Below are 60,948 nucleotides of genomic sequence, written 5' to 3'. Positions count from 1 at the left end.
GCGTGTAGGAGGGGAGGCGGTGGCTGCCTGGCTGGGCCTTAGCAGCCAGGTACAGGAAGGCACGTTCTCGTTCCGAGAACTTCGTTCCCAAACACGAAACGAACTTCGTTCCGAAACACGAAACCTGAATATCACGAGACGTCGTTCCCAAATGCAGTGAAACGCGAATCGTATGCACGAGTAACTAGAGGAACATTAGTCCCAAGCGACTATGGAACTTCGTATGATGTGTGTGTACCGCGCTGTGCTCGTCCGTGAGCCTGAAGGTTTGAGTTGGACGGTCCAAAAGAAACAAAAAATACAATAGTAAACTATACCACACTAGAAATCAAACTCATCTGGTTCAAACACGTTTCTTTGAAAAGTGAAACACGTTCCACAACTTAAAAGGAACGAGAGAAAGCTATATACCCCATACATTTCACACTTCATGAGAATGTCGTACCACGTTCCCGTACCACGTACCTATGTTTCGAGAACTTGGCTGCTAAGGGCTAGGCACGTTCATAGTAATTGGCAGCTGGTGATGCTCTTGTACTAGTAGAATATAAGGTTTGGCAATTCAAATACGAAATTTCATCACAATCAACCAAAAACATGATCAAGTAGCACATCGATACTTCTCAGTCGGTTTTGGCTGAAGAACATAGTTACAAAAAGGATTCTCGTTGTTGTCTACTAAATTGAAATCAATCACAAGAGATTTGAGCGGAAACCTCCTGAGATGCTTTAACACGACACACTTCAATCACTCCAAATACTTTGGACAAAAAACGAATACAACATATAGTTCACTCATTGATTAGCTACAAAAGAATGGCGCGAGTTTTTCTCCAATAAATTGACAGTGATTTTGCATATTAAATACACCTATACACAACGCATTATCTTTCTCTCTCTCTCTCTCTCTCTGAACACGCAGGTGAGACACAATGCATTATCTACCATAAGCTGGCTGGAAACATGTGTCCAATTTGGATTCCAGAACATCAATGCAAATGTGGATCATTCCTTTAAATGTGGAGTCAACTCCCAAGCCCAGCTATCATTGCTGTAAATGTGGCTACTGCAAATCCAAGCACTCCGCCAGCAAATACCTGGTGATAAAACTTGGAATTAATAATCTGTATGGCATGTAAAGAGTAAGAATGCCAAACATCCACACACATGACAGATTTTCCAGTGAAATGATTTGGATAGTGTATGTGCACTTGATGTTAGCATAACGCAAATATGATTCAAGGAGCAATCGGTTGGTTAACAAAATTTACTTCAACAGAGGTAAGAGGTTTAATATGAGTGTGTGTGCAACTGTGCATCATATGAACAAGGCATTCCTTGTTCTTGTTCTCAACAGCACAATCTAGGAGCAAAAGACCAAACCTGTTGAGGTGTGTGCCCTAGCAGCTCTCGCAGTGGTCTTGTTTCAGCCAGTGGATGTTCTGATGGAAGCTCATACACAATTTGATTCAAGACCTGGCATTTTATAATAGTTAGATCTGAACTGCAGCAGGTGAGCAACATAATGCTTCTCAATCGAAAGACCATTTTAGTATTTTACTTCTCAGGTCTAGATTTTTTTATTTTCGTTCACACAATCAATGAGGTTTCATATAATGATTGAGCGACACTACTCGTCCAAGCTAGATGTTAACCATTCTGCCTAAATAAGAGAACCAGTTTTAGTGGTTGGTCACTGTTTGCCACTTAGAAAGTTGCTCACATGATTTCAAAAGGGAACTCCTTTTTCACAGGTTCACAACTTTTTTGCCTTCATAAAATTATTTTTCTTGTCAGTGGCTATATAACATAGAAAGGTGGTAATACCTCTGCTTGCTTCCCTGCATGTAGCCTAACACCAAAAGCATCATACATCACCTGCAAAGTATTGAAAGAATTAGCCAAGACAGTAAAATGAGAAGATGCATATAGTAAAATCAGAGTGCAGGATGTTGCATTTTCTGAAAAAGGTGATGAAAAAAGCCACAAGAACTAATCAGTATTTGGAGATGCCAAAATGAAAAGATGGGACAAGTGGGGACAGATTGTGAGAGCTAAGGCACATGACACATGCCTAGGAGTAGGTGTTATGGTACAGTATGCCATCATTTTGCATTTTTGCATGGCTGGTTTTGGACACACATATATGTACAATTATGGAAAATTTTCCACAGGTTAGCTGTTATCCTTTATTCTGCAGGTTTCATTGAATTTCCAAACAAAGTCATGAGTTACTAGAGGTAAGCTTTGAAGGTATGAACTAAGCACACGAAACAAAGTACAGCATCTCAGACTATTGATCTGACAGTACATCTTAGCTGTCAGATTTCCACCATAACCCCAACCGAATTTATCATTCTGTAGATACCAACTGAAAGTCTGAAACTTCAGCAACAAATCTCCACTATTGTCCTACAGTCTCTTCCCCATCTTTAGTGTACTTACAAATTCCCATCAATTTCCTACAGTCTTTTCCTCGTATGTTCTGTACTTGTACTTCTGCCCACAATCTACTACACCACAAAATGTACCTTCCACAACTGAGCCCCAGTAGCAATTCAAGCAGAAGTTTTGAAGTGCAAAGGACACTCATTTATTACTCCCCCTGATCACCAGTTCACCGCAACGCGTCCCAAAAACCATAAGGTTCCCTGTCAGATCCAGCGCTCACCGAAGATGGTCAACGCGTTTGTGTGTCGAACGAGAGAGAGAGAGAGAGGGAACCAACCACGGAGGCGAAGACGGCAGCGGTGGCGAAGAGCGAACTCGCGAAGCCCTCCTGCAGGCCGACGGCGACGGCAAGCGCGGTGACGGTGGCCGAGTGCGAGGACGGCATCCCGCCGGAACCCACTAGCTGCTTCGCGTCCCACCGGTTCTCCTTGTACCTGCACGGCACACGCGCGGCAGATGCAGATCCCGTCAGGGAGAGGGAGAGAGAGCTCAGATCCGGGGAGGCGTCGACCGAGGCCGCGTGGGAAGGAGGGGGAGAGCAGGGCGTACCAGGTGGTGAGGACCTTGATGGACTGCGCTATGGCGAAGGCGAGCACGGCGGCGACGAGCGGGCAGTTGTAGAACACGGCCAGGTAGGAGAACGAGGGCGCGCCCGGCGGCGGCGGGACGGCGGTGGCGCCGGAGACGATGGGTTCCGCCATGGCTCGCTCGCTCGCTCGCGCGGGAGTGGAAGCTTCCTCCCGGGAAGGGGAAGGCTCGGCAGGGGCGGTTGCGCTCGCCGGGGAAGGCGGGGGAGGACTGGATCACACCGACCGCGTCGGCTCCCAACTCCAACTGCCCCGTCCTCTTTGCTGGTCGGGTGGGCTTCGGTTTCGTGGCTGCGGGCGCACGGAAGGCGGGGTGGGGTCACGACCGTGTGAACTGCTATGGATACCCCCAAGAACCCCTGAATTCCCTCCCTGATCCGACCTCGGAGCCCGTCAAGTCAACAACACAAGATGCAAATACTATGTTTCTTTGCTAAACTCATCATCACTCGGTTCCAAATTATGACTTCACTAGGATCATGCCCGTGCGTTGCTACGGGAACATAATAATACTATGACTAAGCTCATCAAAGCTAAGCTGAGATGACCTGTGCCAAGATCGCCATTACCATTATACTCACGTTGAACTACCCCTGCCGAAGCCCTCACCCACGCAAAGAGGAATGAAAGACAACAAAGTGATACTGCGAGGGATGACCATGCACCTCACCTTTTAAGGGATGTCTTGGGTAACCGTGTTTTTAGGGACAATTCCACCCACCGTGTCTCTAGCATGTGTTGCAATAGAAAAAAATATAATACCACAACAATTCAAGTTGAACGTATGTTATACTTTTACCCCCAAAAAATGATACTTCAAGTGATTTTTGTAATATTTTGTTTGTAGCTAGCTAGTCATCAATATTACATGAGTTTTCACAAAGCATGAACAATTAGAGCAGTAGAAACACATCTCCAAGAATTGCCTCTTCCTATGGATGTTTGCAAAGGAAGGATCTTCAAGCTCCAGAGAGCACATGCTCAGCGTCTCGGTGGGCTCCGTCAGAAGATCAACACAGCCTTGCATTGGTCAATCTGCTACTATTGACATTTCCTGTGGATAAGTTGCAGGCAACAATGTAGCAGCCAGCAACTCTGCATAGGCGCCGATCATTGGGTAGTTGCTGGACAACATCATGCTCTACAAAGTTGAATGACCTCATTCTCTACAAAACTTGCAATATTGCTGAGATTGGTGAAATTACCAGACAATTAATATCTTCATCATGTGCAGCTGGAAGAGCTTTGCTCTCAGAGGGACTTCATTCTCAGCGTCATCAAGTGTATCATCCTTGATGGTTTGATCTCTAAAAATAGTATTCTTATTTTAGAACACCAATTTAAGTCTCACTTTAAGCAAACAAACATCAGAGAAACTGAAGAGCAAACCTGCCGCTACTAACAAAAAAAGTTATTTTTCTTTGAGAAGGCAACAAACCGATAGCTCCCAGATGGCCATTGCAAGTGTATACATCATCTTCTTTTAACATCCCATAACCTCACCTATGTACAAATGATCACACGCAAAACACGGGAAAACATTCGACGGCAATGGGGATTATCAAAATAAAGCACAATTAAAACCTTTATGGTAAGTCAACAAGTGTCTTACCTGAAGAAAAGACACATGTGTCAATGCAAATAACTATTCTAATGCGATCAACCAATACATAAGAACATGACATCGACAATTTCAAGCATCTAGTTATTAGCTCAACATTACAACAACTGTAAGCAAAAGGAATCAAAGCAAATGAAAATTAACCGAACAAAATTCTAAGCAATAGAAAACTTGTTGGTCTGCAGAGCTGAGTGGAGCACCGTAGCACATTGAACTGTTTTTTCTCCAACATCCGTTCTGCAACAACAGAGGCATGTCTTTGTGTATCAATAGCTGCTTCTTGCAGTAAGAGAATCAAAGCTAGAGGAATACTTCTTGCATCAATCATTGTAAATAAAAGCAGCTCAACATCAAAGTGTATGGTTGCATCTGTGGAATAGTTAAGTTGTTTTGTCAGCTTCTTCTTAACAAATATTCTTTGAGTGCAGAATAAAAGCTAAATTCATTACTCCTAAATCAATCAACAAAGAATCATAACTGGTACTGAATCCTCAATTTCCTTTGTCAGTATGTTACAAAACATAAAATGCACCACGAATCGTGAAGATGCATGAACATACCAATGCAGAGAAAAAAAATTTGATACTCCTGCATGACTGAAATTTTGGTGTGCAAAAAACAAGGCGAAGAAAAAATTCTCACCTTGGCACAACTTTGATACTCACCATAGAATTTAATTATTTTTAATCTGAGACACGAGGTAACCATGCGGTTTCCAACTACCCTAAAATTCGTATTGATTTATTGGAAACATCTAAAGCGATATAGCACACTATATATCCATCTTCTGCCTTTATATCTCTGAAAACCGATTTGATTTACACTGCACAGCACAAATTCAGAATTCAAAATCTCCCAAAACATTCAATTAAGTTTAGCATTTAAGCAGTGTATGGAAGTGTAGTGAAATTACATAAGATTAATCATGGAGATAAAACCAAAAATCTAATAGTGGTTGCACGTGCTTGTTAACTTGACTACCATGTGTACTAAGGGCCATGGAAAATTAAGATTCGCTAATAAATCAAGCAATATTTTTAGGTAAATCGACAGCTGTTCATCATTGTCCTTTCTTCTCCAAAAACTAAGGATCAGGCCCATTCTTGCTAAACGACGTACGAAACATAACTTGGATTTTAATGGGACCATTAGCTTCAGTAGGGGAGAGCGATGCAATTCAGAAAAGGTTGAAGATCATCAGCACTCCATTCACAGATTCAAACAAACAGAACCACAGTCATTAAAGGGAACAAAGTTAGTAGGCACAATGCACTTGAAATTGGATCCGATGAAAGCACAAAGAACTGCAGGCACGGATGCAACAAAGGACATTTGGTGTGCACATGTACTACCGATAATCTTTGAAAGGGGGCGAAGTTTACACTTGTTGGGTGTTCGTCGCTGGTGGCAGCATCGTCCGACGGCGGTCCGTCTAGGTTGACAAAAGCGGCATGGAGATGTTGCGCGTTCGGTGCTGAGGTGGTGGTCCATCCAGCGCACATCTGATGGTGGGCCATCACCGGCGGCGGCCCTTCTGGGTTGACGCGGCAGCACTGCCGGGTTGGTTCGTCCTGGCGCCGGTAGCGGCATGGCCGGGTTGCTTCGTCCTAGAGTCGATCTGAGCACCGTGAAAGGTCCTTGTTTGATTTTGGTAATTGAGTGACAACTTAGGTGGACTAATAGTGTTTATGTGAGATACACAGGAGATTAGTCCACAGTTGATGATGTGATAATGGAGGAGCTCATTGCATATGAGACATGACATGGAGTCATGTGACCAAGGTGGAGAAAATCAAGATGAGGCTTGGCTCGATGGACCGGTTGCAAGAGTGAAGGACAAGTTGGAGGCTTTGAAGCGAGGGACCGCGTGTGACGGTGAAGCTTGAGCAAGACTTGGCGCCGATGGACCGAGGCAACGGTGAAGAGCAAGTGAGGTCAAGATCGATGAACCAATACGGTCACGTGATGATATGAAGTGGATCATATCATTTGGTGATTGGTTGGTGCATGTGTTGCATCAACATTGGAGGAGATGGAATGGAAAGCACAAGGCAAAGGTATAACCATGGGCTTTTCTATTTCACCGGTCATAGGTGTGTAGAGAAGTTTATGACCGGATTTATGATAGATGGCTGTACCATTAAGAGGGGCAAACTTGTTTGCATATCGGTCATCTAGTGCCACTTGAGCGATCTAACTTTGCATACGTGTTAGGATCGAGTGGCGTGGCAAGTTGAGAGGCTAACTCCTTTGGAAAATTGTTTGTGAAAATGCTAACACACATGCACATGGTGGTGTACACTTGTTGGTGTTGGCACACTTTATAAAGGAGGTGGTGTTCCTAGGGTTGAGAGAGGTGTGGGTTTCTAAGCTTGGCGGGATTCAGCGCTTTTGAGAAAATTAAGTGCATATTTTCTATTGCGCCGGTGGGAATTTTGGAGAAGTCGCGGGAGTGTTTCTCCCTAAGAAAACACTCACCGGACGCTCTGCGTGGAGGCACCGGACGCTGGCCTTTAGCGTTCGGTGTGTTGTCGGGTGCAGCAGAGTGCACCGGACGCACCGGAGAGAGTCCGGTGCTCAGCGTCCGGTGTGCGGGCGGCTTGGCGACCCTCTCTGCGCTTGAGTCCGGTGAGCACCGGACGCTCAGGGTGCGTCCGGTGGCTTGCGTCCAGTGACCGTGCGAGTTTGCGGAGCTCTCTGCGCACGAGTCCGGTGAGCACCGGACGCGTCCGGTGTGACGCAGTAGAGCGTCCGGTGGTGCTGTGCAGGCGCGCGTGCGCAGTAGCCGTTGGTGACAACGGTCGAGTTCAAACGGCTAGTGACACGTGGCTGACGCCTGAGCACCGGACGCTGGGGGTTGAGCGTCCGGTGGCTTCCTGTGAGCGTCCGGTGCCCACGTGTTGTGCCCAGTGAAGGGGCAACGGCTAGTTTAGCCCTTGGGGCTATAAATAGAAGTGGTGGCCAGCCTGTGGCTGGTGCTGAGCACCCTTGGGACGTAGTGTCCATGCTTGGGGAGTGCTAGTGAAGGCTCTAACTCACATATGCTTGATAGTGTTCATCCGATTGTGTGAGTGAGCGATTCTAGTGCGTTGCATTGAGAGATTGCATCGAGTGGCACTAGGTGTTCGTGTTGCAAGCCGGTGGTGCTTGTTACTCTTGGAGGTTGCCACCTCCTAGACGACTTGGTGGCTTGTGACTCCGTCGAAGCACGCAAGGAGATTGTGCGGTGCTCCGGAGAAGAGATTGTGAGGGGTACGGTGCTCACCCCGCGGGGATCGCGAAGAGCAACTCTAGTTGAGCGAGACGTGAAGAGCGACAAGTGGTCCGGCCGGGTCAAGTGCTAGAGCTTGTGGTAAGCACTCCACGTGGGAGAGTGTGACTTGCGGGTCACCACTAGCAAGAGGACCGGCGGCAACCTTGAAGCTTGTCTCAATGGGGACGTAGCTTGGTGGCAACCAAGTGAACCTCGGGAGAAAATCATCGTATCAACTTTGTTCTTCCCGTTGGTTTGCAAGTCCCTAACACAAGCTTGTATTTACATTCATTTACTTGTGCTTGTGTAGTTGCTCTTGTAATTAGTTAGCTTGTGTAGCTTGATAGTTACCTTCTTGCTTGTGTAGCTAGAAGTAGTTCCCTTGCGTGACTAATTTGGTTTGTGTAACCTTGTTAGTCACATTGCTTAGTTTGTGTAGCTAAGTATTTTGCGCTCTCTAATTTGGCATTGGTTGCCTTGTTATTGAGCATTGCTAGTGAGCTTAGGAGCTTTGTGCTTTTGCTTACTAGCTGTGTAGAAGCTCCCCGGTTTGCAAAGTACTAGTGGCATAGGTTTGTGTGACCTTGCTTCTAGAATTGGTTAGGTGAGCTCTTGCTAAGGTAGCACCTTGCTTGCTTGTTTAGGATCTTTTCAAGGTGCTAGAGAATTTAGATAGAGGGGTGTAGTCTTGGCTAGACCGATAGTTTTAATTCCGCATTTGTTTCGGTTAGCCGGCGTAATAAATTTTAGAAAAGACTATTCACCCCCCCCTCTAGTCCGCCATCTCGACCCTTCACACCGCGCGACCGGGTTTGCGGGCGAGAGGGAAGGAGGAAGAGGTGGCAGTGGCGCAATCGGAAGGGTGGGACTCGCGAGGGGAGGCGTCGTGGGGTAGCCGAGCAGGCTGCGGTTCCTTGTGGAGAGGGGAGGAGCTGTGGGAGGAACTGTTTTTCGCAGGTTGACCACAGGAGTCGGAGGCAGGCCGATAGGTAGCGGAGACGATAACATTTGATGCTTTTTAGTTGTAGAGATTCAACCACTGTTGTTAGTTTGTTTTTGGTTTTAGAGAAAGCTCTCGTGGATGCTCATTTGGCAGGATTTAGCCTTGGATATACCCATATATATAAAAAACAGGAATTCAATTAATAAGTTCAAGAAGACATGTCTTAAACCCTTCCTTAAAGTTGGTGGTAATAAGTTTATAAAAAAATCATAGGGAGTAGTTTTCTTAAAAAATAATAGCATAAGGAGTAGTTTACAGTACAAAAGAACACTTATCTCTGTAAAGTTGAAACTTACGGTTATGCTTAGCTCTGGTACTGAGTTTTTCTGAGGCTAGAACCAAAATAAAATCAGCAGCAAGCCCTTGGTATATATAATAAACACTAGTATCAATCGCAACATGTCTTGACCGGTGAGACTAAGTGCGGAATAGAAGACCAAGGAATAATGTTTAGGCCAATAAAACGATCTATTAGACAATTGACATAATTACAACTAGATCGGCTCATGTATAGCTATGTAGTATCCGATATGTTACCTAACAGGTGGATTCTCAATTATGAATTTGGAAATTAAAGTAAGAATGGAACATACAATCTTTACTTTAGTCTTTGTGTAGATCGACACAATGTTGTCGTTGAGTCGCTCGCTTGTATTGAGTCACGTCTTACGATGATGGCTACCAACGAATCGACATGACCAGCGACTCAACAAGTCACAACATTGTTGAAGTCTCAGTAAGCTGGAGTCATAACTTACGTGACATCAATTATTGATGGTGGACTATTGTCTTCTTGAGTTTTTGGGCTTGATATATACAGTGCCGCTACTACATGTTACATGCTTGGAATAACTCCTTCCTTTCGATGGCCTATAATTGATGCCCCTTTGGCACACGCCTAGGATTCGACCTAGTTATGCTTGAGATATTTTGGCTCCATTATCTGCTAAAGTTTTAAAGCTGACCAACAACCCTTAAACTATTGATATATTGAAGATAGAACATGAGAGCTTTTGTTGTTGTTTTGAATTAAACACATATGTCTGTACCATTTTATTTTATCCGAACAAACTCAAGATCTTGTAACAAAGTGTATTAGTTTTCTTGTGGTGCATCTATTCATCCAAGTTAAGTCCTTGACTTTACGTTGATACTCATAGTTTTCTAGATTTATTATTTCATAGGCTTTAATTTAATGACATTGCTTTTCCAGTGGTAGACGATATGTGCTTTCTTTATGTATCTTAGGATTTAACGATGTTATTCTTTGCTTTTCAATGGTAGGTGACATATTTTTAATGTACTTTTTAGCATTTAATGATTTTATTCATCTTCATTTTTTAGTGTATAGACGATGTGCCTCTTTTGCATGGAGATCTACTAGTCTTGTTGTGTTAGAGTGTGAATGTGCACATATTTGTACTGTATAATTAAAAAAGTCTCTTAGATATGTTCACCTAGGCAAGGTGTGCACTATGTAATTTAAAATTATAAAAGCACTTGGAAATCTTGCATGAATGTTGTGTAGTAGACAAGGTTAGACAAAATCTTTAACCATAAATTCACAAAAAAGATCTTTAACCATAGTGCTTTCCGCTATAGCAAGGCCCCCCCCCATAGTAGATGTCATTGCGCTGACGTTTTTACTATGGCATTTTTCAACCTACAATGATACTAATCTATCAACATGACTCATTTGCTCTTTTTTGTCTCATCTTGTATACCCACATTTATAATGATGCTCATCACCGCACTTGGTTAGAGCAGCAACAATGCCTTGTTTAGTTGGTATAATTTTTTGGTTTTAAGTACTATAGCAATTTTATTTGTATTTGGTAATTGTTGTCTAACCATGGACTAATTAGAATCAAAAGATTCGTCTTGCAAATTACATACAAATTATGCAATTAGTTATTTATTTTACCTATATTTAATGCTCTATGCATATGCTGTAAAATTCAATGTGACATGAAATCTTGAAAAAATTTTGGATGTTAGGGTGAACTAAACAAGGCCTAACATAGTAAATGTCCCTTCCTCTCTTTCTCTTTCATCATCAATAAAATCACACGGTCTTTTGGCATTTGCGTTAGATATATAGACATCCGATTTGCCATAAAACGTTACTCCTACACCATACTCCGTGTATATATACGTATGCAGATCTTACATGACGACATTTTGGGACGCAGAGCGCAGCAGGCAGCAGCTGGTGTGTTCGAATCCGCACGTGCTTCTTCTAACACACAAAGGGCCCCTCCCAGCCCCAAGCGGAGGCGCGCGGACACGCAACCGCCTCCATCGCCGTCCGTTCCAAAAACCCAACGGCCCCGATGCTCCCTCCCGTCTCCCGAGTCCCGCCCGGTCACGCCCGCCGCGTCTCGTCTCCGTCCCTGCTCCTGGGCCCCGCGGCACGAGCGGCCCCACCGACCAGTCACGGGCGCGGCTCCCCCCGTCCCCCCGCGACGCTTACAGCTGGGCCCCGCGACTCCGGCCCTGACAAAGTCCCAAAGGCTCGCGAGCGAGCGGGCGGCACACCAGCGAGGAGAGAGAGAGAGAAGAGAGAGAGAGAGAGAGGGAGGCGGAGGAGAGAGAAACCCCTAGTCTCCAGGCTCCAGCCGCCTCGCCTTCCCTTCCCTCTCGCCGCCTCCGCCTCGCCGAGAGGGGCGAGGAAGGAAAGCCCTAAGGGGTTCGCGCCCGCGGACGGCGGCGCCGGCGCCTTCGCCTGCGGAGGGCTACGAGATCTCGCGGCGGCGCCGCCGGCTGGTGTTTCGGGGTCCAGCGGCGGGCGGGCGGCGGGCGGTGCTTGTGGTGCTCGGTGAGTCCGCTCGATCCCCCTCGCCGCGGGAGCGTCCACCCGAGCTGCCCCGCCCCTCGAATCGAGGGTTCTGGTAGGGGGGGTCGGTCACCTCCTCCTGCTCCCCCCCCCGGCGCCCGCGGAATAAGCTAGCCCACCCCCCTCTCTTGCCTCGGGGTGGGGGGGTTAGGGTTAGGTCTTTTTTTCCCCGGAATTGCGGGCGGAATTCCGCGGCCAAGGCGGCACATTGCTACCGCGTCTCCGCCCCCCCCCCCCCCCCCGGCTGCCAGCAATGATGGGGAAGACGCACAGGTTCTCCAAGGGCCACCCGCTCGGCTTCGTGCCCGACTACCGGCACGGGGTGGTGGAGACAGTCGGGGAGTCCAAGGGGCTCGGGGCTAGCCCCGCGAGGATCGACTCGGGGAGCTCCTGCGCCGCTCTTCCGCCCAAGAGGAAGTGCGTGGCCAGCGTGAATTCCGAGGAGGGGGAAGGCGCCTCAGGGTTCAGCGTGCCCCGGGAGGTGTTCTCGCTGCCCAGGATGACGGCTGTGGACAAGAAGGACCTGGAGATGAGGCTCCGCCATGAGCTCGCGCAGGTGAGGGACCTCCAGAGTAGGCTGTTTTCGAGAGGGCCTGCGGTGAGCATGAATGGTGCGGCAGTCATGCCAGCGCCTCCCGCAGGCGATGTGCACCCCAAGAAAAAGGTTGAGAAGCTCAAGCGGAGCGAGTCGATGCAGACGGACCGGGGAGCGCCGCCACCGGTGGCTGTGGCTGTTGCCCCACCTGTTGCCAGCTCTTTTAACTACACATCATCGTTTAAACAATGTGCCAACCTTCTCAAGTCCCTTATGGGCCATGGATGGGCTGGCCCGTTTCTTGTGCCGGTTGACATTGTGAAGTTGAACATCCCTGACTATTTTACAATAGTCAAGCAGCCCATGGATTTGGGCACGATCCAGAAAAAGATGAAGGCAGGAATGTACTCCACACCTCGGGAATTCGCTGCGGATGTGAGGCTCACTTTCAGCAACGCTATGAATTATAACCCGGTCAATAATGATGTTCATCTAATGGCCAAAACTTTGAGCAAGAACTTTGAGACTCGATGGAGGCTTATTGAGAAGAAGCTCCCTAAACCAGATGAGAAGCCTCCACGAGACGAGAGGCCTCCTCAACCAGACGAGAGGCCTCCTCAGCCAGTTGAGAAGCCTCCTGTGAGGGAGCCCACAAAAAAGAATTCAACTAAGAGAGTTGCCATTGAGAAAGAAGACCCCAGCAAGAAAAAACCATCAAAGAAAAATGTACCTAAGCAAGACATCTTTCGGGAAGAAGATTCAGCGGACAATCCAGTTTTGCAACCTAAGAAGAGGAAAACCTCTCCTTTGGTACAAGATGCTCCTTTGGTAGAAGATATTGTTCCAACTAGAAAGAGAATGATGACGAATGAGCAAAAATATGATTTAAGTGCAAGATTACAATCATATGGTGCATTCATTCCAGATCATGTAGTTGAGTTCATAAGGAGTCACGCTGACAATTGCGATGCCGACGAAGAGGAATTAGAGCTCGATATGGATGCTCTTGGAGATGATACACTTTTTGAATTACAGAAGCTACTTGATGACTATGACAGGGTTAATCCGTCAAGAAACCTTACAGAAGAGGAGCCTCATGAGGTTGAGGTGGGTGCTGCTGTATTAGAGACTGCTATTTCATTGTTTCATTAATTCATTTCATAAATAACTGTTTTATGCTCTGCTCAACAGTCTCAGAGTCAATATGAACTCATGAATCCATCAGTGTGTAACAATGAACTTATCAATCCATCAGTGTGTAACGATGAAGGTCTATTTCTCATCCATTGCTCATTTATGATAATGATTTTTCATGTAAGCTAAAATATTATATGCATGTTTTCAGGCAATGAGCTCATTGACGAGGATGTTGATATTGGGGAGAACGACCCTCCAGTTTCGACTCTTCCTCCTGTGGTACTTGAAGATGAAACAGCAGACAGAAGCAGCAAGCATAGTACATCTAGCAGTTCTAGTAGTGGCTCAGAATCATCCTCTAGTGGTATGTAATTTCAGTTTCACTCCAAATTTCCTACTGGCACCACTATGACACTGGACCCATCAAAGTACTTTGGGCACAATATGCTGCTAGCTTTCAGCTGCATGATGCAATTATCAATCTTATTGACTATGTCATTCACAAGGCTGGTTAATTAAGCAGTCATAGTTGAGAAATTCATAGATTTACTTTTGACATATTGAATTGAGACTGGCAGTATTACTCCTCTTTCAGTTTATCTCAGCTGACTATTCTTTTCTAGTTCCATAAAATAGTTATCCAATAAATGCTACATGTTATTGGAAGTAATCCCGTGTTAGATTCTGGACTTCATTGATGTGCTTATGAAAGGGGCCAAGATGCTTGTGTAGTTGTGTGTTTGTGCTGCTAGAAGTTGAGCTGAGGGTAGGACATATTGTACTGTTCCATAAGAAATTTACACCCAGTTCAATGGAAACAATAGGCTGACAGGACCATGTTTTGGTTTATTCTTTGGCCTGCACCTTTTTATATTGTGCACTTTTCGTAGCAGGCAACACCAGATCATGATGGCACAACAGTATATGGGACAGTGCAACATTTAGTTATGCCGCCTCATGATATTACTTATTGAGATTCCTGGCTACATTGGGGTTAAAACAATTTCATAAATCGATGAATTATAATAAGTGAATAGAAACTAGAATGCTTCTTTGTGATGGCCTACCTTCCTTCTCACCTGCATATCTTTATCCTTGCACAGTAGCTCTATTTTAATAGATAATTGTTTTAACCAGTTACAGAAACTTTAACTATTAATGCTGCCCACTGTTATGAAGTCCATAAAGAAACGTTTTTTCCCAAGTATTTCACTGAATAATAGGATCTAGCTTCTGCTATTGATATGTGTTCATGAATCATTTGTTTATTAGCAAGGTCAGTTGATAAATCAACGCATTTGATTATCCTTCTGTATTTATGGACTGTTCTGTGCATTCTACTACAACAGTTGTGGGAATTCTTTGGTTATGGTTCAGAAATATGAAACATTTGTCTTTAGTTCGGAGTGAATTATACCACTGTTGGAAAAAACCAGTATTCTTTTAGAAGGTGCTCTTTGGATCCATTCAAATAATTATCAGGACCCTTAATGTTCATATTTGAAAAGTGGCATTTTATCTGTGGCATTATCTTGATGGGGTGTATTATAATTTGATGATTTAGTTTGAAGTACAAATCTAAAAATAGGATTCTATGGAGCCAACCAATTGCTGCTTTCCTTTTTTTTGGTCTGTCTCAGAGCCAAGCCATAAAAAAAATCAAAATGCAAATAATATATATTCGTGGTTATATACTTCCTTTTAGTCTTGCTCAATTTTAAGGGTTATAGAACAAGAATGGAGACAACATGCTGCATACTGTTTCTCTTTGTTGTGCCCTTAACTTGCCTGAGTTGTCATGCCAAATGCACTGATGATATTTCTGTTTTTACCTCCGAAGACTCAGATTCAAGTAGCTCTTCTGGAAGTGATACAGATGCCAAAGCTCCTCAACAAAACAGCGGGCCAAAGGTTCTTATATATCTCTTTTTAATCTGAATCCTTTTCAGAGTAGCATAAGTTTCAATCAAATTTATCTCTCTGTTGATGCGAAGGATTTTTTAAGACACTATCTCAATGGTTGTTGTCTCTCTCTCTCTCTCTCTCTCTCTCTCTCTCTCTCTCTCTCTCTGTCTTGTCTACATGCAGGAAAAAATTCTACCTGTGGATGGCTTGGATAAAGAAAAGGGTAAGTTTTGCTTCATAGGTGTATCAATATGTGGAATCTCAACCAAACCCATCCTTTCTTCCGCCTACTAAGACACTAACATCCTTATGGAACCCAACACAAAGCTCAATGGGAATAATGATGCCATTATACATACATGTCCAAAGCCCATACTTTTTATTTTGAAAACGTATTTAGCACTCTTTTTTTCTAGATGAGATAATTAGCACATGTGCAATTACTGTCTTGTGTTGTGTGAACTGATGGATTTGAGTTTTATATCCTAGACAGTGATTCAGGTTACACTTGGCCTGAGATTTACTGAACCAATTGGTTGAACTCCCCATCCAAAATTTATTTGTTTTAATCTAATGATGAATAGCAGTCTATTAGAAGTGGCAGGTCCAGAGTTCGTTTTCATGGGTCAGTTATTGGGTGTGATATTGAGGTCGACAATTGGGCATGTCTTTTGAGTAGGATTCCCTTATTGCCTTTGAACCTTTGAACTGGACCTTTTCTTTCGATACAATTTCTATACATAACCTGTTTTATTGAAAAGAAAGGACAATTGACACTACACCTCTAAATGTTTGCAGATAACATTTCCTGGGCTTTTGCAACCCAAGAATATATAACCACTTATATCTTACACACTCTCGATTTAATTTGCAGATTCACTGAACACATTAAATTTACCAGAGCAAAGTACAAACCCTATATCTGTTTCTGCTGATGGTGAGGGTAAGCATGAATTTTCATGATGGCCGGTGAATACCCAATCTTCTGTGGTAGAGAAAATGGGTTCCCTTACAGGTCTATGTATGAAAATTTTAGGGGGAAATGTATCTGAGAAGCAGGTCTCCCCTGACAACCCTGACAAGCAAATCCGAGCTGCCCTTCTGAGAAGCCGCTTTGCCGATACGATTCTTAAGGCTCGTGAAAAGGCCCTTGATCAGGTGTGTATGTGAAAATGATTCCTTGAGAGCATTATTGTCTGGGCGTTTTGTGTTATTCACTGTAAGCTCACCTGATTGGTAATAATATCAGACTACAAAAAAGGATCCTGAGAAGCTTCGACGCGAAAGGGAGGAACTTGAGAGGGTACAAAGAGAAGGTGAGATGCGATAGAATCTTTTTTACCTGACAACAATTGTGTGACAGAACTTCTGTTACAGAGAGAGCTCGATTGCAAGCTGAGGCTAAAGCCGCAGAGGATGTTCGCAAGAGGGCTGAAGCAGCAGCTGCTGCTGAGGCTGCTGCAGAAGCTAAACGACAAAGAGAACTTGAGAGAGAAGCAGCTCGCAAAGCTTTGCAAGAGGTAATATCTACAGTATGCTCTCCACATGCAACATCATTTGCTCTGCTGTTACCATACTTGGAAGTGTAAGCAATGTTGGCTTGCAGATGGAGAAAACTGTTGACATCAATGAAGGGAGCCATTTTTTGAAAGATCTTGAAATGCTTGGAAGTGTCACAGGTGAACAGATACCCAACTTGGTTGGTGAAACAAGTCCTGGGTTTGAAATGGGAAGCAACACCCTAGAAAAGCTCGGGTTGTACATGAAAAATGATGAAGATGATGAGGATGCTGATTTCACAGATGAACCAGTGGTTGATGTTGAAGAGGGAGAAATAGATTAACTGTGTTTCTGGACCATTTTTGATACGTTACAGGAGACCTGTTGGCATGACTGATCTGATAGCTTTTCTTTGGTATACAAAGTGACCTGACGAAAGATCGTGTCGCATCGAACCTGAAGGTCTGGTATTCGTTTTTGTAACTGCCCAAGTTTTGGAGCCAAGTTGGCACATGATGTAGCGAGCCCAAACGTGTTGGAGGTTCGTCGTGCTGCATGCGAGGAGTGCATGGAGTGTGCCTATCGTTTGGATTGAGAATCTCTGGACTTTCCATATCCATAAAATGGAATGGCGAGTTTATTGCATATATGATGAGGCCATAAAAGGGGATGAGAAGGAGAGAGGGTTGAGGGGATGGTGATGGTTCTTGGCTCTTGAGCAGGTGCGAGCCGTTTTTGAGGGGTAGTTTTAGAGCCATTTCCGTGTTGTGAATGTAATATCGGAAACTGTACAAAAGTTAGCCTGATAGATGGAAAACATTGCCTTTAATTTATGCAGTGCCTGTTCTTCACCGATCAGTTCACTTTTTCCGGAGTACTAGTTTTCATGAGATGCTGTTCTTTCATATTGTGCTTTGGGATCCTGTTGCTTGTTACTTTGAGACAGAAGTTTTGATATGTAGCTTGTCATGTATTTACACGATCTTTCAGTCGTTATGTTTACCAACCTGTTTATAGTAGTATTATCGTAGGTCACAAGCATGGGTCTTGACGCCATTTTATCTGCTGGCATTAGTTTAGAATTATGTAAGGCTGTAGGGATAAGGCGCGTAGATAAGGAGGGTAGTTGACTTAATTCCACATGTAGCCTTGAATCTGTTTGTTCGCCTAGAATTTGATATTACATTTGCTTGTGGATAAAATCGTTCTCCTAGTACATGTGAATTTGTGTGAAAGATGAACTAATTTTTAAGTTCTACTCCCTCTTCCAAATTAAGGGTGAGCTGTATTTGAAAAAGTTATATGCTGTGTTTATTTGTTTTTTTTAAAAAACTTGACCAAAGTTATAGAAATTTGATTTTGGATGGAGGGAGTAATATGTTAAGAAGAATCATTTGAAGAACATCAGAAATTCAGAATACTGAATACATAGTGTTATCGAGAAAGAATGGAACTTTTACTCGTGGTGTAAGTGATAAGGCCCAGACATCTTTCTCAAGGTCCAAGTCCAAACTGAACACAATTACACAAACAAACAATTCCCCTAGAAATGTTTAATCCCAAACCATCTCGTGGTTCGAGACAGAATTAACAGAACCACAGCAGGTCACGGATCATCATGACTCATGACTGTACATGTATCTTACCCTGAAAAAAAAGGAGGAATTTCATGGCATCGATCAGATTCAGAAACTAGTTTTAGCTGATGATGGCGCCTGGCTTAAACTAGGGTAGTCTTGGTAGAATTTGTAGGTCTTGATTTTCAGAATTATCTGCCTGAGTCCTCCAATCGGTGACAGCACCATCAGCAGCACCCCAATAACAATGCATATCTGAAGAACATGTAGAAAACAGGGGAAAGAAATTAGAGGTCAAGCAGACATTCTGCTGGAGAGAGAGAGAGAGAGGAGTCTGGATAGTCAGTTGCATTGCATCCATGTTATTCTTACCCAGTTGGTGAACCATGAGAGGCTGAACCTTCTGGGCTTGTAGATGATGAGCCACATGATGCAGGGAAGCTGGCAGAAATTAACAAGAGAGAATTGGTCAGCTCTGCTCTAATGAAAAAAAAACTCCACTCTGTACCTGACTGATTGTACATCCTGATGAAATGAAACTACTGTAACAGAAAAACATGCTGGGTAAAAGGATCATTCAGATCTTACGAAATAGCTTGTCGGTGCGTATGCGAATCCGCCGAAGAAACTGAGCAGTTCACTGAAGAAGGGGAAGGTGATGGCCACGAACATTGTGAGCGCTGCAAAGGTTGTTGCATTGCATTGCATCTCATGTCAGTCTCGTGTGTCAGTGTGCAGTGTGATTTTTCAGTTCATAGTTTCAGGCAGAGGCATTGCATTTACCAACATAGACAGTCCGGGAAATGAGACGGAGCCTGAGTCCCGGCCTGAACCAGTACTTCCTCACCAGCACGGTCTCGATCATGTCGAACACCGGCATGGCGTACACCTGGTAGCTGCCGACGACGTGGACGACGACCATCATGTTGGCGGCGGCGATGAGCCAGCGCGGCCGGTTGAGGGTGATGAGGATGTTCTCGTCGACGTCGTTGCCGAAGGCCCAGTAGCCGACGAGCGCGACGGGCAAGTAGCACGCGGCGATGATGACGTAGGCGACGACGACGCCCTTCCACATGGGCTTCTTGGACGGCTTCCCCGGCGCCGACGGGATGGTCGCCTGGATCTCCAGCACCACGTTGTGCCCGGCGTACGTGAACGCCACGTCCCCCAGCGCACCCAGGAAGCCGAACACCTTCCCCGGCGTGGTCGTCGCGCGCAGGCGGTAGTCGGCGACGGCGTCCGTGTCGGCCGACACTCCGTGCGCCGCCGACGCGATCCACGCGATCGCCGAGTAGCTGACCGACATGACGGCGGCGGCGAGCGAGACGCTGGAGATGGAGTGGAAGTCGGGGAGCTGGGAGAGCACGAAGTGGACGGAGGCGAAGATCATGATGAAGTAGCGGAGCTTGATGTCCTTGCACCGGCCATGGCAGACCACGTCGTGGAACTTGTGCAGGGACTGGCCGCCGGTGATCATGTACACGATGTTGAGCCCCACCTCCACCACCAGCTGCTGCGGCACCACGATCCAGAGGCCCAGCTTCTCGCCGAACGCGTGCTGCCCCAGCTCGTGGTACCGGTCGAACCGCTTCCCGGGGACGCACTCGTGCATCTCCACCATCTGCCAGAGCGTGTACACCGTGATGATCCACGACAAGATCAGCACCGTGACGCCGACGCCCCTGCGAATCATGATATCGGCCGGAAGGGAGGAAGACGACGACGAGCCATCAAAACTGCCTGTAATCATGACATGACACAGCCTATATGCATGGATGGAGGATAGATGACGACACGGACCAGCCGAGCTCGGACATGGCGTAGGGGAGGGTAAGAACGCCGGCGCCGACCATGGCGGTGACATTGTGGAAGGCGGCGTACCACCACTTGGCGTTCCTCCTCGCGTTGACGGGAAGCCAGTCGTCGTCCGTCGTCGGCTTCTCCTGCGCGCTCCAGCGGCCCACCCCTTCCGGCGGCGCGTCTGACGCCCTACGCCTCCCTTTGGGTGGAACAGCAACAGTGGCAAGCTGCAGAGTTTGTAGTTTGCTGAATCAGACGAGAGCCAAAGAGAACAAGCAAATCTGGAGCTTATCTTCCTCTGTTCCCGTCTATACAAACAACATCTATGTCCAAGAAGCTCCCAAGACTTGATTTTTCAGACATCTTCAGATTGGGTTCTAAGCTTTTGTTGTTTTTGCAAAAATGGGTTTGATTTAACTTTGTACTATTTTGAAGAAACTGATTTAACTTTGTACTCCCAAAATGATGTTACCCCTCTTCGTTGCCAAAAAATTATGCCCGGTATGCGACTGTAACTCATATGTAAAGTATCTGAAGTTTCAGTACAAACTAAATGTAACAAAGGCATAAACAAAACTTCAGGTTTTACGAGGCTATAAAACGCTTGAATTTTTCTTACCTCTCGTATTCAGTACGTCCAAATCAGAAATATTTGCACAAATCTGACAGTAAAACCCAATCGTTCCGTTGTAAAACGACACTAATAAGTATTCTCTTAGCTTTTATATAAACCTTTTCTTTTAAGGATTTGAAATTTTAATAATTTCATGTTTGAAACGGTTTCGAAAGCTTTATATCTTGTCAAAATGAAAAAAAATGGACGAAAGTAGTAATAAAATAACAATAAATAATGAGATATGCTGATTATAGCGAAGAGAAGAAGAAGAAGCAGCAGCAGCAGCAGCTGATAAAGCCGGGCGGCAAACATGATGAAGATTGAAGAAACTGGAGTGAAGATGGTCATGGTGTGTAGGTGGTGGGCGTGCCTTGGCCGGAGAATAGGTGTCCAATGGTCGCATCTCCATGGCCGGCGGCGAGAGTGCCTCACCGGTGGATGCCATGGCAGGGAGAGAGCCAGAGGAGGCCAGCAGAGTCATGAGCAATAACGGAGAGGGAGGTAGCTAGCGGAGGCGGCGTCCGGGACAAGCTCGTCTCTTCTTTATATGGAGCACCGGTGAAAGGAAAGGAAAGGGAAGCTCCGACGACCCGGGATCGGGAGTCAAGCCCGGCGTCCGATCCCCATCGGACGTTCCGGGTGAGACCCGCCATGGAAATCAGGTGCCAGATTTCTCATTTGTTTTGCTTCCGGACAGTCTCTTGCCTTTAGAAATTTCATAGCTCACTTCCTCTGTTCATCTTATTTCGAGAAATCAATTAATCTCAAATATAATCAAAGTATATATAAAAATATTATTTTGATAATAAGAATAAATGCTATTAAATTAATCATGTCATATATATATATATTAAAAAATATTGGTACTATATATATTTTATAAATCTAATTAAATTTAAAATAAGTTGGCTTCTTTTTTTTAAATACACAAAAGATCTGCATATTGTTTTGTAGTTAATATAGAAGATCTGAATCATACAAACGCACGCGCTTCTAATAACAAACAGATTTAAGTTTCGATGTTACACAAATACGACTGTTCTTCTTTTTTCAACACGTAATTGGTCTGCACACGTTAATATTTTAGAAGAGACCGCTTGGGTCCGCTTGAGTTGAATCGAAGACAATAACATGACTGGCCAATTTTTTTGTTTTGGAAATAGGGTTAGGATTTAATTACGTGGTTCAGTTCGCGCCAGTCGGGTCAGATCGATGTCACGTTAACACCAATAGTCAGTCAACAATCATACATGTTGTCTTCTTTCTTCATGATGAAATACACGCAAATATATACGTATATATATTGGTCATGCTAGAGAGAGAAAGAGATAAAAAAAAAGAAGAGAAAGGTCTTGCGTTTGCTACGTGGCCTTTTCAGGCTTCCTCGTCTAGCATCCAGCTCCTGCCATTCTTGCTGACCAAAGCGACAAGTCAAGCTTTGTTTTCCTCGTTTTACCTCAAGCCCTCTTATCAGTTAATTAGCTTAGCTGAATGGTAAAAGGAGTTCAACTGAATATATAATGAAACAGTGAAACCATCGGATTATCTCGAGCGCGCGATGGCATGCGATTTTTCCTGGAGATTTCCGGATGCTGACAAGTCTTGCCATGGATCGTCGACTTGACTCACTGTTCTGATTGATGATCGAATAGTTCAAATGACCGATCTATCTGCAGATCCCAACTGGGTCGGTTTGTTACTGATGTTAGGTCGCCGGTGATGGGACCTACTCGTACCTAGGTTCAAATTCACGGACTGCACACTTTTATGGGAAGTTTGTCAATTTCAACATATGCTAGTCTATTGTATGATTGCCAATTTCTTGTTTGTGCCACTGCTATACCTCCTCTGTTGGACTAGATGCTTCTTCGCTTCACCATGCTCAAATTCTCCTCACTTGTCTCTTGTATGCGATGCCACGACTATCATCAGTTTTAGTGTAGGATAGTCTTGTAGGTAACTAAGGTTGATGTTCTTGTCAGTGCAACTACTACTTGCCTTGACATTTCATCCCTTGCTTCTATCATTCATACAAGATCTAGGACTAATGTCATTTTGGCATGTAATCATGTAATCGCCTACATGAGCAACACATCCCATTTTTAAATGGATCTTGCTGATTCTAGTCATTAGCCTATTGGCTACCTTGTGACTATGTATCATAGAGTGGAACACCTAAAGATCATTTATCTACTGTAAAGTAAGTGGTCATTGGTTATTAGCTAAGACTGTGTGGCTTGGAAAGAGGGTGGAGGCACCATTGGAGATCTCTGATTTGGTGGTACTCCATCGGCAACTATTGTTTGACTTTGGGGGAGAATTCCTAGGACTACTATCGGTTGGCCTTGTTGAAGGCATTGTGAAATACGAGCCTCTCCAGGATGAAAACTATGGTCTGACCTTTATTGGCGTCTCACTTAGAGACATTGCTTTCCAGGAGTCTTCGTCGTGATCCAAGTTTGTCATGTTAGTGGATAGAATAAAGACTATTATCTTATGCTTTGTGCACCCTAGGTGTGTAGAGGCCGGTAATGATAGATCATAGTGCTATTGCATCTTCTTGATGTAACTGACTCATATAAATCAAAGTTCCTTTATAAAAAATCTCTCGTATGTGTTTATACGACAAAATGGTGTGCGAGCTATTAGGATAGAGTATACACTTGAGCATTTGAAAGGATGAGTTTGCACACGTGTATGTGAATAGCTTTGTAGATAAAAGGAAGAGCAATCTACAGCAAATTTATTGCTCATATAATCTTTGTTGTTCTTTATTGAGCACATGGGCCTTGAGCCCTTGATCAGTGGATTGAGTTTATTTCCACTATGTTTGTTCTATAAAAGTTATAGTTTGATTAGGACCATAGCTTGTTAGCTTAGGTTTCTTGTGGCTAGACTTGTCCACAACGATCATATTTCTCTGATAACTGCTCTTTGTTAGGTAATTGTTAGCAACCCCAATCCTGGACAATTGAATCTCACAACGACAGTATCTAGAAGGCTCTAGAAGGAGGTAGGAATCTGGGTACAAGAGAGTTGGGAAGAAGAAGAGTAAAGTACTTGCAATAAACTAGAGAAGATAATATGCTTTCTGATAATTTGTTTGATGCCCTCTTCGCTCGATTGCTTGTGCCTTTGTACTCTGATGACTCGGCCGTCTGGGCAAGCTTGTCACTTGGGCCACCTTGGGCAGGCTTGGACCATATCCCATAAGGCCCAACAACAGTTTGTCCCTATGTACCAATGATTGTGAGGTGCACGTGATGAATTCTCAATCTCATCCGAGAGAGGTATCCATAGTGGTAGAGTGTGCATGCATGTGTTTGTAGGGATACCATGAGTGTGCATAGATTTATGTGAGTTCTTGTAGATGCCACAAAGTGTGTCATGGGAGGGGATGATGAGTCAATCGGTTCAATGGGTGGAGTTGATGAGCTCAACTTCCATTTGTCTTCTCTTGCATCCTTCAACACAAATAAATTCTATATTGATTCTAGAGTTCTTTTGGAGCCTTTAGAGCCACTTACAAGTGGGCTCATTCCTCAAAACCTTCCAAATATACCCCATAAAGATAATACATATCTTGCCTTTTCCTTTTCTAAAAAAATCTCTACCTATCTTTAGAATAAAACTATCAAAACCTCACTTGGTTCATGCCTAAGCATTCTAAGCCGATGATGGTTGATTTGGGTATGTGAAGACCAAGTTGGGTTCTAGTTGACCCACATAATTTGTAGCCAATCACCTATGACTCAATTGAGCATGGCTAGGCTTATCCTTCACGAGCTCAATCCACTTCAAGGGCACCACATCTTCTTCTATCTAAAATAGCCAGTTTTTTCCCAAATACATACACCATAAGCCAAAACCAAATCTAGAGTGAAATATGTTGGGGTTATGAAATATAATCAACAATATTAGTATGAAATTCAAATATGTAGGTATTGTGCATAATGGGTTCCACCACTTTGCCAATCTCAAGGTTTAAGTGGTTGGTACCTCGGAGGCATATATTGGGGGTAGGATGTGTTTGTATGTCCATGAGGGCGTGTGCTTGTAGTGTAGACATCTGTATTGTAATATATATATATATATATATTTTTTTATGAAAAACACATTTACATGCATGGAGGTACGATAATTAATGAGGAAAACTATGAATTGAAAGGAAAACATACATAACAATTGGTAACTAAATCCTATCACAACCAAATAAAGATTACAAGGTATATGAACAATATAACAATGTAATTTGTTTTGATTAAGCATGGTCCTTAAATTTACCCATGAACTTCTTACAATTGTTTCTTGAAATTATTGTCCCATTGAGAAGCATGGATTGATGGACTAATATACATAAAGGTTGTTTGAATTGTAATGTGATATTAATTAGGAACCATCAATGAACTATGGATGAAAGAAATACAAACCACCATCACTCATTCTCCCTAATAATGCACAAATAAGCTAACTCTTTCCTAGAATATATACAAACAAGATATACACATGTATATGGTATCACAAAACAAACTCCTAGGTTAACAACCACGACATGTCACAGATTGTCATGAGCAGCAACAAAGCTTTCATGACACATCCCATCTTGTTCCATGACAAAAACTTGGTAAGACGTAACCCAAATTGAAAATTTCTTTTGCCAAGATGAAGATAAATGTTGTGTCCCACTCAAAACTTGGGACATGTCGAACATTTGTTAACTACAACACCAACCTTGGTTTTTGTGTTGAATTAATCATGTTTACTGGTAGAAGTGGTATGTCTTGGCTTTCAAGATGATCTCCCGAAGTCCACCGATTGGTGACAGTACCATCAGCAAAACACCTAGGACAATGCAGATCTGAAGAACATGGACAACAAAGAGAGTGGTTATAATAAGAAGATACGTCCATTCTACAGAAGTGAGAAAAATACTCTTGGATTGTCAACTTGGTTCTTACCCAGTTGGTAAACCACGAGATACTGAAAGTTTTGGGTTTGTATATTGTGAGCCACATGATGCAAGGAAGCTGTCAGAAACAAGCATGAATCAATCAACTCTCATGTTACAGTTGTACACTTGATTACACCTCTTAATTAACTGTTCATCATATATATGATTTGTTACCAGTCGAATAGGAATAGGAAGAATGTAAATCTTGACGATTAAGACATTAACTATTGTAGCAGCAAGAGAAGGGGGTAAATGGATCAATGGGAGCTTACAAAATACGTTGTCGGTGCGAAGGCAAATCCGCCAAAGAAGCTGAGCAATGCAGTGAAGAACGGGAAGGTGATGGCTACGAACATTGTGAACCCTGCACGTACGTACATACAGTTGCATCACATCAGTCTAGTTTTCAGACCTTCTGAGTTCAGACTGAAGACTTTTATTCAGAGTTCAGATGGTAGAGCCATTTACCGACATAGACACTCCGGGCAATGAGACGGAGCATCAAGCTTGGACGGAACCCAAACTTCCTGACCAGCACCGTCTCTATCATGTCAAACACTGGCATCGCATATACCTGCGCCAACAACCACAATCACTGTCGTCCATATAGATATATAGTTCCATACCACCAAGACTTGTGGAAAACATACATGATGTAATTTTTTTATATGTTTGCATGTTTTGAATTAGAGGGCTAGGATATCTTTAACTATATATATATATATATATATATATATATATATATATATATGGTAAATCATCTAGAGAAGAAATATTTGCATAGATATAAATATATACCTGGTAGCTGCCAATGAGATGAACGACAACCATCATGTTGGCGAGGGCAATGAGCCACTTGGGCTTGTTGAGTGTGACAAGGATGTTCTCGTTGACGCTGTTGCCGAAGGCCCAGTAGCCGACGAGTGAGGCAGGGAAGTAGCACACGGCGACGACGATGTAGGCGACGACGACGCCCTTCCACATGGGCTTCTTGGACGGCTTCTCCGGCGTCGACGGGATGGTGGCCTGGATCTCCAGCACCACGTTGTGCCCGGCGTAGGCGAACGCCACGTCCCCGAGCGCGCCGAAGAAGCCGAACACCTTCCCCGGCGTCGTCGTCGCGCGCAGGCCGTAGTGCACCTCCGGCGACTTCCCCTTCTGCACCGACGCGATCCATGCGATCGTCGAGTAGCTGCCGCCATGGCCAGCATATATATATCATCAGTGACCTTGATCCATGGCAGAGAAGAACGAAATAATAACAAAGCAGTGGAAGAGATGAAGTGTGCCTGCCTACCAAAGCGACATGACGGCGGCGGCGAGGGAGACGCCGGAGATGGAGTGGAAGTTGGGGAGCTGGGAGAGGACGAAGTGGCAGGAGGCGAAGATCATGATGAAGTAGGTGAGCTTGATGTCCTTGCACTGCTTGTCGCCGCAGACCACGTCGTGGAACTTTTGCAGGGACTGGCCGCCGGTGACCATGTAGACGATGTTGAGGCCGACCTCCACCACCAGCTGCTGCGGCACGACGATCCACAGGCCAAGCTTCTCGCCGAACGCGTGCTGCCCGAGCTCGTGGTACCTGTCGAACCTCTTGCCGGGCACCATCTCGTGCATCTCCACCATCTGCCACAGCGTGTACAGCGTGATGATCCATGACAGGAGCAGCACCGTGATGCCAACCTCCCTGCGAATGAATTCAGAGTTCAGAACACGATCTCCGATCCATGTCCATGGAAAAGTATATAGATAACAGCGATGCTGCGATGACATGTTCATGGCAGTATGGCACTCGTTCGTAGGTATAGTACCAGCCAAGCTCGGACATGGCGTAGGGAAGGCCAAGCACGCCGGCGCCGACCATGGCGGTGACATTGTGGAAGGCGGAGTACCACCACTTGGCGTTCCTCCTCGCGTTGATGGGGAGCCAATCGTCGATGTCCTTCTCCTGCGCCGGCCACCGGCCTTCCTGCGAGTCCAGGCGCCCTCTGGGTGTCAGAGCGACGCTGGCAAGCTGCACAGAGTTCCATCAGTCATCAGTCATCACCAAGGAAATTCTATATCTTGGCGCGAATTGAGTATGTAGTGCTGGACCAACGCACCTTATCCGGAGAACAGTCGGCGAGCTGTGGCTGCATCTCCATGGCTGGCCGGTCGCCGGTCGGCGCCGCCCCTCAGCTCGACGGCGATATGACCGCCACGGAGCCTTCAGCTAGCTAGCAATGGAGACTGGAGAGAGATCGGAGCAGCAGGAGGTAGCAGAGAGTTGAAGTCTTCGTTGCTTAATTCGCTTATAGAAGTGCAACCGTACAAGTGAAAACGAGATGTCAGGCGACTCCAGCTCAGAGCTGAATAGCTGATGCACTTGCCGAGGACGACCCGGGGAGCCCAGCCAGCTAGTGTACATCGATCGGATGGTCCGGGGGAGAGCGGACATGCCTATCACGTGGTCAATCTAGGAGTAGTTAGCTCAGTTTTCAAGAGGTACCCTGGCAAATTTCGTAGAGCTTACATACATGATGTAACGTCACAAATAGGAGCAGAATTATTTGTAGATAATTCAAATAGGAGATCGAGAGGAAATTAAATTTGTGCGGCTGAGGCGCCACGATCTGGTCAGACGTCCCGTTTTCATGTTGCATTGTACTACCCCCGGCCCCGGAGATTCAAGTCAAAACACGTCTTGTTAATTGTTCATGACTTTGCTAACGTCAATCATGCTTAAAGCCACCTGTCTTGCTAGTTACTCTACTACCTCAGTTTACTTCCTCAAGCTTGGCCTTGTTTAGTTCCAAAACATTTTGCAAAACACTGTAGAAGAACGTACTACATGCTCTCTCTATCCATTTTTAATTGTCGCCTGTTTGTATACGTGTCACAAGTTTGACTCGATTTGTAGAAAATACATGCAATATTTGTATCTATAAATAAATTTGTTAAAAAGATAGATTCAAAAATCTTTCTAATAATACTAATTATATATTATAAATATTAATATTTTTAATATATAATTGCCGATAGTTGTTTTTTGAAAAATGCAAGCGACAATTAAAAAATAACGGAGGGAGTATATATATATATATATATAGCTGGGTGAACGAAATTGTGAATGCCACACTGTACTTTGTTTGTTTATTATACCGTACTGGTTTGCATGCGAATTTGCCAGGAGACTTCCGGCTGCAGGCAAGTCTTCATCCATGGCGACTTTGACTTGCTCTGCAGAATTTTTTGACATAAAGAAATAATAAGCATCGGGATTCAACCCTTATGACCAAGAATTAAACCACTTATATATTACATCGAGAAATCAAAGGTGATCAACTTGTACGTTGTGTACCTTCAGGAACATCCTATAGTAGGAGTACATTTTCAGGACCAGTGGACCGCTTTATGGTGTACCTTTCGGGATCTTTGGAAATTTTTAAGAACCTGCTTGGGCCTTGTTTAGTTCTTAAAAAAATTGCAAATTTTTTTAGATTTTTCCTTCACATCGAATCTTATGGCATATGCATAGAGCATTAAATATAAATAAAAAATAACTAATTGTAAAATTTGTCTGTAATTTGTGAGACGAATCTTAGAAGTCTAGTTAGTTCATAATTGAACAATATTTATCAAATACAAATAAAAGTGCTACATTATTTATTTTTTTTTTAAAAAAAGAACTAAACAAGGACATTGGTATGGTAGGGCTAGGTTATTTTGAACCAAGAACCGAGAACCGTACCAAATCTAGCCGAATTATCTATTTTTTGGTTGTTTGTTTCGGTGCAATTGCTTCGGTGTTGGTTTTCAAGCGTGGAGAACCGTACACCGATCAAAAAATATATATCTTAATATATAGTAATGACGCGACAATTCAAATAACCGAAAAAAGATGGCGCACCCCAATAATATATCTTCCTTGTTATCTTCATGCCATTATAAAACAGCGCCCAGTGACTTTCTCTATGGACATTTGCTCGATGATCTCACCGCCCCTTTTACAGAAGCTGAAGCCATCCTCGCAATCAAAAGCATGAACATCAACAGCACCCCCGACTCCGACGGCTTTGGTCCTGATGGTACCGTGCAACTTGGACTTCTGTCAGGGACTCCGTCATGGCCTTCCTTCTAAGTTTCTGCAACAACTGTGCGGATCTCGACAGAGTCAACAAAGCTCATATCATCCTGCTTCCCAAATGTCCAGCTCCTGCTACTCCGAAGGATTTCAGGGCTATCTCGCTACAGAACTGCCCGGTCAAGATCATCACCAAGATCCTAACTACGAGGCTGCAACGACACATCGGTGATCTGATTGACATTGATCAAACTGGCTTCATCAAGGGCAGGTCAATTTCTGAAAACTTTGTCTATGCCACCGAATTAGTGCAGCTATGTCACAAAAGGAAAATTCCAACTGTGGTGCTAAAACTGGACTTCGCCAAAGCCTTTGACTCTGTCTGCTGGGACAGTACTCTCAAAATACTATATGCTAGAGGCTTCCTAGATAAATGGTTAATTTGGATGCAGCAGCTGTTTATTTCTTCCCACTCAGCGGTTAAGGTGAATGGCTGCCCTGGAAATTGGATTCGCTCCAGGCGGGGACTGAGACAAGGTGATGCCCTATCTCCGTATCTTTTCCTGCTCGTTGCTGACGTGCTTCAAAGAATGATCAAGACTGAAGGCTCTATCAGACACCCCATCCATGATGGACCGTGCCCGGTGCTCCAATACGCGGACGACACACTATTATTGGTCAGGGCAGATGTGGTCGATATTCGGAAACTAAAAAAGGTTCTTGCTGACTTCTCTGCGGCCACGGGACTAAAAATCAATTACAGCAAGAGCACCCTTGTGCCCATGCACATACAACAAGGAACTCTAGACCGTATTTTATGACTTCTGCAGTGTCAACAAGGCTCTTTCCCTCAAGTGTATCTCGGTCTACCACTGTCCAACACAAAGCTCAACCTCTCAGCCTTTGCACCTCTGATTGCCAAAGTTGACAAAAGATTATCAGGGTGGTAGGCCGCCTTACTTAAACACCAGAGCAGATTGATCCTAATCAACTCAGTGCTTGATGGACTCGTCACCTACATATACCTGGTGTATCTCCTAGTTTTTCTTCCACTGTCCATTCTATCTAGTGTGGTGGCTATATATACCTGGTTTCAATTCGTGTCAAAAAACAACGTTTTATTTTCTCTTAATTTATTCTTTGAATATGCTATTTGATTTTTGATTTTTTATTTTGAACTTACTATTTATTAATTGTATTAGACATAGAATGTTTGGTCTAATCTAAGCTGTTAGATCATAGTAATATAGATTTATTGCTTGAAAGGTCATGTGTATGTTGGAGGAAAAAAAATTATGTGAGGACTATGCCCATGACGTAACGGTGGGTGCCCATCGTGGATTCATGCCATGTGTCCGTGCTCTAAATCATTCAATGGATGAGAGAGCTGTGATTTTTCTTTCCAATTGCATAATTATGATAGATATATACTACCTATGGTTGTCTCATGGGTATAGTCCCCACCTAGCTAATTTTCATTTTTTGAGAACCCCACCCAATTTTCTAATGTTGGGCAGTTGTGAAGTAACTTGTGAATTGTGGTTATAGTTCATTGTGGTTACGCTTTTTTTTTTCCACTTATCTTAGTGGCCTATGGGTACCGCTGGGCCTCTATGGGCCAGGCTGTATTACATAAATAACAATAGAAAAAGAAAAATATTAAATCCCACATCAAATAGGAGTCCAACACAGAATGCATGCAAACAATTGGCCGGACAATTTAACTAGGAAAAAGTCCACTTTAACCCCTCAATTTTCATGAAAGTTTATTTTTTATCATTGAGCTTTAAAATCAGGTAAAATACATCTCTTAACTTTTGAAATCGTGCATATTAAGTCCCTAACATGGTTATGAGCGGTTTTGAAGACAGTTTTGTCTTTTATTTATTTATTTCGGCTGAATATTTGTAAAATTATAGTAAATCACATAAAATTTATAAAATAACAAATCTAATTTTCTAGGACTCCAGATGAGTATATCTACATAGTGAACATATAATATGGTATGCTTTAGTACAAAGTTTTGTTGTAGCTTTAGATCTATGTTTTTCTATAATTAATTAGAATAATTCATAGCTATAGGTTGTATGGTCCAATTGTGAATTTTTTATGTTGGGCTAATTACTATATGTTTAAACTGTGGTAAAAATTACATATTCATTAGATCATGTATAACTTAGTTATAAATTTAACAAGCATAAACTTAAATAAATCTATAACTAAGTAATACATGATCCAATGAGTATAAAATTTTTACTATAACTCAAGCATAGAATAATTATCCCACTATATAATTTTCATCACAATTGGACTATAGAAACTGTAGCTATAATTAGTCTAATTAATTACAGAAAAACATAGATCTAAAGCTACATAAAAAAATTATACTAAAACATACTATATTATATATCCAATATGTAGATCTACTCATCTAAAGTCCAACAAAGTTGAGTTTTCTATTTTATGATTTTTATGTGATTTACAGTGATTTTTCAAAAAATTCAGCCGAGATAAAAAAAGACAAAACCGCTTTTAAAACCCGGTCAAGGATATAATGTGCATGATTTTAAAATTTGAGAGATATATTTTGTCCGGTTTTAGAGTTTAGGAATAATAAAAATCAGATTTTCGTAAAAGTTGAGGGACCTAAAGTGGACTTATTTCATTTAACTATCATTAAGCATCTGTTCACGACACTGGCCCAAAATTTTCTATCGTGTTATCGTGTGTTCTAAATTTATCTTCAGTTTGACTGAAAATTATAAATATTATAAAGATTTGCAATATCAAATAGATATACTATGAAATTATAGTTAATAAAGAATCTAATAATACTTAGTTAACATCATAAATATTATTATCTCATCATATAAATTTAATAAAATTTAAAATATTTTGACTCTCTAAGATTTTTGGGATACCTTAAGAGTAGTTTTATTAGGTTTCTGCTATATTTTGTTTCTTTCCTCCCTACCTGAATTTTTGTTTCTTTTGTTACCTTAAATTATACACTAGAATATGTACTAATGTTTATATTACAAAATAAGGGCATGTTTGGTGAGTTAGGCCTATGTACTAGTTGAGCTAAAAATTAGCTTAAATTAACTAAGGTTGGCAAACAACTAGTTGAAAGTTTGGATAAAAATTAGTTCATCTATAAGCTCCACTGTTTGAATACTATAGCTAGGTACCAATTAATTCTTGTACCAAATAGATCTTAAGTATGAAAGTATCATTAGATTCGTCATGCAACATATTTTTATAGTAAATATATTTGGTGTCATATATATAAATGGTAGCGAACTTCTCTATGGATTTGGTTGAATTTAAGATAGTTTGATTTATCAAAAATCAAAACTTAAGTTTTTTTGAGTCGGAGGGTACATATCTGACTATCTGTACAACACCTTTAATTTGGATGTAGAACTCCAAAAAAACAATCGTTTTTTTCTCTCTTATAATACACTCACAATTTCGGAGACCTATGATGTAGAGAAGTTTTGCCCGGTCATTCTTTTTTTCATTATCCGATATATATATATATATATATATATATATATATATATATATACCTGGTAGCTGCCAACGACATGAACGACGACCATCATGTTGGCGAGGGCGATGAGCCACTTGGGTTTCCTGAGGCTGATGAGGACGTTATCATCAACTTGGTTGCCAAACGCCCAATATCCGACGAGCGAGCAGTGGCGGGTACAGGATTTGAGGGCTGGGTATTAAAAAAAAACACTTGACAACTAAATGGCTTTAAATTTTTTTTGACAACCAAATGACTCGTATTCGATATGTATAGTGCCATATATGATAGATACTGTATATAGTTCATGCTAGGGAATATTTTTACGTAATTCACCTTTGCACGAGTGTGACAGGAGGCAATATTTTTTGTTTTTCTTGTATACACTAATACACATATGTATAAATACTATATATATAAATTTTTTTGCCAAAAATTTTGGGTATTCAACTGAATACCAATGAACACAATTGTGCCCACCACTACGAGCGAGACCGGCAAGTAGCATGCGGCGACGACGACGTAGGCGACGACGGCGCCCTTCCACATGGGCTTCTTGGACGGCTTCTCCGGCGTCGACGGGATGGTGTGTTAGAATGAATGAATGGTGGTAACGTGATGCCTGTTGAGGCTCACGGTTGCGTGTTAAGTAAAGGTGGGAAAAGCCCCCACCGTGGCTTACAGGAGATGAGTTGTTACAACCGTACAAAGCCCAAAGACAAGGATCTAGTCTATGACTAATGCTCTATGTTTAGTACAACACATATGCATGATCACGTATGAAGAGGCCTACCACTAATACTAGTCAAATGCATATGCATGATCACGTATGAAGAGGCCTACCACTAATACTAGTCAAATGCATATGCATGATCACGTATGAAGAGGACTACCACTAATACTAGTCAAATGCTGAATATTTCTAACATGGTGGATCTCCAGCACCACGTTGTGCCCGGCGTAGGCGAACGCCACATCGCCGAGTGCGCCGAAGAAGCCCAACACCTTTCCCGGCGTCGTCGTCGCGCGCAAGCCGTAGTCCACCTCCGGTGACTTCCCCTTGTGCGCCGACGCCACCCACGCGATCATCGAGTAGCTAACATGAGTGTTCATAGTCAGTTTCAGACATATCAGTACGTGATCCTGACGCAAAGAAGAACGAAGGGGACACTCATGCAGATGAACTGCATACCTGAGCAAAATGTTAATTTGCAAGCTCTGCTGTCCCGGCGGGCTCCTTCGGTCTTCCTGCGCAACTCCGGGCGCCCATTGGAGTGTAACAAAATGTTAATTTGCAAGCTCTGCTGAGTGTTTGGTTAATCTTATTCATAGCAGACAAGACAGCGTACCTCTGCTAGTTCGTTTTATCTTCTCTTGTTCCACAAATTTCTGTGTTAATAAGGATATTTATATATAACAGTGATGACCAGAGTTTGGCATGCCTTCCATCAATCTACAGTAGATATTTTGGCGAATTGAGGGCGTTTTCTTATATATAAGGAAAAAAAGAACTAGACATGCATATATATTTATATATAGAACTAGACATATAATAAGCTGGTGGAGGCACCATTGCCGGCGGCGGTCGTTGCATCTCCATGCCCGGCGGACTGTCGTGCCTCATCTCGGCGGCGACGATGGACGTGGACGCCACCGAGCCTTCAGCTATAGCAATGGGGAGAGATCGGAGAAGAAGGAGCCAGCGGAGAAGACGACTTGAAGTCTTCTTTGTTTATACTACTAAGGCCTTGTTTAATTCACTCCAAAAACCAAAAAGTTTTCAAGATTCCTCGTTATATCGAATCTTGCTACATAGGCATCAAGCATTAAATAGACGAAAACAAAAACTAGTTACACAGTTTACCTGTAAATCACGAGACGAATCTTTTGATCCAGTTATTCTATGATTAGACAATATTTACCACAAACAAACAAAAGTGATATAGTAATAAAATCCAAAAAAGTTTTACATCTAAACAAGGCCTGGATAGAAGTGCAAGTGACTAGTGAAGGCGAGGTGACAGCAGGCAATAACTCCAGCTCAGCTGAAACGCTTGTGGAGGACTCCAGCTCAGGTGACGTCGCGCGTGGCTCCATGCTCGGCGTCCGATCACCACCCGATGGCTAGGGTCAGAGAGAGCATGGCTATCATGTGCTCACTTTCTCATTTGTTTCAATCTAGGTCGTAGTCTGATTCTGTACAGCTCATCGATCGCTTACTTACATGCATGTAACTAGGAATTATATATAAATATGACAAAAAATTTGTCTGCGCCTCAGGGATCTGGTAAGACGGCCGGGAGTATATTGTACTACCAAGCATGAAAACTGAAGTCAGACATGCCTTATTCATGAATTATTGCGTACTAACGACCAATAATCATGCATACTAGTTGCTCAAATCGACCTGTCTTTTATTGCAAATTGCCCCAATTTACCTCTTCAATCGTCTATGGATGCATGATAAATCAAGCAACAAATGAAAGAACTAGTGACAGATACAGATACAGTACTCTGTTTACCAGATACCATGTCGGGTTGCATGGGAGGAGACTTCCACTGCAGACAGGGTTCGATGCTGATGGCGACTTTGACTTGCTCTAAACCATAGACTAATTAAATCGTTCCATCTCTGTTGGTAGCGCCTCTACCCACCTCTGTTTTTGGTGTTCCCTAGTTTTCTCTCTATGCATGTTTGCAGTGTTCTTGTTATTGACCTCGTCTTTTCTTAACAAAATGCATGCAACACATACACTCATTTTTTAGAGACAAACCAAGAAAATTCAAATGGCCAATCATGCATCTGGTCTATATATATGGCTAATCTGTTGGAATAAATGGGCTTGGCCTAATAGAAATTCTGAAATTCCCATGAAGAAATTTCAAAAGCCCATTCATGTGAGTAAAGAGTAGAAGTAGGAGACTTTTAGTCCCAGCTTGCTTTTGTAAGTGAAGGTAGCGGTGCTTAAATATACAAGTCCTCTTCACTGCCTCAAATCTAGTATGAGGTACTCGCTCGGTAACTGACTCGGGCCAAGCAAAGGGTGCCAACTCTCAATACCTATGTGAATGCCTTTGGTCCTATGGGGTGCGACATCTTTTTGCAGATTTAGTTTTTAGTTACTTTTTGCCTTAAGTTTGTGCAGGCAAATGTAAACAGCCTATCGACCCGTGCCAAAACACATTTAGTTGAGCTAGGGGTTTTGTCTGCCAGGCAAAGAGCGCGAGCGCTCGGCACCTGCATGAATGGTCCATCGAAATCCGACACCTAACCTTGTAGGGCATGGCCTCTTTTTTGCAGATTAGTTTTTGGTTACTTGGTCTTTAAGTTTACAGATAGGAGTCCTAAACAATTTAGACCGTGATCACGACATGAGATCATGTTGGACATGCCAATATAAACAGATTATTGGGCAACACCAAAACGCATCTAATCGAACTAGGGGTTTTGCCTCTTCTCGCTACTGTTGTCATAGCTTCTCCATCTCGAGCGTCTACGATCGTGCACTAGAGATCGAGAGAGTAGGTGACAAGAGTCTAACATAAGATTATGTTAATTAAGTCCCTGAGAATAAGATAACAGATCAACAGAACCCTGATAGATTCTACAAATCACTCGGGGACTATATCCATTGGGTACACTAGCACGTACACTCTAAAGAAGTCAAGGACTCGCTGTCCTCCAATGAAGTTTCCTCAAAGTCATCCTAGGAGCAGACCTGAAGCTCCTGGCCTAGCAGATCCGACTTAGTCTGGGCCTAAATCCCACCGTAGTGAAGTGTTGTCGGATGTTCTACACGTTGTTCATCACCAGATCATCGCTGGAGATGAACTACCACCGTGGCATCACTTCTTGTATGTCCTCCCAGACCTGACATATGGGATTTACAACATCGCGGCATCATTCCAGCTCAAGTTGGAGCGTCTCGTGAGCTAGGAGATGTCGTACAATGTCTTCCTCTCAGGCATGACGAGGGTTGGCGTTCCCTCACTTCAGAACTTTCTAGAGTCACTCTCGGGGCTCGAACTATAGTACAACTTCGATGAGGCCAACAACCACTCCCAGGCACGTGAGTGCTTCTACATCCGGGGGGGACATGCCACTGATGCAGCCTTTGAGCTCACGCCTCTAGATCTGAGCCCGACCAGCCACGCTACCTACTTCTAGGAGAAGTCTGAGTGCCTCGAGGCTCGACAAGCCAAACTTGACGTGAATTGTGCCGAGCTCGAGAGAAGAAGGGAGGAGATCGAGCGACTGTAGGACGCCTAGCGTGACAATGATAGCCGCACGGGGGCTCCCAACATGTTGTGCTTCTTCTAGGCAGCTTACAACATGGTGGCTATCGCCAGCCATCTTGGTGACATCTCCAACACGCCGGACCCAAGGATCAACGAAAAGCTTTAGGAGGCTCAGCGCTTCTTCCATATCACCCTCAAGTAGCAAGTGGACAGCTTAGCATCCCACCGTCACAACGCCGCCTCAAGGCCATCCTAGCCAACACCAACCTTTGATGGGGGTCGCTCCGACACCCATGCCCCATGAGGGAGCACTAGCGGTGGGAATACCTCCACCAATAACTTCGACCGTCCAAGGATGGGAGGGGCCAAAGAGTATGCTATAAGTTGTAGAGTAGAAGCATAGCATGGTGATCTATAGAATTTCCATCTCCCACCCTATGAATTTAATATATGCTTATACCTATACTTTAAAAGGTTGTGGAATGTTAAGTTTCACACCAAATAGCCTAGTACATTAAGTAGATTCCAATTACTCTAAATAAAAGGATCCAAGCAGCCTCTTAGTAGTATATCTCATAGATTGTCTCAAAAAATCTATGCAGCTCATGATAGACTTAATTAGCATGCTCCTTAGTTATTTTGCAAAAATTGTGCAGGTTGGTGGTCCTATAAAGACTTTATAGTATGCTTTCATAGAAAGCTTAGGTGTAAAGGTGCTTTGACGGTTTAGGAATTGCATAGGCTAAGATTGTTGCTTTATATTTTTTAGAGCCCAATTCAACCTTTGCCTCTTAGGCCATTCCGTCCTTACATAGCCCACCCAAGGCTATATGCCATGAACCTCACACCCTTCTTGCACAATGCTCTAATGCCCAAGGCCATTCATATAGAAATAAGACTCACTGCCCCCTCTTTTCAAAATGAGAAAAATATGCACCACTAAAAATATCAAAATAGAATCTGAGAGCTCAAAAAGGGCCCACATGAAGAAATTCATCCATCCAACCCCTAATTCATCTAGTCTCTATTACATCCCTTAATTCATTTAGATCATAATATATTTCGTCAACCATACATCTAAACTATAATAATGCATCCATATTTATCAAGATCCATCAAGTAATATATGTGCATGTTTGTAGAAGGGAAGGGAGGGTGAGTATGGGGTTAAGATTTCCAATGTGCGTGGGATTAGGGAGAAGGAGGCCAGTGAAAGGAAGCCATCATGGATGAGGGGGTTCCCAGAGAGCTAGAGGCTTTGTATGGATTTGGATAACACTAGGAAGGAGGAAGCTACCAATGAGATGGGCATCATAGGGAGAAGTTTGAGGTCTATCTAGATCTTGCTAAGCAAGAAGTCATTGAAGAGGAGGCTAGCACGTGGATGAGGAGGATCCCCACAAGTGGAGGAAGAGGATTCCCATGTGTGGTGAAGGAGGCTTGCATGAAAGTGAGATCTAATGGTGACGGCATGTGCAAGACTAGAAACCACGTTGCGGCACTAGGTGTTCATGATGCAGCCATCCAAAAATGAAACGGGTGAGAGGAGATACATTGTGAAAAGTGATAGGCCTAGACCAAATCTATCACCTTCCATCTAGTAAAAAGTGATGAGTAAATCATGTCTTGTTACTTTTGGGTATCCCACGAAGACTTATCACTTGTTTGTGTAGTAACGAGTGTTATTATAGTGTGTCACTTTTAAACATAAAAGTGACACCCTTTTCTTTAGCTTAACCCAAAGTTCATAAAAGTGATATACCTTGTTTCCCTCCATCACTAAAGAGTCATTAGTGATGTGCCTTAGGGGCGCATCACCTTTGCCCTTATCACTAATATGTGTTTTCATGTAGTGAAGGTATTGATGCTCACCCGGTGATCAAGAGGTGATCAATAGTCATGGATCAATGAAGGTAGCAATTTAGGTGGAGAATAGAGGATAGGAGTGAGGATGGTATGGGTCGGCTTGATAACTGGGAACTCGGTGCATAGGGTGTGTGCTGATTATTTGGGGGTCTTAGGGGCGAAAGAGGAAGAGGTTTTGAGCTGGCCTAAGGTGAGCCTGAAGTACAACTGATGATCATCATTGTATTTTTTTATTAATTGACTGAAAATGCGGGGAAACTCTCCCTAAATTACTCAAAAAAACCAACAGATACAAAGCACCATTTCCATTCTCTAAAAAAAATACAAAGCACCACGCTTCCATTTTCGCGTTTATACATACAAAAAAGCTAACATTCCCTGAATATAAAGAAGTATGAAGAAAAACTACATACACATGTATATAATCCACTCCAAGCAAACTCCTAGGTTAGGCCATGACTAAGGGAAGCTTGACATGTCAGGAACATTCATCAACTGGAACACGTTTTAGGCCATGATGGTATTCCCTTTTTGGCACGACAAAGAACTCACAATAGACATTATAATCGATTGCCGATTAGCGCATCTGATGCAAGCTTTTTGTCATTCCAAACAAGTAGTTCAGAATCCCGTGGTACAAAATCCAAAACCTGTTCACCTGATGATGTGGCCTGAGACTTGTCAGGGTCTCTGTTGTAGTTGGTTAAACAAGGGGTTTGCACTGTGTTGGACAATCATGCATGTTTACTGGTAGAAATGGTATGTCTTGGCACTAATAATGATGTTCCGGAGTCCTCCAATCGGCGCCAGTACCATCAGAAGCACTCCAAGAATAATGCAGATCTGAATAATAGGGAGAGCACAGGTAAGTTAGACGACAGCAGATTAATTAAGCCTGATAAGATAGGCTGGACTGTGAATTAGTTGGTTCTTACCCAGTTGGTGAACCATGAGAGGCTGAACCTTTTGGGCTTGTAGATTGCGAGCCACATGATGCAGGGAAGCTGGCAGAAAAAAAAAAGATTGGTCAGCTGTCATATTGTCATGTTACATTCTGAAACCCAAAACAATTGGATAGTCATCGACTGGAACTTACGAAATAAGTTGTCGGTGCGAACGCGAATCCACCAAAGAAACTTAGCAATCCATCAAAAAAGGGGAAGGTGATGGCTATGAACATTGTGAACGCTGCACACATGTGACATCTTGTCAGTCTTATTTCTTGAGGATGAGACTGTGAGAAGCTCATCTGGTTAGCACAGCTGGCTTTAAGAGTTTAGACTGAAAAGGTTGTGTTCAGACAAAGGCATTACCAACATAAACAGTACGGGCAATCAGACGGAGCATCAGGCCAGGAGGGAACCGCAGCTTCTTCACCAGCACCGTCTCCATCATGTCGAACACCGGCATCGCATAAATCTGTGCAGCCATATATCCATCATTCAGTTCAGCATCTTCCATGTATGTATACATCTATACATGCTTGACTTGGAAGAAGTTGGAAGACATATATGTATATATGTACAATAATATGTACTACCTGGTAGCTGCCAATGACATGGATGACGACCATCATGTTGGCGAGGGCAATGAGCCACTTAGGCCTGGAGAGCGTGATGAGGATGTCGCTGTCAACAGTATTGCCAAAGGCCCAGTAACCGACGAATGACACAGGGAAGTAGCACAGCGCGACGACGATGTAGGCGACGACGACGCCCTTCCACATGGGCTTCTTGGACGGCTTCTCCGGCGTCGACGGGATGGTGGCCTGGATCTCCAGCACCACGTTGTGCCCGGCGTAGGCGAACGCCACGGTGCCTAGCGCTCCCAAGAAACCGAACACCTTCCCAGGCGTCGTCGTCGCGCGCATCCCGTAGTCGACGTTCGCCGCTTTCCCCTTGTCCACCGACGCGCCCCACGCGATGGTGGAGTAGCTGAGCGACATGACGGCGGCGGCGAGGGACACGCCGGAGATGGAGTTGAAGTTGGGGAGCTGGGAGAGGACGAAGTGGACGGAGGCGAAGATCATGATGAAGTAGGTGAGCTTGAGTTGCTTGCAGCTCTCGCAGACGGTGTCGTGGAACTTCTTCAGCGACGTGCCGCCGGTGACCATGTAGACGATGTTGACGCCGACCTCGACGACGAGCTGCTGCGGCACGACGATCCACAGGCCCAGCCGCTCGCCGAACGCGTGCTGCCCGAGCTCGTGGTACCGGTCGAAGCGCTTGCCAGGGACCATCTCGTGCATCTCCACCATCTGCCACAGCGTGTACAGCGTGATGATCCATGACAAGATCATAATCGTGACGCCAGCGCCCCTGCAATTGACAGGAATATATAACAAAATTATATGTATGTAGGGTTGGTTAATGTTCATCCATGACAAGTGTCACACGGATGACTGATATGTTCAGCTTCAGCGAGTATATAGGTCGTGGGATTCGAACAGAATGGGCCGAAAGTCAGCGAATTTTGTCCGTCATTTCGGTGAGGCCAAAAATGACTTCATGCATAGCAAAAAAAAAAAAAAAAACTCAGCCCAATTTGGAATTTCAATCTAACCAGCCAAAGCCCAAATGTCCACAAATCGTCCCTTTCTCTTGTGCATAGAAGGGGAAATTAATCCTAATCGGTCCGTTTAGAACAGCTTCTCTACCGATTTCACGAGCTATTTTTATACCAAACAGGATAAAATAAAACAAGTTTACTCAGGAAGCCTCTTAAATCATGCTCTCACAAAGGTTTGTGATGGTATGGAATCAAAAATAGTGGATTCACTCAGCTTCACTTTGTTCTAGTGGGCGAATTTTGTCCGTCATTTCGGTGAGGCCAGAAATATATGGAGCTATATTGCCAAACGGTTTTCTAAAATGGCTCAAGCTCTATTTCGATAGAGCTATTCATAAAGTAAAAAATTTTGAGGGAACCACGCCAAATGAGCCATAGTTTCCTCCTTTTACCTCTCGAATATAAAATTTCAGTCGAATTTCTTAATAAAATCTAGAATCTTTTGACTAGTCAACACATAGGGGATCCCAGTGTGGAACCAAAAGTCATATATTTCGATAGGAGCCATGACAAACATTAATTATGCAACACCGTACTTTGTCTGTCAAGAATAAAATCAAACTAGCTTAACTTAAGTTTATATTAAACAGTATTAATATTTATGTTCCCAACTAAGTTTACAATTAAATTAATGATACTTATTTTGTATATCATAATGCTATTATTATTTCATATAAACTCAGTCAAACTTCTAATTGCTTGAATCACTGATGAGCGAAAATTGCAAAAATAAAAATTGAGTGGGGAAATATACTAGCTAGCTAGATAGATACTGTAATTGACAAATATACATATGCATACCAGCCGAGCTCGGACATGGCGTAGGGAAGGCCGAGCACGCCGGCGCCGACCATGGCGGTGACGTTATGGAACGCAGAGTACCACCACTTGGCGTTCCTCGACGCGTTGATGGGGAGCCAGTTGTCGATCTCCGCCGCCTTCTCCTCGGCGCTCCTGCCGCCATCCTGCATACGGAGTCGATCTGATTAATTCATCGCACTACATATACAGGTCACACACACACACAAGCAAAGCTCGAGTCGTCTTCACAGCAGAGAGCTAGAGCTAGAGCTAGAGCTAGCTAGGTTCATGCATGGTGAATCGGCGACGGGGACGGCGTACCCTGGCCGGAGAATAGTTGGCCGCCGGCGGCGGCCCTTGCTGCGTCGTCTCCATGGACGGCTGGACTGCCGCCATCACCTAACGCACACGCACGATTGGATAATGGATGCTGCCAATGCCAAAAGATCAGAGAGAGCAATGGAGTTTGGAGAGGGAGGAACAACAGGGAGGACTATATATGGGAAGACAGGACAGGAATTGAAGCGAAGCTACTACAACTTAACACAACCCATGGCTTTTTTTTTCTTCCAGCAGGTAGCTGGAGTTGTGTCTCATCGAACCAGGCCATCCGATGATCTATCTGATCTGTCCATCGTCTGAAAGCATGCAGGAGAAGAAATTCGCTTCCTCGCTTTTGATTTGTCACTGTCAGTGTGTGTGCACTCTCGACTGGTCAAACCCTCACGTTGCACTCTCTGATAACGTGATGGACTTCCATGCGTCGATCGATCGTCGTCTAATTCTCCAGCTTCAACACAAAAATACGCGCTAATACAATAATATATATGTATGCGTGCATGTGTCATCGATCTAGACTCTAGTAGAGAGAACGATGCAAATTGATTAATCAAAGTCAAGGAGTGTGCGGCCGTGCGCCGTGTGACGATCAAAGTTTCCTCGTTGAAAAACTTACACCACCACAAATCCTGTGGAACAGTTGAAGTGTCGCTGATGCTGAAAGCGACCGACTTCGTTTTACTGTTTGCAGGTTTCCGGCTGGACGAAACGTGTCGACGGAAATTGTATTGTAGACAAGTCTCTGCCCTGCTGCCTAGGTTGCTACCATAGTTTTTAATCTTCCACTATAGCTGCCGCTATAATTTGTTATAGTCTTTTGAGGCAAGATATTGCTATTTATGTTCACGTGCTATATCCCGCTATAGTCTAATTCAACTCTGCTATTAGTTATTTTAGAGATATACCGCTAAACACTTTAATTAGCTCGCTATTTAAAACATTGGTTGGTACACATGGATCGTCGACTTAAGTGTCCTGGTCTTGCCGTTCTCTGCGACTTGGGCTTACACGGCCGACCACGATATGTACTCCCTCCATACTCAAAATAGTTGACGTTCTGAGTACTCGTGAAGAAATCGCGAAACTTGTCGTGGTGGGTTTGCAGCTGCGTGTACGGACGAGTATACCCTTGCTGCCGTCCGCTCGGCTCCCAGACTGAAATGAGGAATGGCTTCAGCCGCCTGCTCATTAGTGGCTAGGTGCCGTCTCCTCGGCTCTGGTGCAAACAATAAAAAAGTGACCCGTTCTCTGCTCTTGCATAGAGAGACTCGTGGCGCATGCGCGCCACAGCGGGGCGAATCGCCTTACCGCAAGCCATGCAAAAGAAAAAGGGTGGCCCCAAGACTCGAACCAACGACCTCCGGCCTCGGTCTGCGGAGCTCACGCCACTCGAGCTATGGCAGATTACTGTCAAAGAAGCAATCGCAACGCTATTTAATAGGGGCGAAATAGGAAAACTAACCCCTGCTTAATCATTCCTTGGTTAGCGCATTTCTGTCTAAAACGTCAACAAAATCGAGTATGGAGGGAGTATGTATATATATATAGCCAACTGATAAATATATAGCGTATTATTAGCGTGTGTTTCTCTTCAACCCCGTATTTTTGCGTCGGGCACACGGATCTTGAAAAATCTCGAGGTTTCAAGTCCAGGTTCCATCTGGTATGATGATTGCATTCGATTTTTCATTGACTTTTTTTTGTTACATTTCTGTGAACACTATAAGTTTCTTATATCAATATATACAGCTGTATATATGCTTCGGACTTTTCTTCACCGGGAATTGCTACCGTGCTTCCAAAAAAGAATTCGACCACCCGTGAAACTGGCCAACCAAGTTGCTGACAAAACGTGACGATAAATTGATACTGAGACCGAACACACGCAAACAAGATGTACTAATCACTATGTAAGAACATATAGCTAAATAGTGACGAACCTTAGTGCACACGTCAGCAGTGACCGGTCAAATATGACGGTTGTTCGTGATCCAAATTGGTAGGAAATCGAATCATTCGGCTTTGAATGAAGAAGACCTACATGGTTAGAATGAATTTCGTCCTCGTCAAAACGATTGACATGAATATGTAGGTGGAATGCTTAATAAATTTGGAGTCTAGATGAGAAAGTTATATCCTTCATAAGATTCTTCTTCGAGAAAACAGGGTGATTCGATTTTGGAAAAGGGAATCCAATTTTTGATAGTATTGTATCAATTTGGGGGTGTTTAGTTCCCATTTTTTTTCAAATATTTTGGATTTTGGTTCATCATTTTGCAAAATAGAACTAAACATCATGCAAAATTTTTAGCAAAAATGTAGTTATTCTCCATTTTGGATTTTGGCCTCAAGAGGTAAAAAAAAACCCAAAATGAGCTTTAAGAGGCTTCATGAGGACAATAGATTCTGTATTTTGGATGGAACTAAACATGACTCTGAAAATTTTGATATTTTGCATTTCATCACTCCAAAGTAGTTGACATTTTGCATTTTGGATTCTATGGGGAACTAAACACCCCCTTGAACCGATTTTAACTGTAAAGCTTAACATATTTCGGCTTGCCCAATACGAATACAAAGGGGCCTGACCAATCGATCAACAGCGATCTTGGGCTGGATCTGACCCATGTCACGCATCGGCTTTCCTTGGTGGCTCTGACGCCTATCATCACGGCAGTAGGTGGCCATCTTTCTCAACGATGGCAGTTGGACCTCCCGCCAAATCTCATGTATTGGGGGCAAGATTTCCTCCTCAACTTTGAAGAGTTGAAGGATTTTTTTTCTCGAAACGCAAAAGATTTGCGTATCATTGCATTTAAGAAGGAAAACTATTTGTCATACAAACGACGCGCATCAAGCGCGCTAGGTGGTCTGCAGCAAGTTATGAGGACCCAACTCTGTTGCATTGTCATAACCCATGTTCCATATTTTGAAATGGATTGACCTCTGTGCTTCTTATGCTACAATCCTCTTCCTGCCAAGCCTCCTTTCTCCTCAGTCCATAGAGAATGGGGGGCTACTGGAGATGCTCTAATAGCAGCTCAAACAATTTATTTTTTTTACTAGTGACAGAACGCACACCAACGGCCAAGCAGATTCTAGCTTTGTATAAGCAATAGAATCCACCAACGTTCATTCTTCCTTATGCGCACATAAGTACATAACTACCGTAGAACATTGCCAAAAAAAAATACATGGGTTATGATGAACCCGCCACAGGACTTCATCTGTAACTGAAGACTCACAACATGCCTCTGACAAGTATCATCATTTGGAACAAGTTTTGGTTCTTGGAGCCTCCTCTTCTATTTGGGACACCAAAGGACTTGCAGAAGGCTATGTGATTGAGCCCTTGCATGTTCACAATTTGGAACATGGAAGTTTAGGAGTAGAATCGGTATGTCTTGGCAGACAAGATGATCTGCCGGAGTGCTCCGATCGGTGCCAGGATCATCAGGACCACTCCAAGAAGAATGCAGACCTGCAGAAACACATGGAGAAATGGATGATTAAGTAATTCCCAACCAGGGAAATCCTGTTGCAGAAAGAAAGGAAGGGATTTGTGTTCAGTTCATAATCTCTTACCCAGTTGGTGAACCATGAGAGGCTGAACCTTTTGGGCTTGTAGATTGCAAGCCACATGATGCAGGGAAGCTGGCAGAAACAAGAGAAGTTCTGTCAGATCTCAAATTGTCTACTTTTGGTGGAACATATGGAAAGAATGCAATAGAAGGATCTTCCAACAGCACAGTCTGCAACCAATACAAGTGGCTTCCTTATGTAAGGATGATATCACACAATATGGCTTAGCGATGGTATCACAAGACCAGAGGACTCAATTAGATTCACCGGAGGTCTAAATAGGATTACGAGTCCTAGCAGCGAGTGTGTACTGCTGGTTACTTTGTAGTTGGGGGGGGGGGGGGAGTTTTTTTTTTCGCCTGATAATTCTTCAGGCTGTTTTTTCTCTGTACAGGTTTTTGTTTTTCTTTTTATCGTCTAATAAAATCCGCGGCAAAGCTTTTGCCGTCCTTTCTAAAAAAAAAAAAATTGCTACGTATATTCCTATGACTTGATGGGTTGTACTAGGATTATACATGGTTCCGTATTTATATCTGAAATATACAAGCAGTTGCACGTTCTGTGACATTCTGAAAACGACAAGGAAACCATGGATCAATGCGAGCTTACAAAATAAGTTGTCGGTGCAAAGGCGAATCCACCGAAGAAACCGAGCAATCCACCGAAGAAGGGGATAGTGATGGCTACAAACGTTGTTAACGCTGCAGAAGTTGACACGCCCAGTTTGATCAGTGCGACATATCCATTTGCTTAGCAGAGCTTTACAGTAGTTATTTAGACTGAGAAGTTCTGTTGAAACTTCAGAAAGCAACATTACCAACATAGGTGCTCCGGGCAATCAAACGGAGTGCAAGGCCGGGAGGGAAATGCAGTTTCTTCACCAGGACCGTCTCTATCATGTCAAACACCGGCATGGCGAAAATCTGCAACCAAAAAAAACATTTGGATAAGAGATGGTACAAAGTTTAGCTCCAATACTAGTGTTACATGGAAGAGCATATATTAGTGACATTTGGAACTGAAAGCTTGTCCACTAACAACAAGCAGCAGAGGATATTTTGAAGCCCATATGGATGTCCCTGATCCTACCTGGTAGCTGCCAATGACATGGATAACGACCATCATGTTGGCGAGGGCGATGAGCCACTTGGGTTTGTTGAGTGTGATGAGGATGTTATCATCAACTTGGTTGCCAAAGGCCCAGTATCCAAAGAATGAGACAGGGAAGTAGCAGACGGCAACCATGATGTAGGCGACGACGACACCCTTCCACATGGGCTTCTTGGATGGATTCTCCGGCGTCGATGGGATGGTGGCCTGGATCTCAAGCACCACATTGTGCCCCGCGTATGCAAACGCCACATCCCCCAATGCCCCAAAGTAGTTGAACGCCTTCTCTGATGTCGTCGCCGCCAGAACGTGGTAGTCCACGTCCGGCAACTTCCCCTTATGCAGCGACACTCCCCAAGCTATTGTTGAGTAACTGTCATGAGAACTCATGCATGTCAGTGACAATTACTGCAGCTATATGCATACTGTCTGTCTTCAGAAAATGAAATTTGCCGGATCTGCTACAGTAAATTGTTGAAGTGGGTGTAATGTAGTGTAACTGAAATGTTATTACCTGAGTGACATGACAGCAGCTGCGAGGGAGACGCCGGAGATGGAGTTGAAGTTGGGGAGCTGGGAGAGGACGAAGTGGCAGGAGGCGAAGATCATGATGAAGTAGGTGAGCTTGATGTCCTTGCACTTGCCGTCGCAGATCACGTCGTGGAACTTCTTCAGTGACTTGCCTCCGGTGACCATGAACACGATGTCCCCGCCCACCTCGACGATGAGCTGCTGCGGCACGACGATCCACAGGCCCAGCTTCTGCCCAAACGCGTGCTGCCCGAGCTCATGGTACCGATCGAACCGCTTCCCGGGGACCATCTCGTGCATCTCAACCATCTGCCACATCGTGTACAATGTGATGATCCACGACAGTATCAACACCACAATGCCAGGTCCCCTGCAGATTGTGGAAACAGGAAAAATCACAGAAAATAATATGTATATCCGTCTTTGTGAAGAATGTGCATGGCATACATATATGCAGTGCACGATTACAATGGAGGTTGCCGGGGCACAGGAAGATGGCAGTGACATGTACCAGCCGAGCTTGGACATGGCGTAGGGAAGGCTGAGCACGCCGGCGCCGACCATGGCGGTGACGTTGTGGAAGGCAGAGTACCACCACTTGGCATTCCTGGACGAGGTGATCGGGAGCCAGTCATCGATCGCCTTATCCCCAGCACTCCTCTCATCCTGTAATAAGTTTTTGACAATGCCAGTTTGTTTTTTGTTAACTGGTAATGGCATGGCCATGCTAGACAAGCTTTTGACTGATCACAAGCAAAGCATGAAGGGAATACTGAATTTTGATGTTTCAGTGATAATAAATAGCAGTGGATCTCAGTAAAATTTGACGTGCATTTACATTACTCTTGGGCAGAACAGAACAAGCGTCAGATATATGAGTAGTAGGATTCAAGTGCATCTTTGATTTTTGATTTTTGAATATTTAAGTGAGATGAACCCGTGTCAAAGTGTCAATTTGATTTTCTTCTCGGGATCAAAAGCAGTGTGGAAATGGTAATTAAGTCGCTGTAAAAGGATGCGGCAGGCAACACGTAACAGCAAGGGAGTTAATATCAATAAACACCTGAAGGGTCAAGCAAGAACAGGGTGGTAACAGCTAGCTAGTACATCACAAAAATAAAGGGAAAAATCTCGCAATTAAGGCAAAATATCAAAATAAATCCGTTCAAATCAATAAACCCAGCGGTGAATAAGCTCTCCCATTTTTCCTTTCCAAAGAGAACACACACAAACGGGCGCGCGCACACAGAGAGAGATAAGAGAAAAGAGAATTTTTACAATGGTTGTCGAAAAATGGACGGTCCACGAGAGCCGATCCGACGGCTAAAAAGACAAAGGAACCAAGAGGAACCAATCGAAGAGGCACCAAGTGCATACTAAACAGTGGGGCCATATGCACTAAGTGCATACTAAAATTAGTGGAAGAAACCCATTAGGATAATTCTATTTTTGAGATTTATTTATATAATTAAGGGTAGAATGGTAAACATTATGATAGAAACTAGTATAGGGATGATTGATTGAATTGAAGTAATATATGTCGCATGTTTTCTCTACCTCCTCGGTCTAGCCACTCTCTCATCTCTCTTCTCCGTTCTCACTGTGAACTGTGAGTCCGTGCTGCGGCGGCGACGGCTGCCAGGGCAAGGGCGAGCGCAAGGGCAGGGCTGTGGCATCCAGGGCACGCGATCTGATAGCGATTATATGCGGTGAATAGGTAGCACATTGTCCTTTAAAATGGCTTTAGCAGCCACGTTTATAACATTGTCTTTATTTATTTTTGAATCGCGCTGCAAGGACGCAATTCACAATGAAAGGGTAACTGTTACTGGATGGTGTGTAGTTCATCTAAATCAGTAGAGGTGCAATTCACAATGTCGTTGATGTGTCCGAACACAAGCCGTTGTAGCGACGTTGAGCTGATGGAGATGTGGCCGGCGGCGATGACAATGCCCACGTTGCTCACCTCGAGCTCCCGCAGGCGCGGGCACTGCATAGACACAAGGTGGCCGACGTCGCCGAGCACAAACTTGCCCCCGTTGGATCCTGAGGGCGCGCAGCTACGTGAACACGCCGACACTTGGGACTTGGGAGTCGGAGCTGGAAGTTGATCCTGGCGAGCTCGATGCGCGTCACCCTATTGTAGACCGCCACGTCTTCTGCCGCCTATGAATGTTGTGCTCCGTCGAGATCCCTCGTGCGCCTGCGTTGGCGCCCAAGAGGGAGAGGCGGAGCTCGCCGGCGTGGCACGGGCGTTGATGGATCCACGTCGAGGGCAAGGCGGTTCAGTGCGGCGGGCAGAGTAGGCGTCAAGGGCGACGTCGACGGCGTCAACGTCGAGGAAAAAGCACTCGGCGGCGCCTTTCGGCTCCACGTGGAAAGAGAGCGCCAGGACGCAGTTCCACAGGCCGCGCCAGCGGCGGGACAGGACGCTCGTGCGCGCGGCGGCGACGGTGGTCGGGAGGCAAGCCGAGGGCAGGCCGGCGACGGCGATCTGCCGAGGCAGGCTGGTAGCGACACTCCGCACAAGGCTAGGGGTAGGGCGACGATGGTGCCGTGCGAGGATGAGGGCGAGGCGGCAGTGATACACGATGGCGAGGCAGTTGCGATGCGTGCACGATGCGCGATGCAGAGGGCGAGGCAAGGCCGCGGCGATGCGTCTTTCATGTGTGGTCTTTCATGTGTGTCTGTGCGCAGCGAGGGGTGCGGGGGAGCCACAATTACAATCCTAACCTTCCACTCATAAAATTAATTAGCGCTAATAATTTACTTAGGAACCTATAGGAACCAAGAATACCCTCAACCACCGTAAAAGAGCTCAAGAGAAAAAGGTCATTTAATTTCACATGTATCTGATCGAGAAAACATGTGTGCAAGAAAGAACCCTAAAAAGTTTCCGTTGTTTTTATTCAGACGAATCTTTGTAACAAGGATGCATGCATTGCTCATAATGCTTCCACATTCCATTATCGTGGATGATGCCTTAAACAAAGCCTCGACGGAGATGAACAAGAAAATGCAGCCATGCATGGCCATGGCCGGCAAAAAAAAAACAAGATCCGTACGTGTGACGAGAGAGAGATAGCAGTGAGATGGGACGTACCTTGGTAGGAGAATGGTTCTCGGGTGCTTGAGTCCCCATGGCAGTCGTCGTCCGGCGGCGGTCTGCGGCCGGCGGCAATGGAGAAACAAATAAGGGGCTGATGAGTCGATCGTCGTCGACGGGAGACTACTAGCTCGCGCGGCGAGGCCGGCAGGGAGTTGCGACGACGACGACTGCCGCCGGGGAAGAAAGAGGGAGATCGGCGATGGAGAGGAGATGCCGCCGCCGGCTCGTCTCCTTTCCTTTATATACTCCTACTACTTACTGCAGATATCTGAAATGGAAGGGATCGAGCGTCGTCTCTCTGCACCTGTCAACGCGGGGGGTAGTTGACCGTCGTTGACTCCAGCGCAGCAATGGTTATGGCCGGCGGGTGAACCCTGCAGCTAGCTAGGGGGTGCCTCTCGGCGTGCATTTGGACCTGTACGTGTTCTAGGCGTGCATGAACTTGGACGTGTTTTAGGTTTGCATGCATGAATGTCCGACTTGACTCTCCTCCCTGGTTTTTTGGCTAGCTGCTCGTTTCATTTGTGTAGCAGTTAATGTATGAGCTATAGCGCGTACTCGTGCAACAGATATATAGACACTCGTTGGTGCATATACAGGCAGCATTCAGCTCTCTCAACTATGATTCACCATCGACTTTATAACGATGGCCTGTGGCACACATACCAAGTCCATGCACACCAACCACATCATAACAGTACCCGTTCCAAAAAAATAAATCAATTCCTAAATACAAGCACCTAAAAGACAAACTATTGCTAGTGTTTTTCTTTAAAGAAAAGTGAAAGAACCTTAAGGAGCAATATTTATATGCTATAGTGTTTAGTAATCCCTCTATTCTAAATTATAAGATGTTTCAGATTTTTTTTAATATATAGTTATTCATTTAGATATATCTAGATACATAATAAAAGCAATGTATCTAGAAAAAAGCCAAAATGTCTTCTAATTTGGAATAGAAGGAGTACGTCTAATGAGTGTTCCACATTCCAAACTGTAAGCTATTTTGGCTTTTTTAGATACATAACTTTCACTATGTATATAGACATAATATTCATCTAGGTACATAGCAGAAGCCACATATCTCAAAAAGTCAGAATAACTTCCAATTTGAAATAGAGAAAGTAATTGGAAAACATTTGATTAGCTTTCCTACATGCTAGTATATATATATATATATATATATATATATATATATATATATTATCTGGAAATACAACGTGTATCTTAGTGCATTTGCAAAAGCTATGCTAGAAAAACAAAACGTTTTACAATTTAGGATGGATGGGTATTAAAAAGTGCGTCAGTTCCACACTACAAAAAGATTTCATTTGAAAGTCTCTCAGATTAAGGGCCTGTTTGGTTCCCCTTGCTAAATTTTAGTCAGCTAAACTTTAATCACTTTAGCAGCTAAAATTCCAAACATATTGACTAAAAAGGAGTTAAATAGTTTAGTCTCACTAGTCACCCAAGAGTAGCTAAAATAATTTTATTGGCTAAAATTTAGCAAAGGGAATCAAACAGGGCCTAACAGAGCCGGATACATCTAGTTAGTGGCCACCTCTGTAAATGGTTAATCAACCTCCAAGCAAATGACATCTAAATTAAGATGTCTGCCCCTAAAAATGACTGATTAACAGAGCAGTTGTCCAAGGTTCTCGCCTCTGTTAATCAACTAATAGATGCAGGCTTCTTAACAAGATTGCTTTTGAAAATGGCTATAATCAAATGCACACATTCTAAGTGGTCGGCTTTAGAAATCAATTAGTAATAGAGACGATTATTCTAAGATTAGCCTCTAAAAAAGTATGTAAAAATCATTAATTTTTCATAGGAATTTGAATAAATAAAAACTTTATACCAAAGTTGTAGAACTAGTCGACTTGATTTACAACTTTGTAGTTGATAATTTTTTTACTTGGAATTGTTTATAGTCCTAGAAAAATATGGTCCAAGCTCTTTGATTTTAAAATTTGAAATTAAAGTTTTTGAACATACTTGTATGTTAACATGATCTAAACTAAAATTATAGTTCTCAATGCAATTTACACTTTATAAAAGTTTTTATTTGAATATATTTATTTAGATTACTAAATATTTGTTATTCTAATATTTTGAAATTTAAAATTTAGATTTTTGAAAAAACATTAGACATCGACGTGATCTATTCCAAAGTTTTACTTCTCAATGCAATCTACAACTTTGCAGTTGATAACATTAAAGCCCGAGATATCTGATTCAAAGTTCTCAAATTTTGATATTCAAAATTTTTGAATTTTCAAACTATGACACACACTATTTAAAAGAATTGTAGAGCTCAGTAATACCTAAACTTTGTAGTCGAAATATTTTTTATTTGGAATCATGTAGAGGCTAAAATATTAATATAAAAATACAGAACGTTGAAACAAATTAAAAGATAGTGTCCTACGTACAATCACAAGTGAGGGTGTCGTGCAATGGTCATAGTTTTTTCTCTTAACAATGTGGATCAATGTTTTGTGAGCAGTGAATTAGAGGGGTGGCACACGGGGTACAGATGTATACTCATTCAAATACAGGGTACCGTACATCTAGTGGAGAATAGATCTTTTATCTTGTATGCTTGGTGGTTTAAGGCGGCGCTGACACTACTACAACCAGCATTGGTAAGATGGTTGTAAATGTTGTGTAGAAGCGGCTCAGCCGGCCTCTAAGCTTATGTTGCTAGAAATAAGCGATCTGTAGAGGTGGCTATAGAAATGGGACTTAAAGAAGTGTCCGGCAACAACGGCCGCCCCTAGAAATTGATTTCTAGATGCGGTTATAAATCACATCCGCCTCTACAAATTATTTCCTCGAAATCATCCAAAAATCATAAATCAGGCAAAAATAAAAGAAATTAGTCCAGAGAGGCCCCACTAGGCAGCCACACGCGATGAAGTTCCTAATCTGATCCTTGATGAAGTCCAAGCTATCGAAGGAGATCATGTCGCCGAAAATAAAGTTGTCACAGTCGTCAAAGTTGAACATGATCCCCATTTGAAGCACTTGAAAAGAACTTGTGCACAATGTATTCTTCTTTTACAGTTATGATAGGTTTATCCTAAATTAAACATTTTTCCTCTTTCACCAAGTCCATGTAGTCTCACAACATGTAAATTATATATTATGAAGTACTTGTTATACGAATCCAAAACATAAATTTTATGTTGTTAATGTGAATATGTTTTTTGAAATTGATGGTCAAAGTAAAAAAAAATTTGACTTAGGAGAAAACTAATACGACATATAAAAAAGAATAGAGGGAGTACTAAAGTCCTCCTCATTTGCACTATTTTCGGATATCCTTGAACGTGATGAGTATATAGGATGCGTTTGGCGGAGACAAACATTTCATATTCCCAACAGAATCACTAGAATTCCTGCCAAACACTACAAAAGAGAAACGTTTCAAGGAGAATCACTTCGAACCAATTCTCATTTTGTTCTAATTCAAAAAAAACACTCAAAACTTGATTTCTCCACATTCTAGTTGAAGTTTTAAGAATCTAACTAGCTTGTCAAATGGTTCCATGAAATAATTCTAATTTATCAACTCAAACGTTTTTTTAGAGAAAATCTAGATCCAAAATGTTTCTAAAAAAATCTGGATCACTACCAATCACATGCATAGTGATTTGTACCCATGATTAACACACCCAAGATTCCTTGCAGTGATCAATTTGCATTTTGCAAGCGTACTATTGGAGATTTGGAGGCAAACTTGATTGGGTGTGGCTTTAGTGCGCGTACAAAGCAAGTGAATATATTTAAACCACCAATATCTGGGACAACCACCATCATTAATTCTCACTTATGCACATACACACACAAGCCACGGTCACCTTGGAATATTAAGAAACAATACGTATGTATGTATATATATAACTAACCCAACATCTGAAACAATATATTGTACTATGACCTTCCCCTCTGTGTTCGGCACGACAAAAAAACTCAGTTGAGGCTTTGACATATTTCAAATTTCCAATCATGCCTACTAGTCATGGCTGGTAGTAGTTTACTGGTAGAATTTGTATGTTTTCGCATCCAATATTATTTGCCGAAGTCCTCCAATTGGCGATAGAATCATCAGAAGCACCCCAAGAATAATGCAGATCTGATGAACACAGAGAACACAGAGGTTAGTTTATTATAGGAGGAAAGGTTAATAAGCAGAGAGGAATTCTATGGCAGAATGAATTAAGATATGCTAGATGGATAGTAATTCTTACCCAGTTGGTCAACCAAGAGAGGCTGAACCTTTTGGGCTTGTAGATTGCAAGCCACATGATGCAGGGCAGCTGGTAGAAATCAAGAAAAAAAATTAGCTCTCAAGTTATATTACCAAATGTAAACACAATGTAACTGCAGGTTATGACGGCATTGCAATAGATGGGTGAATGAGAGCTTACGAAATAAGTCGTCGGTGCAAAAGCGAAACCACCAAAGAAACCAAGCAATCCACCGAAGAAGGGGAAGGTGATGGCTATGAACATTGTGAACGCTGCACATGTTGTGTCAAATTAGTCCCCATTTTTTCAGAGTGAGTCACCAATTTGGTGGCAAAAGTTCAGTTCAGACTGATGGGCATGGGGCATTACCAACATAGACGGTCCGAGCAATCAAACGCAGTGTCAGACCAGGAGGGAAGTGCAGCTTCTTCACCAGCACAGTCTCTATCATGTCAAACACTGGCATGGCATAGATCTGCATCAAAACATTCATTTTTCTGATCATGACAACTTACAGAAATTGTAATAGTACACGGCCATTTTAATGAAAACTTGTGTGATGTTCAGCTGGTCAAGGTTTGCAAACATTTCATTGCAGAAAGTGGGAGAGTGGTATATGTACCTGGTAGCTGCCAATGACATGGATTACAACCATCATGTTAGCCAGGGCGATAAGCCACTTAGGTTTGCTGAGGGTGATGAGGATGTTGTCATCGACTGCTTTGCCAAAAGCCCAGTAGCCGATGAGCGCAACAGGGAAGTAGCATAGTGCAACCACAATGTAAGCAACAATGACACCCTTCCACATGGGCTTCTTGGATGGCTGCTCTGGAGTCGATGGGATAGTGGCCTGGATCTCAAGAACCACATTGTGCCCTGCATACGCGAAGGCCACATCGCCCAATGCACCAAAGAAACCGAAAACCTTCCCCGGCGTTGTTGTCGCACGCAGGTGGTAGTCCACATCCGGAAGCTTACCCTTGTCCACTGATGCGCCCCAAGCGATTGTGGAGTAACTGCAATGTTTGTCCATGTTAGTGATCAATCTTTTCCCCTGAACTACAGTGCAATGTTATTGCTAAGGGCCTAAGGCAAGGAGATATATATGGAGTCAAGTAGTACCTAAGTGACATGACGGCGGCGGCAAGGGAAACACCAGAGATGGAGTTGAAGTTTGGAAGCTGAGAGAGCACAAAGTGGACAGAGGCAAAGATCATGATGAAGTAGGTGGTCTTGATGTTGTGCTTGCTGTCGCACCCCGAGTCATCACAGACCAGGACGTCGTGGAACTTCTTCAGAGACTTGCCGCCGGTGACCATGTAGACGATGTTGACGCCGACCTCGACAACAAGCTGCTGAGGCACGACGATCCACAGGCCCAGCTTCTCGCCAAAGGCATGCTGACCAAGCTCGTGGTACCTGTCGAACCGCTTGCCTGGTACCATCTCGTGCATCTCAACCATCTGCCACAGCGTATAGAGCGTGATGATCCATGACACAATCAGCACTGCAATGCCAGGACCCCTGCAAATTGACAAATTGAGTATTCAAAGAAGTCATTTTTTTTTGATAAAATGCAGCAGTAGTACACAAGATGAGCTAAAGTAAGCTGAATAACTGATCGGCATGTAATTGACTGTAATCGCCATGTGGCTGCAAGATGGGGCACAATACGTACCAGCCGAGCTCAGACATGGCGTAGGGAAGGCTGAGCACGCCAGCACCAACCATGGCAGTGACATTGTGGAAAGCAGAGTACCACCACTTGGCATTCCTCGAAGAGGTAATTGGGAGCCAATCGTCGATGGCCTTCTCCCGTGCAGTCCTTGCATCCTGCAAGTTTTTGTCATTGTTGCTGTTAGCTGGCACGGCCATTGAAGGTCACACAATCTGCAGATCTTGGTTGCTCACACACAAGCAGGTGATAAAGAAGTACTAGATGGTAGTATGGTATTGCAAATAGAGAGATATTAGACCTTCAAAAAAATAGAGATATTTTTTTATTTTTTCTTGATATGATATATGAATGAGCATGAGCTGGACATATTTAAATGATTTACGACATTTTGCAGAACAGTGATAAATACCAGTACTTCTTTAAAGATGAAGTTGTAGGCGAATGACATGTCGAATGTGCCCCATAAGTCCACAACGGCCGACTAAGCGACAGATCAACAGCGGAAGTTTTCAACTCAATTAAAGTGCACTCTTTTGAAATTTGAGTGTTCAGTGAGATCACCTACTATACTGCCGATTTGTTTTCTGCTCAGCAGTTGACTAGTCACATGGCCCAGTTGCCAAAGTCAAGTGCATGATCCTTATCAAGGCCACCTCAAGACAAGATTTTTTATTCTTTCTTTTTTTCATGGCAAGCATGTTAGGTAGTAGTTTCACATATTAAAAAAAATCTGGCAAATCTCTGCTAAAGAAGACGCAAAGCCAGGCTGACAAGATTAACAAGTTGTGACCTAAACCTACTCCTAACCCAATATTCAACCTCTTGTTCTTGGAGCCTGTGATGATCATGTAATCTAATTGGGATTACGTACATGACACACTGTGTTAGGGTCATCAGATGAATAATTAATCATGCCTGACCCCCTCGCTAATCGCAATCATCTTTCGTGGCGGCAGCTGGCGAAACCGGCGATGATTCCAATGAAACCAAAAGCTTAACGATTCGTTCCTCCTATTGTTCCACCATTGGCCCGTTAGGCCACTTTCAGTGGTGTTATCAGAGTTTCATAGATATTATATATGCTCATGTAGCAATATATTACTGATATATTAATGAAGAGAAAGACGATAAGAATTTTATGAGAGTAGAGAGAGTTTTATGAGGATAAAACTTTTCTACGTTGTTTTTAAAATATGAATGCGTTGGAAACTTAGGTTATGAAACTGCCATTAAGGATGGCCTTAGGGCTTTAGAAGAATGGTACGGAAACATCGTCCCGTACTATCCTATTGAACGCGGTTTCTCAAAAAAAAAATCCTACATCCCAAAGGGACGTCAAGAGAAAGGGACTCCATGTGTGACAAGGTACTAAGGAGCATCAACCCTACAAACAAGCTAGAGAGGACAAGAGGTTCGGCTGTGAATTTCAAAGTGACAGCGATATTTGCCCAGCTTGGACGTGACAGTGAAATGTACAGAGGGGGGGGGGGGGGGGGGGGCTATATAAGTCTATGGAAGTTGCATAGAGGCAGGGGGACTTCATTGTCAAGCGATGGAGGCAAGCGTGTGGAGCCTGTGGTAAGGACAGCCCAAGGACAGACTCAAACTCTATTGTTTAATTTGTATATAAGTTAAAAATGATTTTTTTGGCGAAAAGTTAAGAAAGTACTCCTACAACAAACTAGAAAAAAATGAGTAAATACTATAGCTCGGAAATAAAAAAAATACACCGCAGGTTATAGCAAAAGGATGAATACCAAGGGAATTAATTGATAATAATACAGGTCATCAAGAATACAGGTAACAGCTACTATGAAATTCTGCAATTAAGGCAAAGCATCAGAATTCACGCCGATCCTGAGAATCAGGTATTTAATACAGAGTATATACTCCATCCTAACCCCTTTCTAGAAAACACTAATAAAATAAAAAGGAAACAAAAAGAGGATGAACAGGGGAGGCCATTTTCACATGTATCAGATGAACAGCCGAACAGGGCCGGCCGGCATGGGCAGACGATGCTACGCACTAGCTAGCTAGGAGATGAGTGGGTGGCCTTCACTTTTTGCCGATGCCGGCGAGCCGGAGGAATCCGCCACGCGAAAGGCGTCCAAAAAATCGCTTTTTGCCCCCCCTCCTCCTCCTCCCGTGAAGTTGCTCTGCCGCGAAGGTATCTGAATCTGAATCTAATCTCACCAGTGTCCCGGCCGGACCCGCAACTCCGCCATGCTCCTTCAGAACTCGACAGCTCAGGATGATTCTTTTTTTTTTCTTGGCTTTTCGAAACTAAGACAAACCCCAGGACTCTAAAAGTTTGAATCTTTTTTTGTTGGGGTTCTCTGCTTTTTCAGAAAAAAATGGCGTGTGGATGCAACTGCAGAGGCTTCCAAGAACGCCAGGCCGGTGTTGCTAAACCAAGCCGGTCGGCGAGTAGGTAGATGGCTGAGCAGATGCTCGCCATGGCCATGGCCGGCGAAGCAAGACCCAAGATGGATCATGGATGGGAGAGCACTTAGAACACGGACGACATGTTTGCGTGGTTGAGAGAGACAGAGGGAGCCAGGGAGGAAGACGACGGTACCTTTTCAGGGGGGTAATTCTCCGGCGCTTGCGTCCCCATGGCCGTCCGTCAGGGGTGGTGCTTCCTCGGCGGCGTCGACAATGGAGGATGACAGACAGAGAGGGTTTGGCTGGTGGGAAAGCAGAGGAGAGGAGGTGCAGACAGGCAGGGGAAGGGAGAGGGAGACGAAGAGGCCGGCCGGCGCGCCGGCCGCTTTATAGAGGAGGCGCAGGAGCAGGAGCGAGCTCGCTCGAGTGCCCGGCGCGTTGACCATTGACTCCAGCGCATGCAGCAAGAGGGGGGGTGTGGGGGGATTGGGGGCTATGTTCTGCAGTGATGACCGTCCGATCAGGAATGGATGGTGTAGATGGGCCTCAGTTCGGCGAGTCAACCGATTGGGAAGGAGTTAGTGTGGCCAGCTCACCAGACGGAGAAACGGGGCATGCTTCTATATGAATATATATGATGATACTGTGGAGAATATTTTTGTAGAGAAATGAGCGCCGAAATTCATGGATGGAAAACTAAACTATTTGGGCTAATCCAATCCCTAGCTTGCATATATTCACACCAACATTGCTGCTTGTCCATCCGGTTTGACTTTGTCAGTTGAACTCGAGCAGACCTCCGACTCAGACCCTGAACTATTTAGGCCTTTGTTTAGTTCACCCCGAAAACTAAAAACTTTTCAAGATTTTCTGTCACATCAAATCTTGGAACATATGCATGAAGCACTAGATATAGATAAAAATAAAAACTAATTACACAGTTTGCCTGTAAATCACGAGATAAATCTTTTGAGTCTAGTTAGTATACGATTGGATAATATTTGTTAAATAAAAACGAAAATGCTACAGTGCCGAAATCCGAAATTTTTTCGGAACTAAACAAGGCCTTAAAGGCTAAAAAGAAAAAGAAAACATCTCAAATTTAGACGGC

The 60,948-nt window shown here is 43.6% G+C and overlaps 8 protein-coding genes across 11 annotated transcripts; 2 read left to right on the top strand and 6 right to left on the bottom strand.

Annotated features, from left to right (window-relative positions):
• LOC8074056 (uncharacterized membrane protein YuiD) lies at positions 726-3,346 on the bottom strand. Its single transcript, XM_002443756.2, has 5 exons — positions 3,001-3,346; positions 2,729-2,885; positions 1,828-1,878; positions 1,384-1,476; positions 726-1,097 (listed from the first exon to the last, which is right to left on the bottom strand). The coding sequence occupies exons 1-5, from the start codon at positions 3,150-3,152 to the stop codon at positions 1,026-1,028; spliced, it is 525 nt and encodes a 174-aa protein (XP_002443801.1). The 5' UTR covers positions 3,153-3,346; the 3' UTR covers positions 726-1,025.
• LOC110436988 (atherin-like) lies at positions 11,249-11,737 on the top strand. Its single transcript, XM_021464908.1, has one exon. It carries the CDS (start codon positions 11,249-11,251, stop codon positions 11,735-11,737), a length of 489 nt encoding a protein of 162 aa, XP_021320583.1.
• Positions 11,440-17,733, top strand: LOC8066134 (transcription factor GTE9). Its single transcript, XM_002444933.2, has 10 exons — positions 11,440-13,393; positions 13,478-13,556; positions 13,632-13,787; positions 15,264-15,334; positions 15,512-15,551; positions 16,203-16,271; positions 16,365-16,486; positions 16,578-16,644; positions 16,706-16,848; positions 16,935-17,733. Exons 1-10 carry the CDS (start codon positions 12,005-12,007, stop codon positions 17,169-17,171), a joined length of 2,373 nt encoding a protein of 790 aa, XP_002444978.2. The 5' UTR covers positions 11,440-12,004; the 3' UTR covers positions 17,172-17,733.
• Positions 18,263-21,355, bottom strand: LOC8066133 (lysine histidine transporter 2). The gene is made up of 6 exons (XM_002443755.2): positions 21,192-21,355; positions 20,206-20,432; positions 19,189-20,087; positions 18,994-19,085; positions 18,778-18,846; positions 18,263-18,660 (listed from the first exon to the last, which is right to left on the bottom strand). Exons 1-6 carry the CDS (start codon positions 21,300-21,302, stop codon positions 18,514-18,516), a joined length of 1,545 nt encoding a protein of 514 aa, XP_002443800.2. The 5' UTR covers positions 21,303-21,355; the 3' UTR covers positions 18,263-18,513.
• Positions 20,331-28,153, bottom strand: LOC8066132 (lysine histidine transporter 1). 4 transcript variants are annotated; one of them, XM_021465032.1, is made up of 9 exons: positions 27,875-28,153; positions 27,584-27,786; positions 27,070-27,459; positions 26,571-26,964; positions 26,241-26,346; positions 26,045-26,136; positions 25,780-25,848; positions 25,553-25,679; positions 20,331-20,432 (listed from the first exon to the last, which is right to left on the bottom strand). In XM_021465032.1, exons 1-8 carry the CDS (start codon positions 27,914-27,916, stop codon positions 25,581-25,583), a joined length of 1,395 nt encoding a protein of 464 aa, XP_021320707.1. In that variant the 5' UTR covers positions 27,917-28,153; the 3' UTR covers positions 20,331-20,432; positions 25,553-25,580. The 4 variants fall into 4 exon arrangements, with proteins under 4 accessions (XP_021320707.1, XP_021320708.1, XP_021320706.1 ...); XM_021465033.1 differs by lacking the exon at positions 20,331-20,432 and adding an exon at positions 23,800-24,054; XM_021465031.1 differs by lacking the exon at positions 20,331-20,432 and adding an exon at positions 24,244-24,643.
• Positions 39,759-43,610, bottom strand: LOC8066130 (lysine histidine transporter 2). The gene is made up of 7 exons (XM_002443752.2): positions 43,166-43,610; positions 42,845-43,008; positions 41,016-41,793; positions 40,789-40,894; positions 40,572-40,663; positions 40,411-40,479; positions 39,759-40,318 (listed from the first exon to the last, which is right to left on the bottom strand). The coding sequence occupies exons 1-7, from the start codon at positions 43,238-43,240 to the stop codon at positions 40,220-40,222; spliced, it is 1,383 nt and encodes a 460-aa protein (XP_002443797.1). The 5' UTR covers positions 43,241-43,610; the 3' UTR covers positions 39,759-40,219.
• LOC8066129 (lysine histidine transporter 2) lies at positions 46,104-51,725 on the bottom strand. The gene is made up of 8 exons (XM_002443751.2): positions 51,510-51,725; positions 48,918-49,072; positions 48,390-48,776; positions 47,855-48,248; positions 47,583-47,688; positions 47,375-47,466; positions 46,769-46,837; positions 46,104-46,664 (listed from the first exon to the last, which is right to left on the bottom strand). Exons 1-8 carry the CDS (start codon positions 51,546-51,548, stop codon positions 46,566-46,568), a joined length of 1,341 nt encoding a protein of 446 aa, XP_002443796.1. The 5' UTR covers positions 51,549-51,725; the 3' UTR covers positions 46,104-46,565.
• Positions 55,276-60,227, bottom strand: LOC110437060 (lysine histidine transporter 2-like). Its single transcript, XM_021465185.1, has 8 exons — positions 60,031-60,227; positions 57,450-57,604; positions 56,894-57,295; positions 56,394-56,787; positions 56,141-56,246; positions 55,952-56,043; positions 55,772-55,840; positions 55,276-55,656 (listed from the first exon to the last, which is right to left on the bottom strand). The coding sequence occupies exons 1-8, from the start codon at positions 60,067-60,069 to the stop codon at positions 55,558-55,560; spliced, it is 1,356 nt and encodes a 451-aa protein (XP_021320860.1). The 5' UTR covers positions 60,070-60,227; the 3' UTR covers positions 55,276-55,557.

Source organism: Sorghum bicolor, chromosome 7 (genome assembly GCF_000003195.3).
Source record: "Sorghum bicolor cultivar BTx623 chromosome 7, Sorghum_bicolor_NCBIv3, whole genome shotgun sequence".
NCBI lineage: Eukaryota > Viridiplantae > Streptophyta > Magnoliopsida > Poales > Poaceae > Sorghum > Sorghum bicolor.
Note: the sequence above shows the minus strand (reverse complement) of the source record. Positions and strands in the feature narration are given on the sequence as shown.

Coding starts and splice junctions, on each gene's coding strand:
- LOC8074056 (XM_002443756.2), bottom strand. CDS start 3,152: ATGGCGGAACCCATCGTCTCCGGCGCCACCGCCGTCCCGCCGCCGCCG. Junction 1,879..2,728: donor CTGCCGTCTTCGCCTCCGTG/GTTGGTTCCCTC, acceptor AATACTTTGCAG/GTGATGTATGATGCTTTTGG. Junction 1,477..1,827: donor ATGCAGGGAAGCAAGCAGAG/GTATTACCACCT, acceptor ATAAAATGCCAG/GTCTTGAATCAAATTGTGTA.
- LOC110436988 (XM_021464908.1), top strand. CDS start 11,249: ATGCTCCCTCCCGTCTCCCGAGTCCCGCCCGGTCACGCCCGCCGCGTC.
- LOC8066134 (XM_002444933.2), top strand. CDS start 12,005: ATGATGGGGAAGACGCACAGGTTCTCCAAGGGCCACCCGCTCGGCTTC. Junction 13,557..13,631: donor ATCAGTGTGTAACGATGAAG/GTCTATTTCTCA, acceptor GCATGTTTTCAG/GCAATGAGCTCATTGACGAG. Junction 16,487..16,577: donor GTGAAAAGGCCCTTGATCAG/GTGTGTATGTGA, acceptor TAATAATATCAG/ACTACAAAAAAGGATCCTGA.
- LOC8066133 (XM_002443755.2), bottom strand. CDS start 21,302: ATGACTCTGCTGGCCTCCTCTGGCTCTCTCCCTGCCATGGCATCCACC. Junction 20,088..20,205: donor GCCATGTCCGAGCTCGGCTG/GTCCGTGTCGTC, acceptor CATGATTCGCAG/GGGCGTCGGCGTCACGGTGC. Junction 19,086..19,188: donor TTCCCGGACTGTCTATGTTG/GTAAATGCAATG, acceptor CAACCTTTGCAG/CGCTCACAATGTTCGTGGCC.
- LOC8066132 (XM_021465032.1), bottom strand. CDS start 27,916: ATGGAGATGCAGCCACAGCTCGCCGACTGTTCTCCGGATAAG. Junction 26,965..27,069: donor GCCGCCGTCATGTCGCTTTG/GTAGGCAGGCAC, acceptor CCATGGCGGCAG/CTACTCGACGATCGCATGGA. Junction 26,137..26,240: donor TGCCCGGAGTGTCTATGTCG/GTAAATGGCTCT, acceptor ACGTACGTGCAG/GGTTCACAATGTTCGTAGCC.
- LOC8066130 (XM_002443752.2), bottom strand. CDS start 43,240: ATGGCGGCAGTCCAGCCGTCCATGGAGACGACGCAGCAAGGGCCGCCG. Junction 40,480..40,571: donor TCGCACCGACAACTTATTTC/GTAAGTTCCAGT, acceptor TTTTTCTGCCAG/CTTCCCTGCATCATGTGGCT. Junction 40,319..40,410: donor TCTCATGGTTCACCAACTGG/GTAAGAACCAAC, acceptor CCTATTATTCAG/ATCTGCATTATTCTTGGAGT.
- LOC8066129 (XM_002443751.2), bottom strand. CDS start 51,548: ATGGGGACTCAAGCACCCGAGAACCATTCTCCTACCAAG. Junction 49,073..51,509: donor AGAACCATTCTCCTACCAAG/GTACGTCCCATC, acceptor AACTTATTACAG/GATGAGAGGAGTGCTGGGGA. Junction 47,467..47,582: donor TGCCCGGAGCACCTATGTTG/GTAATGTTGCTT, acceptor CAACTTCTGCAG/CGTTAACAACGTTTGTAGCC.
- LOC110437060 (XM_021465185.1), bottom strand. CDS start 60,069: ATGGGGACGCAAGCGCCGGAGAATTACCCCCCTGAAAAG. Junction 56,247..56,393: donor ATGTCATTGGCAGCTACCAG/GTACATATACCA, acceptor GTTTTGATGCAG/ATCTATGCCATGCCAGTGTT. Junction 55,841..55,951: donor TTGCACCGACGACTTATTTC/GTAAGCTCTCAT, acceptor GATTTCTACCAG/CTGCCCTGCATCATGTGGCT.